We start from the raw sequence: 72,089 nt of genomic DNA, 5'->3' as shown, positions 1-72,089 counted from the left end.
AGTTTCCTAATCTTACACAGATTGAATAATTTCTAACTTTGAAACATTTCCATATTCCATTTTGACTATCACTTCTGAACAAGAGTTGCCTCCTTACAGATTATGTCAATATGGTCCTTCCAGAATTAACATTATACTTCCAACTGTCCTTGAGCAACCAATCTTTGGTAAACCTTAGATTGTCCTCGACAATTGCTTAATCATTTTAGTCATATCCAATTCTAGACCTTTTCCCTTCATAATGCCCCAGGCATTTGGAAAATTTTAGAAAGGATGAATATAGCACATGTAATCGATCCTATATCCGAAGCATATGGGACACGATTCATGATGTCTCACATAAAGACTAAACCAGTCTTTTGCTATAATATTTCCATTTCAATTTGCCAAGTTCTCAAAATTCAGATTATGAAAAGGGATGCCGTAATCATAATCGAATTTTAGAACGCAAATAATGGACCCATATATAGAATTTCCTTATGTTGAGCCATTCCAACATGAAATTCATATATATATCCTTGATTAAATACGATTAAAATCTCAATCTAAGCTTTTAGAATTGAAATGAAGTATAATTTCCTCTCCCTTAATTATAGCAAAACAACTTTTTCAACCCCTACAACCTCACGAATTGAAACTTTTGTTTTCTATAATTAACATTGCTAACTTGCAACCTTTGTCATAATTATCATGCTCCCACTAACATGATGATTATTAGAATAACACTTATGCTCCCACTAGCTTTGACATGTACTCAGAAATCAGCTGACTTTCTTACCAAAGTTCAGATTTCTGATACTAGATTGTTTTGATAAAACTTTATCAAAACCATACACCTCTCTTAGATAGCTCACATGTGTGTCTAAACAATTTTAGAACTATGAAAAGGGATGCCGTAATCATAGTCTCAATTGTTTAGACCTTTGCCACTTCTCACAAGTCCATGTTAGTGTGCCGGTAAACCACACACGCTCCACTAACGACTTTGAGAATGCAAATATCACAATTGCTATCTAGCTAAAATCTACTTAGTGAAAGTGTTTCCTCACCATCATTTTCATGAATCGGAGAGAAACCTTATGACACTTAGATTTAATAGTGTATGTGTTCTTATCCATGTGAATTTGTCAAAACCATAATCACAAGACAAGGTTAGTGACAAATCCAAACTCATATTGATTAAACTTGTGCAATCTTAAATTCTTGCCATTTGGCAGCTCATGTGCCTGCCATTGCTTCCAAGTAGTTTTGCAACCAATTGAGAACTCTCAGAACTCCTATGCAAAGCCAACTTGAATAGGCACAAAAATTTCAACACGATAGGTTATAAACCTCAAGTCGTGTGCTAGTGAAGGACTTTAGGTTTTATTCTTGATTAAGTCTTGAAACTTTCAAGAGCTTTAAGACTCCCACTGTCCTCTTGACATATAAGACTATCTTGCCAAATATTCAAGAGATAGTGCAGATTCTTTATCAAGACAAACACTTCACACAATTGGCCTTAGTTGGTCTTTGTTTTATCCAAAACATCACAACTTGCCAATTTCAAATGTACAAGAGTAGATAACCTTTTACTCTTACATTTGACTAGTGTTAACAAACCCTCTTTAAGATATGTCACTCAAGTTACAATCTTGGAGTATGACTCTAAGAATTGTTTTGGAACGAAGTATGACTCATCTTTTTGATTTAACCATTTCAACAATTCATGACTCCTCTTCTTAGTCATAAGAATGCACTAAGATGACTTTAGAGGACCAATTGTGATATGGTATCTTAATCATTAAGATGATCATAAACATGATACTAAAGTACTCTCCCATCTTTTCAGATTTGAGAAACTTTTATCTTTCTGCCATACTTTGATTCTTCTTATTCGTTCTGTCTCACATTGAAACTTCTCCAATGCTACAGACTTATACTTAAACTTATAAGTATAACCATATTTACTGAACTTAAGTAAATCATGACGAATAGTCTTCTTGATCTTTTGTGGTGGACTTGACCAGTGCACAAGAATGTGTACTCGATCCCTTAGTCCTTTCCTTATTCACATAAGGAATTAGTCTTAATTTTCCAAGCTGAAAGTTCTCATTCATCATACTGTACAACTTGCATGATTCCAAGTTTCGGTCCAATTGAACCTTGGGTGATGAGAATCTTTCCTTATTTGGTAATATTAGACACTACCACAACCGAAAGAATCAAATCCATTTTTCCAATATTGCTATTAATGGAATCTTATAAGCAACAACTTTTCACAAATGCCATTGTAAGGATACTTAAAATAAATAAAATCAAAACCTTTTTCTTTTATTTTAAAACTTTTCGGAAAAACTTATCCTTACAATCCATATGAAAACCTTGTTGTTATCTATTCCTAAGCAATATAAATATCATAACTCTTAGGTAATAGCCCAAAATTCTGATCACCGAACCATGCGATTGAAATCCATCTTCGCGATCAGAATCAGCATGTACTTAATAGAGTTAGACAATGGACTTTACCTGAAGTAGAGCCAAACTTATTGACTTTAACATCCTTAGGTAAATTTGGCAGCTTCGTAACCAATGCCCCTTCCTTTGGCAATAGTTACCTATGGATCCTTGATAATGGGATTATCTCAGACTTCGCCTCTCTCTTTACCATTGGGTCAACAGAGTTGACTATGGCCGATCCCTTTCCATTGGGAAGAGAGAGCTTTACTGGATATCCAATGGCATCATTAAGGGTCTTGTCTTAGTCTGTTTCATAGGATTCCCAAAAGAACACACTATGTGACTTAGAAAGTAGTTGAGCCACCAACTTTCTCAAGACTTTGACACCCAACTCTCCCGGCTTGTCAATATGTGACTACATCTCCAAGATGTGATCACACCTAGACCTTGCCTTGCCAATAGGGCTTGAGTGACCTTAAACTTTTTAGGAACTTGTAGGTTAGGGAGAATAATTGGAGGAGGTGAAAGAAGTATGATATCCATGGGACATCATCTTCATTTAGGAAAGCTTGTTTCAAGAGATTTGGGAAGATCATAAATGTCTAGACCAGACATCTTTTTGGGAGATATTCAAGATAGTTGATTTAAAGTCCTTAATATGACACCCAATATGAAATATTAAGGCTAGGACCCAACAAACTATTTTATAACTTAGAAGAGGGATGCCGTAATCCAAGCTATAAAATATTTGAAGGTAGGTGAATGACGATTCACCAATTTCCACCATGAAAAACGAAATAATTTATTAGGTTTTAATTGGATTTGAAAGTCCTAGATCTTTGAGATTCATTGAACTGTTCAAAGGCATGTTTCAATCTCGAATGTGCCCTTCAGGTTTTGTGACTGGGATGCCGAGGATCACAAAACAAGGTGTGAATAACCATGCAAATATACTTGGTACCCTTAATATTTACCCCTTAATCAGTGTGCCGGTTAACCACACACGCTCCACCGATACTATGATAAATATTAAATTACCCTTTGCCTACCTTGTTAAGTCCAGGTTAGTGTGCCGGTTAACCACACACGCTCCACTAACGACTTAAGCAAAGTGCAAAGTGTAATTTCATGGGTTAGCACCAAATTCACATTTTCCTAAGTAACTAAGATTGGGTATTAATAAGAGTTTAGTTACTTAGTATTTATCATTAATACTTTTAATGAAAGGAGAATTATAGTCTTTGTCCTACCCGTTCGGCTAACGACCCTCCACCAGTCAAGGAAGCGGTGGGTGAGAGTGGACACCCATTAAACTGCCATTTTATAGGCAGTAACCTTATACCCCCCTTATATATCGGCTTCGTGAATGAGGCCTACTAACGGTAAGACTGACTTTACTCTTATACATATATATAAATATTATTAACTTATAATATTATAAAGTATAAGGGTTAAATTTTAACTTTTAAAATTCTAAGGGCTAACTTGGAATTAAAGTATTCATAAGTGAAAACTTTTCAAATTCCAAAACTTGAGGGCAAGTTTTGAAACTATTCAAAACTAATTAATTCCATAACTTATGAGTTTAAAGTAGTTTTAATTAAAAAAAACTCTTCAAGTTCCATAACTTGAGGACAAGTTATGGAAGACTTTAAACTAATTAATAAAAAAAATAACTTTTTTTTTATTGTAACTTATGCTAATTAAGGTTACACTTTTTTTTTAATTTAATGAAGAGACTCTTGAACCTCCATAACTTGAGGACAAGTTATGGAGTCATAAAACCATTTAATTAGAACTAGACTCTTCATTTTGTAACCTTTGCCAACTTTTATGAGTTTTATGATTCTTAAATGTGACTTTTCATATAACTTGAGGACAAGTTACAAAAACACACTTTGGAATCAACTCTTAGATTAAAATGGATTGAAAACAACTATTTCACACAACTTTTCTATTAATCTAAGAACCTCATAAGAACAAGATAATTCAAATCATCAATCTTCAAGAAATTAGCATGAACATACAAACTAATACAAATCTTGAAATTATGACAATTATCTTAGAAATTGGATTAGCATGAACATTACCACATCAAAAACAAGTTTATAAGTCCAAAAACATCTTAGGGTAATGTTCCTAGTCCAATTCCAGCCAAAACAATCGAATATATGGCTCCAACTCGATTTTTCAGCTACTTTTGCAAGTATAACAAGAAAACAAGCCTAGGCTCTGATACCACTGTTGGGTTATGAGCATTCTAACTCTCCTAAGTGTACATGCAACCCTAAATACCTTGGATCTATGTTTTCTCTATTATACATACAATTATGAACATCCAAGGTATTATCCTAATCTAGCATACAAAATAATAAATATAACAAGATAGAATACATACCTCTTTGATGTAGAATGTCTTCATGAAGCTTGAGTTCCTAGTGCCCCAAGTGTGACACCTCAAATGGTTCACACAACACCAAATACACTTGGAATAACTTGAGAGAAACTTGAACACTCCTTGAAATCGTCTAGCCCTCACACTCACACATTAGTGCACGATTTCTTGAGCCATGGGATTCTTTTATATGGTGGCTATTAGGGTTACACCATGTAACTCATAACTTTACCCATTCCTTATGCTCCATGGATTTTAACCTCCATGGAGTATCCATGGGTCACCCCATGGACTTAGTCCAACATAAGGAATCTTGGATCACAAGCCCACATATATAAGAATGAATGATTTACACAATCAACCCATATATTTAATTAGTCTCCTTTTGATCACTTAATTAATTCCAAATTAATTCTTGATCAATACTAATTAAATAACCTTATTAATATATTAGAACTTATAATATATTAACCAACCTTAAGTGTTATTTCTCTCATTATAGTCTATCCAAATGCATGATGCCATGCAACCCAAATGGACCATTTCGGGTCGGGTCAAGTCTTACCAATTATAGTTATGGACTTAGACATTAATCCAACAGTCTTAAACTTTATCCACATGCATGGCTATAAAAGCTTCAAAAGACCAAAATGATGGTCTAGAGGTTGCATGGGGCTTCCATGGCCATAAATTTGGCACCTTTATGCCATGAAAACCCTTCAAGACCCTAGATCTGAAATGTTCTTCACTTGGGACGTCCAAGTCCCAAGAATCATGTCATTTGAACCAAATCAAGCAAAATAACCCCCAAAAGGGGATCTAATCAACTTCAAAGCAAGTTTCAATCTTTATACCAGAAAAGTGACGTGGATGAGGCAAGGATTCTGGATCTATATGCTCCTTCTTGTGTCTCTAAGCTCTTCCTTCTTCCAATAGCTTCAAGTATACACCAAAACACTCAAAAATAGCTCACAAACACTCAAATGGCTTTAGGGTTTTCGAGATTTAGGGTTTGGGACTTGGAGGCTGGAAATGAGGACAAAATGAAAGGTTTAAGATGTTTAAATAAGGTGCAAACCCCGGAAATTAGGGTTTCACCTCTGCCAGCCTACTCGTCGAGTTGAGGTCTCCCAACTCGTCGAGTAGGTTCCTTAACCCGCGTCCCAAATCATCTCTACTCGATGAGTTTGGGGCTCCCAACTCGTCGAGTTTCTCTACAAAAGTGAATAAATTATAATTTTAAATACATACTAGGAACCAGGTGTTACAATTCTCCCCCACTTGTCTCAGACTTCGTCCTCGAAGTCTTCTGTCTCGAATAATTATGGATAATGCTCTTTCATCTCCTCCTCTGGCTCCCAAGTCCACTCTGACCCCTTGCGGTGCTGCCACTGCACCTTCACCAACTGTACAACCTTGTTCCTCAAGGTTTTCGTCTTCCGGTCTAAGATCGCTAGTGGTCTCTCAATGTAGTTCAGTCGGTCATCCACCTGAATATCCTCTAAAGGCACAACTGCGGAATCGTCCACTAAGCACTTCCGCAGCTGGGAGACATGGAATGTATTGTGGATCTGACTAAGCTCTGCTGGAAGATCCAAACGATAAGCAATGCGTCCCACCCGAGCCAAAACCCTGAACGGACTGATGTACTTGGGACCCAGTTTGTCCCGCTTCCTGAATCGGATGACACCTTTCCAAGGTGACACCTTCAGGAGAACCATATCTCCCACCTAGAACTCAAAATCCGATCGGTGCTTGTCGTCATAGCTCTTTTGTCGACTTTGTGTTGTTTGGAGCCTGCTCCGAACCTGCTGTATCATCTCAGTAGTCTTGAGTACTACCTCAGTACTCCCCATGACTCTCTCACCGACCTCACCCCAACAAATCGGGGTCCTACCCTTCCCCCCGTAGACCATCTCGAAGGGAGGTCGATCTATGCTGGCGTTATAACTGTTGTTATACGAAAATTCCGCTAATGGAAGATACGTATGCCAACTGCCGCCGAAATCCAATACACATACGTGCATCATGCGTCGAGATTCTGGATCGTCCTCTCACTCTGCCCATCCGTCTGGGGGTGGAAAGTTGTACTGAAGTGAAGACGAGTACCCATCTCGTCATGAAACTGCTTCCAAAATCTGGAAGTGAATCGAACATCTCGGTCTGACACAACTGAAACCGGCACTCCATGACTTTCCACCACCTCATGTAAATAGATCTCGGGTAGCTTCTCGGCCGATATACTCTCCTTGATAGGGATGAAATGTGCACTCTTGGTCAACCGATCCACGATGACCCAAATCGAATCTACTCCACGTGCAGTCCTGGGAAGCTTTGTGATGAAATCCATAGTGATGTCTTCCCATTTCCACATGGGAATCTCCAACGGCTGCATCTTGCCATAAGGTCGCTGGTGCTCGGCCTTGACTTTCCTGCAAGTCAGCCACCGCTCCACAAACCAAGCTATGTACCGCTTCATGTCGGGCCACCAATAATCAGGGCGAAGATCCTGATACATCTTCGTCGCCCCGGGATGAATGGAGAATCTCGACTTGTGAGCCTCCTCCATCAGGACCTGGCATACACTGCCCCACTAAGGAACCCAGACCCTCTGATGCAGGGTCAACAACCCACAGCTATCATAGTCGAATGAAGCCACCTGCCCTATGATCCGCTCACACTTTCGGCGCTCCTCCTTCATAACCTCGACCTGCGACTCCCGAATCCGTTCCAGCAACGGAGTAATCACTGTCATCCTCAGGCATATGTCTCGGATCGGAGCCGCAACCGCCTTGCGGCTAAGAGCATCGGCCACCACATTGGCCTTCCCCGGGTGATAGAGGATCTCACAATCGTAGTCCTTCACCATATCTAACCAACGACGTTGCCTCATGTTTAGATTCGGCTGATCCATCAGGTACCTCAAGCTCTTGTAGTCCGTATAAATGATACAACGAACCCCATAGAGGTAGTGTCGCCAACGCTTGAGGGCGAAACCATAGCCTCCAGCTCCAAATTGTGTGTCGGATAATTCGCATCATGAGGCTTCAACTGCCTCGAGGCGTACGCTATCACGCGGCCCCGCTGCATCAGCACTGTACCCATACACGTGATTGAAGCGTCACAATAAACCACGAAATCGTCGACGCCCTATGGCAAAGTCAGAATCGGTGCCTCGCACAACCGCTGTCTGAGAGTCTCGAAAGTTGCCTGCTGCTCAGGCCCCCAGCGGAATGTCACCGACTTCTTGGTCAGTCGGGTCAAGAGAATAACAATCTTGGAGAAATCCTGGATGAATCTCCGATAATAACCCGCCAGACCAAGAAAACTACAAATCTCAGATGGAGACATCGGAACCTCCCACTGCATCACGGCCTCTACCTTAGTCGGATAGACCAAAATACCCTTCTGGTTGACAAGGTTCCCCAGAAACTGCACCTCGTGCAACCAGAATTCACAATTGGAGAACTTTACGAAAAGTCTCTCCCTCCTCGGTGTCTCCAGCACCTCCCTCAGGTGCTCCTCTTGCTGCTCTTGAGTCTTGGAGTAAACCAAGATATCATCAATGAAGACTATCACAGACCGGTCCAGCATCGGTCTGCACACGCGATTCATGAGATCTATGAACGCGGCAGGAGCATTGGTGAGCCCAAACGGCATCACCACGAACTCGTAATGACCATAGCGAGTCCGAAAGGCTGTCTTCTGCACATCGTCGTCCCTGACTCGCATCTGGTGATAACCCGATCACAGATCAATCTTGGAGAACCAAGATGCACCCTGAAGCTGGTCAAATAAATCATCAATCTTCGGAAGGGGATAACGGTTCTTCACCGTTACCTTATTCAACTCCCGATAATCTATACACATCCGATGTGACTCGTCCTTCTTCTTCACAAACAGAATCGGGGCTCCCCATGGCGAACTGCTCGATCTGATAAATACCTTGTCTAACAGCTCCTGCAGCTGTGTAGACAACTCTTGCATCTCAGGAGGAGCCAACCGATATGGTGCCTTGGGTATCGGAGCCGCACCAGGAATTAGGTCAATCCTGAACTCTACCTGCCTCTCTGGAGGTACCCCAGGAAAATCCTTTGAGAACACGTCCGGGTACTCCCGTACGATCGGTACATCATCCACGGTCGCCTTATCCTTATCCCAGGTATCCATAACATAGGCGACATAACCTGTGCAACCCTGATGAAGGTAGCGCCTAGCTCTTGCTGCTGAACACAAAGTCGGCCCATGTTGTGGCCTCTCGCCCTTAATCACCAACCCTCCCTCACTTGGGGTCCGAACTCGCACTAGCTGCTGCTCGCAGTCAATCACTTCCCCGTTGGGGCTCAACCAGTCCATACCCATGATAACCTTATTCCCTCGCAGGGGAATGGGGACTAAATCCATAGAAAACTGCTCATCAAATAACTGCAGTGTACATCCCCGATGAACCCTCGCAACCCGAACGGTCCTATCATCCGCTATCTCTACATCAAGTGGACATTCCATCTCTCCGGGAGCTCCCACAAATTGCTTGTTGAGCGTGAGCGACACAAAAGATCGGGTAGCCCCCTAATCGAATAATACCAGAGCAGATATATCGTTCACCAGGAACGATCCTATAATGAAACACATAATCATAAGCAATAATCAATATAAATAAAGAGATAAGGAGAAGATACATACCTGTCACAACATCAGGAGCTGCACGTGCCTCCTCTACTGTCAGCTGGAAGGCCCTGCTCTTCGTCATTGGCGCCCCCGTCCAGCCCTGACGGCCGTCGGTAATCCTCAATGTAGCAGGAGCGGGTGCCATCGCCTGTCCTACTGCTGCTAAACTCGGACACTGGGACCTCTTGTGGCCCCTCTGATTGCACTGAAAGCAAATCAGATAAGATATTGTCATGGTCGTGGTCGTGGTGGTAGCAGTACAGTCCCTGCTGACATGACCAATTTGGCCGCACTTAAAGAAGCCTGAACTACCCGCCCTGCATGCCCCCTCGTGCATCTTGCCACACTTGCCACAGCGGTTGCGGCCCTGATGGCTCCTCGATCTGTGAACCGATACCTTGGGCTTCTTGCTCGAACTCCCTTTCTGAACCGCATCTGGTTTCCTCTTCTTCTCCATCTCTAAATCCATCTCCCTCTCTCGAGATCTCGTAATCATATCTTCCAGCGTCTTGCAGCTGGATCGACTCACAAACTGGCGGATATCACTCCACAGCATCTCATGGTACCAGGACTTTTTCATCTCCTCGTCTGCTACGTACTATGGAACAAGAAGGGCCCTATCCCTGAACATGGCGGTGATCTTAGTCACCGTCTCGGTAGTCTGCTGGAGATCATGGAACTCCCTCACAAGCTGTTGCACCTCGATCACAAGTGCAAACTCGGCCCTAAACATGGCCGAGAAATCACTCCAGGTCATCGCATCAAGAGCGGCATCATCTCCAATAGCATGTCCAACCTCCTCCCACCAGTCACGTGCTCTGTCCTTCAGGAGGCAGGAAGTAATTCGGACCTTGTCCCCCTCGGGACATCGACTAGTACGGAAGGCGTTGGCGGTGTCATCCAACCACCTGCTGCTAGCAATGGGGTCCCTAGCCCCATGATAGTCTGGAGCCCCATAAGATCGGAACTCCCTGAATGTTATCGTGCGCGCCCCTATCATGGTCGCCATCTCAATACGGAATGCACCCAGCCTCTCATCAAGAATCTCCAAAATACCCTCCTTAACCGTACCGAAGATCACAGGAGTCTGGTCAATGATACTGCGCGTGACCTTAGATTAAATGAACTCCCTCATCCGATAATCGAGCTTCCCGGATCTAGAGCCCAAGCCTGATCCCTCGCCGGCTCCAGAACTGCCAACTGGTCTAGTGCGTAGCATCACCATACTGAAAATACACCATAACAAACATCAGAATACTCAACATAACTTGAGGGATCACATACACTACAAGTTCCCTGAATTCATCTCAGCTCTCCTTGACTCGAGTACGGATCCTCTGCTTTCAATAGTACGGGCCCATACTACCTTCCACGTCTATCCGTACTTTCCTCAAGAATTGCCTTGACTCCACCAAGTCCCTTCTACTACTACTGCTCTTCACGCTAATCTCATCCTAGGCTTGCCCTAGGGTAATCTCCGACCCACTCTCCGCCATCAGCTGCATAAGAAGTCCCTGCTACTTTTCCCTAACTAGCTCGTGAATACCATTACATATTACTAAGACCAGATAATTCTTCCAATGAGAGGTCTCTCCCTACAACGGTTGGACTCAACAAGAGCTGTGAAATAAGGCTAAACCTAACCTTCTGAAATTATTTAGTCCTCATAATATGTAACTTAGTGTATTCATTTACTAGTTAGTTAAAGATAGCTAGAACTCCTAAAAGCACGAAGCAAGCAGCACTCGAGCATTGATTAATCAAAACCAAGCATATCCTAATCAGGCCATCATATCACTGACTAATCAGTACTAGCATGCAGTTCAATAAGCTCATACAGTAGTCATACAAGGCATCCTTCCTAGATCCTTAGCCCTAATCTAGCATGCAGGTCTCATAATCATATCATATCATAACAAACATGTATGGGTAATTTAGGAGAACTTACTTGAGCTCGGCTGATTGCATGCACCACACCCTTTTTTCTTTTTGGAAATCCTTTTTATAAAAATGATTTTCTTTTGAAAATTTTCATACCAAGCCCTCAGTTTGAGTTCATACATACCCGAGAGTATTCCCAAATCCCTCAAACCAAGGCTCTGATACCAACTTGAAACATTCCAAAAATCATGACCAACAAGTTTCGTTTTAAATTATTAAATAAAACCATAGTTATCAAAACACTTCATCGAAACATAAGTCAAGCTGTCTCAAAAACATTATTTCAGAGTTTCCAAAACAAAACATCAGAGTAATCATCCCAGGCTAAACATAATGGTGTGTGCACTGCAGTCATCCCGAGCTCTTCCCTTTGCTACCAGAAGTACCTGAAACCAAAACTGAAAACTGTAAGCACGAAGCTTATTGAGTTTCCCCAAACTACAACATACCATACACATAATCACATAATAACATATCATGGGCCCCGCCCGCTTCATCCCCGCCCTCCCCCCCCCCCGGCATCGAGCCCCGCCCGGCATCGGACAGAGTCTGGCATCGGGCCCCGCCCGGCATCGAGCAAAGCTCGGTATACATATCAACAAATACATATAAATAATCACATATCATAAACATATAAACATTCCTCGGGCCCCGCCCGACATCGGACCGAAATCCGGAAACATACAAACATTCCTCGGGCATTGCCCGGCATCGGACCGTAATCCGGAAACATACAATACAGACACATGCAAGAATCACGAAGACCTCAAGCATATAAACATTCCTCGGGCACCGCCCGACATCGGATCAAAATCTGGAAACATATAAACCTACATCGGGCACTGCCCGACATCGGACCTTAGTCCGGTACATACTAACATATTATATATACGGGCCGACATTGGTGCCTTCGACTCGTTCATACAGGAGGAAAACTCATCTCCAATGTCGAATGATAGCTGAAACGTCTTTGTCCCGGAATCAGCTCTACACACTACCTGAATCAAAACAACCCCTTAGATACCATTTATACTCATACCCCTTTATGGGTCAACTGTGGTCAAAGTCAAAGTCAACACTCCGAGTTGACTCAACTCGCCGAGTTCCCATGAATCACAGAATCGTGAAATCACGATCCAACTCGTCGAGTTCTTCCTTTTCAATAGAATCGGAACTTCCCAATACAACTCGTCGAGTTCTTCCCTGAACTCGTCGAGTTCTTCAGTCTGTTAATCCTTCTTAATGCATTAAGCCATTATTCTTCAGATCTACACCCTATACTCCAGATCCATATTGGAAATGCCTCTAGAAGGGTAAAGTTTCCTACTTTACCCGTTAAGAACCTCTCCCCAAGGTAAAAACTCAAACCCTAACTCAAAAAGACATAGATCCGAAATCAAAAGCCAACAAAACTTCAAGATAGACCATAAGGTCATAGATATGGACTCTAGGGACCAAATAATCACGAAGTCTTAAACTTTATCCACATGCATGGCTATAAAAGCTTCAAAATACCAAAATGATGGTCTAGAGGTTGCATGGGGCTTCCATGGCCATAAAGTTGGCACCTTTATGCCATGAAAACCCTTCAAGACCCTAGATCTGAAATGTTTTTCACTTGGGACGTCCAAGTCCCAAGAATCATGTCATTTAAACCAAAACAAGCAAAATAACCCCAAAAAGGGGATCTAATCAACTACAAAGCAAGGTTCAAGCTTTATACCAGAAAAGGTGACGTGGATGAGGCAAAGATTTTGGATCTATATGCTCCTTCTTGTGTCTCTAAGCTCTTCCTTCTTCCAATAGCTTCAAGTATACACCAAAACACTCAAAAATAGCTCACAAACACTCAAATGGCTTTAGGGTTTTCGAGATTTAGGGTTTGAGACTTGGAGGCTGAAATGAGGCCAACATGAAAGGTTTAAGACGTTTAAATAGGGTGCAAACCCCGGAAATTAGGGTTTCACCTCTGCCACCCTACTCGTCGAGTTGAGGCCTCCCAACTCGTTGAGTAGGTTCCTTAACCCGCGTCCCAAATCATCTCTACTCGACGATTCTAGGGCTCCCAACTCGTCGAGTTTCTCTACAAAAATGAATAAATTATAATTTTAAATACATACCAGGAACCAGGCGTTACACCATTGACAATTTTATAAAAAGTCAACTTATAACTAACTACTTATAATCAACTATTTCGGAAAACAATGCAATTTCAACCAATAAAAATATTTCAAAATTTAATTATGGTGTCTATATGATAAAATGAGGTGTCTTTTTAGTCAACCCCAATCTAATTTATCTATCTTTTAATATGTGTATACTTGTTGGCTAGGCATGTTTGTACGAATAATAGCAAAATCATTTTGAGTATATTTTTTATTAAAAAAATAGAGATATCAAAATTTATATTTTTTCATTTATAAATTGATATTTATATTGATAGTTAAAGTTAAAAAAAATTTAAAATCAATTGGTTGACATTCAAATGTGGTTAACACTGTTTTTTTAGGGTATATATATATATATATATATATATATATATATATATATATATATATATAATCTAGGGATGTAAACGAGCCGAGCCCGAGCCTGACCAAGCTCGAGCTCGGCACGTTTAATTTTGAGGAAGCTCGAGCTCGATTCGAGCCTTAAAATGAAGCTCGAGCTCGGCTCGTGAACAATTTTGTGGGCTCGCAAGTCTAATCGAGCCTAAACGAGTCTCTATGTATATATTAGGGGTGTGCAAAAAACCGCATAAACCGCACAAACCGCCCACACCGCACCAAACCGCACCGCATAATGCGGTTTAGAATTTCACGGTGCGGTTTGCGGTTCGTAATTTTGTCAAACCGCACTACGCGGCGCGGTTTGCGGTTTATAGTTACCAAACCGCGGTTCAAACCGCACCGCATCGTATTAATAAAAATTATATATATATATATATATATATATATATATATATATATATATATATATATCAAAGTTTCGGTTCGGTTTGTGCTCACCCCTAAATTGTTTGTAACAACTTTAAAGTTTTGACTCGTAATAAAAATTAAAACATAGAATAAAAATTAAAACATAGAATAAAAATCTAAAATGGGCATTGGCATGCCTATTCCTGGTATATCACGTAGAAAAAAAAAAAAAAAAAAAAAGTCCCTTGCTTTTCTATTACATTTCTTTTAGGTTGTTGGTCACTTGAAACACTGAAATAGTTTGTTTCACAAAACAGTATTAACCTTTTATATGTGAATTTGAACAGCTAAGTTTTAGCTCGTTGACATCACATGTAATAAACATGAACTTATCTAATTTTACGCATATTAATTCACATTTAAATGACCATTACATCCGATTTTTGTAACAACTCCTGATCATTTACATGTGAGTTTGAATGAATTCACTTTTATTAATCGTAGTAAATTTATTTGTAAATGAATGCACTTTTATTAATCGTAGTAAATTTATACTCAACTGTAAATATACTTCGATTCCTATGTGAATCAGCTTCCATAAGAATTTTATACAATAGATTCATATGTGGATTTGAACCAAATTTTCGAAGAAAAAAAATAATTTTTAAATATAGACAATGATGTCTAAAAAAATATTATAATTGGTTAATGGTCCGATGTCGCGAAATTAGAGAAATCTCCATTCGTTTCATAAAACTATAAGGACCATTTTCTCAATTTACTTTTATTATTTTAAGTGAAGTGATTCTACCATCACAAGCATCCAAAAAGGAGGGAGTAAAGAAAAGGTGAACGTTACAAAAATCTTTCTTGGTAGTAAAGAAAAATATTTTATATATATGTTGAAATCTTGGATTTGGTTGGACATTTATTACATATTCAAGTTGTTGAACCAACCACCAAAGCAAAGTGAAGCTCTGAAAACATATTCAATAGCATACTCTCGTTGATTCAATCTTTATCTATTTCGTTCCAATTCCATTCAAGGTACTCTCTCTCTCTCTCTCTCTCTCTCTCCATTGGGGGTTCTTGTTTCTTGTCGTTACTACTTGGGTCATTTTCTCTAGTTATTTTTGTTTTCTTGTCTCAAAATCTCTCTTCATCGCTTCAAAATTATACGTTTCTTGTGTATATCCAACCTTATATTTCGATTTTTTAAATAAAATTTCTCACCTTTCATTGAAGTATGCATCTATATATCTCGTGACTTTTTGATCAAAGATAACGTCTCTCTATGGGTTTTCTTGTTCTTCTGAAATCTTGTGTGATTTTGCCACTTTGAATTTGGAAATTGCTAATTAAAACTTCTCAACTTTGATTGAAACCTCTTGTGGGTTTTGCTTGGTTTTCTTTGTTTTTTCCTAATATTGAATCTTTATGAAAAAACATTATAGAGAAAGTTGTCGACTTTTCTCGAAAACCTGCCATTTTAACCATTTCCCCATCTTAAATTTGCAGATTTGTTATCCATAGCCATTCGTTAGCTATATTTAAACCAAAAGAACAACAATTCGAACTTAGTTTTCAAAACACTTTTGGTGTAGTGTATGCACAAAAAGCTTTCAAGAACAAGATGAAATGTTTCCACTATTTCAAAGATAAAACCAGAAGCAGAAGTCAAAGATCAGCACCAATACTAAAAGCGGAAACCAATTTAAGCCTATCAGAGGATGTGTCATCATGTAAGGATCGAGTGACAAAATCCTCAGGATCCACAAATTCGCCACGTGGCATCATTGAATTATACGAGGAAAAAGCTGAGAAGTTGAGGGTTTTTACATATCCGGAACTCAGACATGCGACTAACGACTTCACGAGGTTAAGAAAGATTGGGGAAGGTGGATTTGGATGTGTTTATAAAGGAACAATCAAGCCTATTGATGCCAATGGTGATCCCATTGTGGTTGCTATTAAAAAACTCAACCAAGATGGTTTTCAGGTATACTTTAATTTATTAACCTTCCACAAAGAAAGCCCAGATGTCTAATGGCTTTAGGGTTAGGGAATTCATAATCATGCGTATTTTTATTTGGTTTACAAGTTCCTTCTATTCTATATTTATTTATATTTTCTGATTTTTATACTATTTATGTTTCATTAAACTTTGAAAATTTATTTAAATCTAAAACAAATCAAACTTCAAACCTACTATATAATAAAAAGTAAAATTACTAACATATGTTTTTGAACCATAATCAGATTACTTGTTTTATTTTGATGCCTCAACTAGCTTATTTTGTGAGTTTTATGGAGTTTTTTGTTAAGACAATTGTCTTGAATATATCATTTATTAATTTTAAAAAGAAACAAAACAAAACTGAATCTTCTATGCTCTTTTATATATTTGATCTTTTATATATTTGAGTTAGCTAATCATCTAGTTTTATCTAATGTTATTTTGTCCTAGCTATATTTTCAGCTAATCCGTCAAATATAACCTAGAATTCATCATCGGTGTTTTTTCTAAGTTTTTATTTTTAACTTAGATTTTGAATTTTGAGAAAGCTCTCTTATTGTTATTTTGGTTGAGGGAAAGTGAGAAAACTCTTAATTTTACAAGCTCTTGTACTTGGTTTTTTTTTATATTCAGCCAATTGGAGGTAGTCCAATTATACAAAAAATAAATAAATAAAATAAAATAAATAAGTTAATGAAAAAGCTCTTTTTTTGTATGTATCAACACGTTTTTGGGTAAGTTACGTTACAATAACATATAGCATCAAAAAGTTTTGTGAAAAAAATGGTTGCTCTTTATATGGAAGTCGCAATTTTAACCAGTTTTTCTTATTATACCAATTTGAATTTGATTTGTCATTGATATTGACATATCCCTATAGTTGGAAGCCATATAAACTTGAAATAGTAATCGATCTGATTGATGATTGTGATTTGTGCATTGATCCAACCCACATGTATCATGATTCATGCATGTACTGTGCATTGATAATTGTAGTGCGTAACATGTGCTCGAATTATGTACAAAAGGGTACTGAAGCAATAATCAGTATTTTTTTCCTTTTCACACACTGTGCATTGCAAGATGTACATTATGAATGATTAAAAGTACATTCTTTCTTTATCTGGGATGCAGGGTCACAAACAATGGGTTGCTGAAGTACAATTTCTTGGTGTAGTTGACCACCCGAATTTGGTCAAACTAATCGGATACTGTGCCATGGATGGTGAACGAGGGATCCAACGCCTGTTGGTTTATGAGTTCATGCCGAATAAAAGCTTAGAAGATCATCTCTTCAGAAAATCTCATGATCCTCTTCCATGGCAAAGAAGATTACAAATTATGCTTGGAGCAGCACAAGGACTTGCTTATCTGCATGAAGAATTAGAAGCTCAGGTATTTCTTTTTATTTTCTTTCTCCAAATAAAAATAAAATCGTGTATATACATATAATTTCATAGCAATAATGTTTGTTACTTTGTATATGGTTCTGGTTCAGGTGATATTTCGAGATTTTAAGACGTCCAATATTTTATTGGATGAAGATTTCAACCCGAAGCTTTCAGATTTTGGGCTTGCTAGAGAAGGCCCGACTGAGGGTAACACACATGTCTCAACCGCTGTTATGGGTACACACGGTTATGCAGCTCCGGACTACATCGAGACGGGTCATCTAACAGCAAAAAGTGATGTGTGGAGTTTTGGGATTGTTCTATACGAGATCCTAACAGGAAGGCGTTCATTAGAAAGAAGCCGACCAAAAGAAGACCAGAAACTGATAGATTTTGTAAGACGATATCCAATCGACAGTAAAAAGTTTGGGATAATCATAGACCCACGCCTTGAAGCTCGATACTCCCTCACAGATGCTAGAAAAATTGCAAAGCTAGCAGATAGTTGTTTGCTAAAGAGTGCAAAAGATAGACCTAAAATGAGTCAAGTGGTGGAGTCTTTGAAGCAGATTTTGGATGTTTCAACTGAAGGAAGCCCCTCAAATAAAAGTTATGAGGTTGGTGATGATGAACCACGGGAGTTGACTGAAAACTCAAACATGGGGGAAGTCTCGGATTCATCAAAGAGGAGATTGGCTCAGTTGGCTAAGCTGAGTGAACATGTTGGGGGAGTTAGTAAGAAAGGGTTTATGATAATGCATAGAGCTAAAGTGTCTTAAAACACATATGATGCTTATTTTCTTCTTGCATAATATATAATAATGTTTAGAGATTCTTTTTTTTTTTTTCATTTTGGGCATCAGTGGAAAGAGTAGTAATCAAACCTTTATGAAATTTGCTAAATGAATTTAATTTTGACCTGTATGTCTGACTCATCTCCTCAACCATCCCTGCAAATTTTAGGTCAAAATCACATAATAAGAAAAGCTGATTCTATAATAAATATAATTAAAAGCGTCTGATTTTTTCTAAATATTTAAATATGTTTCAAGATACCTAATATCAAGATCTCTCTGAAGCTGAGCAGATCATCAAACTCGAATTTTGATGAACAATTTCATCACTTGTTTATAAACATAATCTTTCTCTTTGAATCCCATTCACTTGTTAACTTCCAACATTGGTTGTTCAACATTACAAGACCTACCAGATCCACTTTTGATCTTTCTTCTAGAACTATAAAACTTATTTCTACACAAATAGTCATAAGTAAGGTGCATAAAAAAATCAATAAAAAACCCTTCTTCAGATATATAAACAGCATCTTCTTCTACACCCTGATCGCCTCTTGCTTTAACATCACAATCAGCTCTTTCCAAAATCTTATAAGTCACTTCATCAAATTCAAGACACAATTCCCTCAAATCCTCCCCCCACTTCAAAGCCATTTGTGGCAACCCTTGCTTACGCAAATGTGACAACAACAAATTTGTTGTCACAATATTTGGAACAAAAGCCATTTTCAGCAGTTTTGCAGTCAAGATCATAGCATCATTATGTATATCACTGCAAACAGCATTCAGCATTGTGTTATAAGTGATTGTATTTGGAACAATTCCAGATGAAAGAAGTTGATTGAGCACCAATACAGCTTTTTTCATTTTTCGAGTAACAAAAAACCCGTGGATCCGAATGTTGTAAGTGGTTATATCCGGGTCCCACCCACTGGTGTACATTTTGTAGACAAGATTATCTGCAGTATCCATGTCAAACACCTTGCAGTATCCACTTAACAAAGTGTTGTAAGTAACAATATCAGGTACTAAATTAAACCGATGCATGTCTGTATAAATGTCAATAGCATACTTCATCCTACCCTGTTTACAATACCCGTTGATAAGAATATTGATAGTGAAAAGATCAGGAATAAGATCCATTTGTCTCATCTCTTTTTCCAACTTTAACGCCTCGTTTAATCTCCCAACATTACAAAATCCAGCAATTAAAGAATTGTAAGTGAAATTATTTGGGAAAACCCCTTTGTTTTTCATTTGTAAGAACACATTATACGCCTCTTCAACAAGACCAGATTTAGATAATCCATCAATGTAAGCAGAAAATGCAACAGTATCTGGGGATATACTTTTACTTTTCATATATGCCCATAATCTTTGAGCACCCATCACATCCCCAATCTTGAAGTACCCATCTATAATTACAGTGAATGCCACTTTATTGACTGGAAACTGATTCTGTATCATATAATGCATAAGCTCCTCGGCTTCTAGAAGTTTTCCATTTCTTGATAAACACGTGAGCAAGGAATTACTTGTGGAAGATGAGGGGGTTACACCATATTTCATCATCATATGGTAAGCATCAAATGCCTTTGTTTCTAATCCTTTTTTGCTATAAGCACAGATAATAGAATTGAAAGCAATTACTGAAAGGGGTAAACCCTCTTTGAGCATGTCTTCTAGACATTTAGTGGCTTCATCTGTTCTTCCTTCTGAACACAATATTGCTACTGTTACATCTGGCCATGAGTAATCTGAAAGTGGGCCACACATGGATCGATTTAGATAACTTAATGAGTTATCTAAATTTTCGACTCTTTCATATTTATGGTATCCTGAAACCAATATGTTATATGTCACATCATCTGCTTTGATATGATTGTTCTTCATATCCTCAAAAAGATCAGTTGCCTTATCAATTTCTCTAGCTTTCACAAAACCATCCATTAATGCATTGTAAACAATAGTATTTGGAGATACACCATTTTCTTGCATTTCATCAAATATGTCTCTTGCTTCCTTAATTTTTCCCTCTTTGCTCAAGGCATTGATGATTGTACTAAAAGTGGCATTGCTTGGAGTACAGCCCCTTTTGACCATTAAGTCAACCCAACTCCAAGCATCTGAAGTTCGTCCATGGATGCAGTATGCATTGATCAAAATGTTATATGTATAAACATCTGGTTCACATTGAAACTTATTCATTAAGTGTAACAAGCTCTCTCCAGTTTGAACTTGTCCCTTCCTACAGAACCCATGGATCATTACATTGAATGCGATGTTTGAAGGAAGAGGCCCTTTTCTGATCATATCTCTGAATAACTTCCAAACACTTCCGTAATCACCTATTCTAAGTAACAATTTAAAGAGAATTGAAAGTGCTGACAAACATGGTTGCATTCCTAATCCTCTCATTATTCTTGAAATCTGTAATGCATGTGAGTCCATTTCTACATTCGTGAAAGCACGCATAAGTGAATCAAGAACTGAAAAATCTGACTCATAACCAAAATGTCCTCTCCACATAAATTCCATCAAATCCTGACCTCTAGAGACTCCAATTCTTCTTATCATCCATGATAACACATCCTGTGCTATAATCCTGAAACCATGCATAGCCAACACATGGCATGCAACGCAACACGACTTGACTATTCTATCCGACTCCTCCCTGAACACGAATTTGAAAAATGCAAACGCGCCATGTCTGTTTTCAAACTGTGTCATGATCTTTACTAACAAAAAGGGGCGAAAATCACGAGAAAACCTCTTCAAGACAAAACCTTGCTTCTTTTTTATCAGTTTCCCCAACCCTAATATGATTCTACGCCTCTCATTCGGACTTATAATAGCGTCTTCACTATTTAAATTCTTTAAAGGTGAGAAATCCTCAAGATAATCACATTTACGATTGGAAGATGATGAAGTATTGAAGCAATGTGAGCATTGAAAAATTGGGGGTTTTGGGAGTAGAGCGAAGGCAGTATTAGATAATAGAGAGTTACACACCTTAATGAGAATGCTTCGAGATCGACCGCTCACAGTAGCAGACATCCGGCGATCTGCCGGAAGGCTATTTTTTAATGAGCTGCGCCGTCACCGGAGGACCAAGTCTTGCACGAGAGAGAAGCGGAGCTACTGCGCCCTTGTAGCAGAGTGGCGGAATGATAGAGAAGAACTAAATTTTCAAACATACCTCTACACTTAGAGATTTAACCAATTTGAACCTCGTACGTTACGAGTTTGACAATTAAGGATAGATTACAATTTCATTGTATCCTAGAAAGATAGATATAGATTGCAATTTACCCCTCGTTTTATTTTATTATTATCAATGAGTATTTGAACTTTCAAGTATTTGCTAGACAAGAACATAAAAATAATCATTACAAAAACTAAAAATACATGTCTTACAAAGTTAAACAAATTGGAAAATACTAGTCATCATCATTGTTATCGACAATCAAACTTTGTATAAATTATAATCGACAAAAACACCAAAACAATATTTGCAGTCGTACTCCTCTATAACAAAAACTCTAAAAAAAAAAAACATGCAATTGTCCTCATTTACATGATTACAGCGAATGCTTTACATATCTTGGATAACAACATACAAAAATTGGGCTCTTACATCAGTGTAAAACTAAATAACATCATCCATTTTGTATGGATTGGAACTCTTCATGTTATGTATCTAATAATTAATCATCAATCAGTAACAAGCCACCCGGGTTTAAACACCGGATCATTCGTAAAATCCCGACCTGTTACAGATGTCGACTCACCCTGCCGTCTGAAGCACTACAGACAATAAAAGTAAAACATTAAGTTGGGGTCAACAATGTGGTCATACTTTTTGAGTTTATGAGAAGAAAGAATACACACCTTGTAGCAAACAACGGTGTCATCTGGATACATTGCAAATAACTTTGTTCCAAGTCTTGCATGACAAGAATCACATAAACTTTCATCGTTAATTTGTACATGTCGTGATCTTTCCTCCAATCTTGCTAAATTTGCATCAAGCCCAACAGCCCGTGACATATTATGGAGAATCTAACAAGTTAAAAACTTTGCACAAGTTATAAATATATATTTTCCAAAATAGCTCATTCTTGAAAAGCAGTTATCTTTTTCAAGAAAGATGGGTAATTTGCAAAGAACCTACTTGTCCTTGATAATGATGATGAAGACGAGCTCTTAGCATTCTTAATATTGTATCCGAAGCAAGCTGTAAGGGCATATTTGGGGATAATCTCTGCAAATCAAAACCTACAACTTTTGAGACCTTTTGGTAAGATTTATAGTTACTGTTTTCTTTTTTACTATCTTTTTAATACCTCAAGAACTTGCAGAGGATCAAGAGATTCTCCATGATTATGGAGAAGCCTAACAGCAGCTTTGAACATGGGTTTCTTCCCATCTGTTGGGTTTAGATAAATATCAAGCAACCTGAAATCATAAATCCAGAAATATATATATATATATATATATATATATATATATATATATATATATAAATGAAAGTTTTCCAACATGTGTATGTGTGTGTGTGTGTGTGTGAGAGAGAGAGAGAGAGAGAGAAAGAGAAGGGACCAACTGCATATAAGCATCTGGTCTTCCAATTTCAGCACAATAGTGTTCAGCAGCATCATTGTCCTCCAATTTTCTGAACATTTTTTATTATATAAATTGTGAGCTTGAGAAATTGTGAAAAAAGTTTTGAAGTTTGTGAAAAAACTTACACAGCTAGGATCTGGAGCACCAATGTTTCTTGCCCTAGTTTTCGATAAAGAATAGCCTGCAAAAAAGACCATGAAAACATATTTTCAAAACACAAACTTTCTATCACATAAACTGAAACAATTCCTTTTTGAATAACTTTTTAATCTTAGTATTACACACCGTTATAACAGACCTTTTCCAACCATAATTCTGATTCTTGTATCAAATCAAGAACTTCTTCAGGGTCATAAAGATCTGAAGACTGTAAGAAGAATTGCAGTCTCTCTCTCACAGGATTTTGGAATATGGATTGCTTTTCAGGCTCCAAACCATTAATCTGCTTTGAGGTTCCAGCTTCAGATGAAATTTCTGTTTCATAACTTTCAAGTGCTGATTTAGTAAGTAAAAGAGCATATGATGTATGAAACTGAGGATCATCAGAGTCTTGTTCTTCAATCAACCATTGCAGATATCTGCAAATTTGTAAACAACATCAGAAAAGATCAGAACCAACAATATTCATAAATCAAAACCAGAAAATCTCATTACCTTTGAAGAATTTCAGTTTTTTTCGTGTCAATTGCAGCAATTACATCACTTGGTGGAAGCTGATGACTCCTTTTTTCAGATGTCAATACTCGAACAGCAAGCACCTGGTTAATATCTGCAATCTAATTTATAAAAAAAAAAAAAAAGGTTTCCACTTTCCATGAGCAAGAAAAATGTAAACTTTAATTCAAAAAGAAAAGAGGGATTGATTGTTTAAAAGCATACCCATCCAAGATGTTGCAGAATGAGATCTTTATCAGATAATTCCTCAAGAATCCTTGAAGCTTCAGTTGCTGCAGTCTCTTTACCGGATATAATGTTTACACCTTCCCCACTTGTTTCATTTATCCGTGTTTGGTCCTTCCAAAATCCGGATGAATAGTTTCTTGCCAATATTCTCCAAATGGCAAGAGCCTTAGAACTCATCCCTTTGCTTTCACAAAGAAAAGCAAGTGTCCTTAAATGCCCTGACTCATTCAGTAAAGTTTCCAACTCTTCCTGCATTGCCCATTAAAACTACTTAGTTTAATAATGTTTTTATTAATTATCTTTTCTCAATTCTGAATAAAATAATTACAACCATACCACTATGCACCAGTTTTCAGAAGAAGCAAGACTCTCCATTTCATCAACTAAATTCAGAGCTCTATAAAGATACATTAATAACGTGTCAACTCCCTCCCTCACAGATGATGTCAGCTCTTTCTCACGTGAAGCCTTTAAGTACCTATAAAGTTAAAGAAAAGGGTAAAATAAGAACAGTTGAATTTGTTGTGATAAAATCAAATCGAAGAAATAAACTTCTTGAAACAAATAAGTTAATAACAGTCAAGAGTATATAAACCTGATTAAGTTTTTTATAGCAGAGTCCATTAAATCATCTCTATTTGGAGGATTCAAAAGGAAATCATCATCTACAGCTGTCTCCAAACCTGCTTTTTTAAGAAAAATAGCTCTTTGAATAGCTATCAATCCATTGTCAATAACAGTTTCCAAAGGGGCAGGTGGAGGATGTAAACCCCAATAACGATTCCTAGGTACCTGAAAACAACTTTAATTTCAGTAATATTATTTTTTATTAATGAAAATATATCAATTATTAATTAAATATGTAAGCATACCAGCAATGACCAACGATTTGGATCTGGCATGATGAATGGAAAGATCTCAGAAGGCTGCATGGTTTCTGATAATAGAAAGTGGTCAACTGCTTCTTCAAAATGCAAGTCAAACATTAACAAGAATCCCACTTGAGCATGAACAAATGACATTGCTTCCTTTGTTATTTCACCATCATCATGAAGCTCCTCAACCAAAGAAATTGCCTCCTTGAAATCCTTCTTTCTCAAAAAAACCTTAATTTGTTCTTCAGAGGGTACTTTCAAGTAGCAAATTACCTTGGATGATGTTGCTACAACTACCACCTTGCCAGTTTCATCTTCATCATCTGCTATGACACGTTGACCAGTTCCTTCTACTGAAAACACAATCTTCTGAACACATTTCCCTGATTTTTTAAGATACAACTCCATTCTTCCATTGTGAAGAGAAATGACACTTGTGCCTATCTCCCCTATACCATCTGGAGATCCATGAAAGACCAAACTTCCACCCACTGGTTGCCCTTGAGAGTCAACAATAATCCCAACATTGTCAACAAGCATAAGAACTTTATACTCTTTTTTTAAAACCTTAAGACATGGTGTACTCATGTCTGGCAATGAAAAGATCAAACCACAATGACCTGTAACACATGAACACAAATAATAACCACTTGAACTACCCACAACAATGGAATCATCAATCCAGACCATCTCTTTAACTAAATCAACACATTGAATCTCTTTCATGGTCACAAGAGTACCTGCAACACTATCATAACTCTCATTACTCCTACCAACAAGCCCCACTAAAATCAGTTTCTTCCCAACAGCAGCAGCAAAAACACAGTTATCATCAATAGGTAAATCATTCACAACACCACCGTTTAACCTGCCACCACCACCACCACCACCAAACCTCTGCAAGAAACTCGAGCCGCCACTTGCATCTGCTCCACCTCCCACGGTTAACTTTGTGAAACCCTCATTTCCTTTACTCCTCAACCTCCTAGCAACAAAACTAACATCTTTCAGAGCACCGATCTTTTTCACAGGTTTAACTAATTCTAAATCAACAAAATGTATAAACCCGTCGGAAACAACTAAAACCTTCTCAATTTCACCAAATACATGTATTGATTCTACTGCACAGTCGCTTATCAACATATGCCGCACAAATTTAATTTGATCATCGTTATCTCTGTTCTCATTGTTACTACTACTCTCTTGGTTATGACTACTACTAGAATTGGAATTGGGATGATGAAGAGAGAGTAGGAGGAGTTTACCGGAGACAGTGCCGACGTATATTAGGGTTTCGGAAGGAGATGTGGAAAAAAGAGCTAGAGATCGAATTGATGATGACGATGCGTTGAATTGTGCAAAAGGTTCGAGGATCGTGCGAGATTTCAACAGGGGTTTAGCCATGGGAGATGAGGTTTTGGGTTTAAAGCTTCGAAATTTCCGCCATAATATAATGTAGAGCAAGATGAAGAAGACGATGGACTGACGATGAGTTGTAGCGATGCGATTCAGTTTAACGACTATTACTCTACGGGTGTAGAAAATCGATCATTGACTCCAAAATTCCCGATTTACTTTTAAAGCACTACAAATCTACCATGATCTCTAATAATGAAATAAAAATTCCTAGTTTATCAAAAAAAAAAAAAAATTGTTTTCTTATAACATTAACCTTTTATCCTAATTTTTTATTTTTCTACCTTTTTGACAAAAATAATGATTTGTACACAACAATTTTTAGTCATATACAACAATTTATGTTTTGGATGATTGTATTGTACAATTATGTAAAACACAATTTGTTATGTATAGCTAAAAATTGTTGTGTACGAATCAATATCTTTTTGACAATCAATAAGTAACGTGATAGTCTGATAGATCACATTAAGTAACGTGACACCACTTCCATTTCTTAAGGTTAATTACAATTAAAGTTTCAATATTTGCCAATAAAAACCAACATGTTTTTCCAATTTAAACCGGTAAATCTTTACTTTTGACCATTTTAAAAGGTTACATGTTAATATTTGTTGATTGATGTCTTGGTTTTGCTTATGTATGTGGCATCTAACATTGTTATCACAGTATTCTAACGTAATTCTCATCCTAAAATACACATTTTACGGCATCCTTAGATATTCTGTAATAGTTGTAACTATTTGATATGTATAAAACTTTCATAAATATCTCAACTCACCTCGAATCATATGTGGTTCATGGTTGCTCTAGGCATTTTGAAGTAATACACATCCTAAAATAATCATTATAAGGCATAATAATGGTATTTACATATGGTGTACCAACTATCACAAATAACTCAACTCTACTAGAATATGAAGCAACTCATGCGTTTTGTAATCCACTTCCTAAAGTAATCATTATAACATTTGTCAAAATAATAAAAAATAATAAAAACATTGATCATCCTAACAACAAATTAATAATAGTAATGTGTAGTTTGTCGCATGAAATATCCCAAAATGGACTCCTTAGGGAGGAGGGAGTCGTTCCCTCCCAACCCATCGAACCCACTGTCACATCACTTTTTCTCTTTTATTTTTCTTCATCTTTCCGAATCCAAAACACACGGAAATCCTATCTTTTTGAATCCACTCAACTCACTCAATTAAAAAAAATACAAAACAATTAAGGTACAAGTTTTAAAACACATGGTACAAGAGAAAATAAGAAAGAGAAAGTAGAGAGAGATGATGAAGTGGGTTAGTGAAACCAATCAACCCACTCGTTGAAGCGAGAGTGGTACCGTCAATAACTCTATTGCTAATTAAGATTTTACATTTGATTGTTTTGTATTTTTTTTTAATTGAGTGGGTTGAGTGGGTTCAAAAAGATATGATTTCCGTGTGTTGTGGGTTCGAAAATATGAAGAAAAACAAAAGAGAAAAAGTGATGTGGCAGTGTGTTTAGTGGGTTGGGAGGGAATGACTCCCTCCTCCCTTAGTATCCTTAAATATAAGCCATAAAGTATACTTAAGTTTAGTTACCTAACATAAATAAAATATGTAATCGTTTCTTAATTAACATTATACAACCAATTAATTGATTGAGATTACAATCAACTAATTTTTTTGAAAAAAAAAAACTTTAATGAAATCTGTAAAACTTGATCAACATGTCCCATATAAGCTTCATATTAATGAAATCTAAGTTTTACTAGTTATAGCAACGTGTTTTATAAAACTACAAGAAAGAACATACTAACATCTTGGCTTCTTGCTTTAGATCTTGTGATTGTCAGTTGTTGCAGTGGATGAAGAATCAAAAGTAGAACCCCTCTAATGAAGTCAAACCCACAACTCCAAAAACAAAAGGAAGAACCCTGGAATAGGGTTTAGTCAAAATTCTCTAACCCTAGGATAGAGGTTAGAAATTTTGTATAGATGAGAGAAAAAAAAAAGACAAAGTGGACGATTTCTAGAGTGAATAACAGCCCCATCATTTGACCCATATCAATTTATTTATAGCTAGCTGATCAAATCCTAAAGGATACAAACTTTTTAGGGTTTATCCTTATTTTCGATAAACCCTAATTTTGATCTATTCATTTTATGCAAAATCAACAGAAAACAATGGCTCTGATACCATTGATGGGTTTTATAGGTTATAAATCTATGCATGAGGCGGGAAAATATTTAACTCTTAAGTTCACATGCAACCTATTTGGATCTATGTTTTCTCTATTGATAGCAATAAATTATGAACATCAAGAACCCTAGCAAACCCTAGGTAATTTCGAAAATACAAGAGAGTTAGGGTTTACATACCTTTTGATTATTATAACAAATAACTAATTCAAATCTTTCTTCAAAATTCTTGGAAAGCAAGCACTGGAAATCTAATGTCTCTAATGATTTGTACTCAAACCCTAGTAACAAGATGACTTGAGGAAAGAGGAGTAGAGAAGGAATTTTCATTCTTCAGCCTTCTAGGTAGTAAGGACCATGAAAATAATGAGTCAATGGGTCATATTTATAGCTAGGGGATCATAAGGATAAACCCTGATTTGAATTTTAAAATAATAATATTTTAATCTATTCAAATCCTTATCCTTATCAGCTATCAGGAATATTCCAGAAACCCTAAAAGGATCCAAGAAATCGTCCAACCCTAGAAACAATCTCGAATTGTCTCTATTGTTCAACTATTGAACAGTTACAATTCAGCCCTTACACTTTTAATTAATTTCAATTAATCCTAAAATTAATTCCAGTTAGTTTCTGATTAATTATTAATTAAACAATATTATTTCTAATTAATACATTAACCTCATAATATATTAACAAACCATTTATTGCTATTTATTAATCATATAATAAATCAATAAATCAACATCTCTCTTCAAAAGTCATTATACACCATTACAAGTTATGAGGGCAACCCAAAAAGAACTTTGCTTCCATTTGCAGCTTTATACCAATTTAGTTGTGATCTTAGACACCTTAATCCAACAGTCAAAATTGTCCATATCAATGCTCTGGGAGCTTTTGGAATATTCCAATTAATCTCTTGGATTAATTAATATTCAAGCACTTTAATTAATTAAAACAATTTACTTAATTACCAAAATAATTTCTAATTAATTTATTAATTCCTTAATAAATTAACAACTTATTCTTTCCATTTCCTTAATGTTATTTGGGTCATGAAGTCAACCCAAAATGATACTGTTATTATTAGAAATATTACAAAAACAATTAATGACCTTTGACACCATTTCCAGCAACCTCCACTTGCAAATTTATGCAGGTGCATACATATTGTTATCTCGATTTAAAATTAAAAGATGACGGTGTTCTATTACTTATCTTTATGGAGATGTCTCATACAAACTAAACTCAAAAAACTCTTACTCAAAAACTTGTTCTTATCGAGGGTTTATGGTTGAGTAATTAAGGTACAATACCAGGTCGTTTTAACGATACATCGATGGATGGGATGGTAACATGTAACCTATTCAAAAGGGTCAAAACCAAAGTTCACCAGTCTTTTTGTTTTCATTAAAAAAAATGTTAGGTCATACTCACAAAATAGCCAAAATATTAGACTTTTTAGCAAATAATTGTATGTTTTAAGAAGTTGACATGAGACTCATGGTAATGTCAAAAGGTATAAGGTTCACTTAGTACGAATAAAGTTAGAGATAAGGGTAATGGGTTGTTTGTTAGTCTCTTAATTGAAAATTTAAGAGATCATGTATGGATTTATAAGATCGAGGGTGTTTGGTAAGGAATGAAAAAAAAAGCCTCTTAATTCTTAAAGAGTCCCTTAAAGTTTCAGATGTAATATTACATCAGCCCACATCATCTTCACTGCATCCTCACTAACACACCACTAACCATTGGAAATAGTTATCACTCCAGTTATTTATACTTTTTTTTACATTAAATTAAATAAACAAAACATAATTTTTAAAATTAAATAAACATTTTATTAATCAATACTTGCTGAATCTTGAAGGGAAATGATTGAAGCTTTCCTGTGAATACCCAATTAATCAATAATGAGCAAAAACACCATCCAATTCATTAAACCAATCACAAGTCTATTAACTACATTAGAAATTAAACCTCCAAAATTATCAGATGCAAAATTGTAAGAAATCGGAGATCGTTGCTTCAACAAGTCGAAAACTAGAACTTAAACTTCCATAAACCCTCCATCGCTGATACCACTAGCCATCAGATTCACAAAGCCACCAAACAGAACAACCGTAATGAAGCTTTCAGGTGATGCTCTGATATACAGTGAGCAATGACATGGAAGCGATGAAGCTTTCAGATGGGGCCACCGGACATCGAAGGCCATGGAGTCATCAAAGGAGGTGGGAACTGGAAACGCCAATGGTGGGAGGTTTGTTGAGAACCGTTATGTTTATAATTGTTACAAACCTAAACATTAATTAATTATTGGGTAAGTATTGCATATTTGTATATTTGTGGGGGTGTGTTTTGTTATGTCTGTGCAGGTATTGGGTTTACACGCGGGTCGTTGGTTATACCCCATGGTGTTATGATCCAGGGTATATGTACTCAGTTTCAACTTCATTTGTCTAAGTGAGACTAGATATTTTAGTGTGTGAAAACTGTTCATTCTCTCTGTTCATTCTCTCTACGATCCAATTTAGGATTTGTTCATACTTCTTACAATTGTCTGTATTGTTCTTAGTTTTGTATGAGAGTGAGTGTATATGTAGTAAGGTTTCCGTTGTAATATGTTTGATGTATAAACCATCTGTTTCATAGTGAATGAAATGATGAAGTTGGGAAATCTTTGAGTTGTTTAGATTCTTTAGATGGTATCAGAGCTTAGGCTCCTTGTTCCTGCAACGATCGTTGAGTTCGTGTTGTTTCTGTGACGATCGTTGATTTCCGCCGCCTTTTCGATTGATTAGGTATTTTTTGAATCTCTCACTCTTTCGTTTTGATTTGATTTACACAGTTTTTGGTTAGTCGGAGGGTTTCTTGAACTCTATCTACCATAAACTGTGTTCTACTTGGTATTCGGTTCGGTTATTGAAGAAAACCCCTAAATCGAAACGAATACCTGTGTTTGGTTCTTTTTGCTTTTAGATCTTGGTACTGCGAGTGTGTTTGTGATCTTGCAGGTTCTGCTGTGCGATTATCGATTGCAATACTGCTCGTCAATTGGAAACCCTAAACTGATCGATCAATCTCTTGTCTGAATAACTCTCTAGGGGTCGGATTTCATCACCGATAAACCCTAGTAGAGAACGGACTGAGAGAGTCGATTCCTTGTTATCTCCTCTAAAATCTCTGTGAGGTTTCTCGTTCTTTATCCTTTTCTATATCTGTTCTGGGAGATCCTGGTGTCTTGTGTACACCAGTTATTGTTTTTCTTTTTCTAAGTCATCTGTTGTTCTGTTATTCTCTCTGTACTGATTGTCTTGGGCCCCAACATACGTGGTGATCATCTGGACATAAGATCTGTACATGGACTTGTTTTCTAGCTGTTTTTTTGTTGTTCTTGATTGCTTTTATTTGCCTCTATGGCAGGTGGTTCTACTGATCCACCTGGTGGAAGTGGAAAGGATGATCAAATTAATTTTGATGATCCTCTCTACATTCACCCTTCTGATAATACTGTTACCTCTATTATTACAACCAAGTTAATTGGTAATGAAAATTTTAGATTATGGAGAAGCTCCATTTCTAGGGCTCTTAAGGCAAGAAACAAGTTAGGATTTGTTGATGGTTCTTATAAAAGAAGTAATGTAGATGATTCTAAGAAAACTAAATGGGATAGGGCAAATGCTGTTGTTTGTTCTTGGCTTTTATCTTCTATTTCTGACTCCATTTATCAGAGTCAAGCTTATTCTGAAGTTGCAGAGGATATTTGGGAAAATCTTTTTGAAACTTACAATAAGTCTGATGGGTCTGTTGTTTTTAATATTCATCAGCAGATTAATTCTCTTAAACAAAATGGTATTTCTTTGTCTGATTACTTCAATAAGCTTGATTCTTTATGGAATGAGTTTGATGGTCTTACTAGTCTAACTGAATGTACATGTGATGCCTCTATCAAATTGAAGGATCACTCTAATCTCATGAAACTTATGCAGTTTTTGTCTGGTCTTGATGATTCATATGGTCAAGTCAAAAGTCATATTTTGTTGATGGACCCTTTACCTAATGTGAAAACTGCTTTTTCTATTGTGTCAAGAGAAGAGTCACTTCAAAGGAATGGTTCTTTGACCTCTCTTCAGTCATCTCAGTCTGTGACTAAATCTCAGTCTTCTGCTTTTAACAGCAGGTTTAATAATAGGAACAATAATAATAAGAATAAGAGTCAAATAGTTCAATGTAAGAAATGTGGTGTGAAAGGTCATACCATAGAAAAATGCTTCAAGTTAATTGGATATCCTAAGGATTTTAAGTCAAGAAGTGAAACAAATAATCAAAATAATTTTGTTAAGAATTTTTCTGCAAACTCAACCACTACTTCTTCTGGAAGTACTGGTACTAATAATTTTTCTGACTCCATTGGGGATTCTGAGTTTCATCAACTCACTAAGGATCAATATGTCAAACTTTTACAACTTATTGGTCATAGGCAAGTCAATGAGGAAGCTTCTGCTAGTGCAAATATGGCAGGTACTTGTTTGTTTAAAGCCTTTAATGCTTCTGTTAATGGTCAAAAATGGATAGTTTACTCAGGAGCTAATCAACATATGATTGCTTCTGAGTCACTGCTTCATGACACTGTGGATGTGTCTAAGTTAGAATTACTTGTCAGTCATCCTAATGGTACATAAGCTAAAATTGATAAAATTGGTAATATGAATTTGTCTAGTTCTTTGACTCTATTTGATGTTTTTGTTGTTCCTGATTTCAATGTTAATTTGTTGTCTGTGCATAAGGTTTGCAAAGACAGTAACCGTGAAGTTGTTTTTAATGAACATAATTGTAAAATTCAGGATTTACAATCAAATGTGATGGTGGGGAATGGTAGAGAGTCTGGATGTCTCTATTACATAAATAGTGTACCTTCAGGTAATCTATCTAGTTCATCTATTTCCTCTTCTGTTTGTTATGTGTCTAAATTAACTTGGCACAATAGACTTGGTCATCCTTCTGATCAAGCCTTAAGTTCCTTAAGGAACAAACTTAAAATTGGAAATGAAAATCTTCCACCTTGTGATGTTTGTCATAAAGCTAAACAGACTAGACAACCCTTTCCTATTAGTCAACATACTACTTCTAAACTTAGTGAGTTAATCCATTTAGATGTCTGGGATCCCTATAGAGTGACAACTACAGAAGGATTTAGATATTTTTTGACAATTGTGGATGACTATACTAGGGCAACTTGGGTTTATCTGTTGAAGTCCAAAGATGAAGTTTATAATTGTGTTCTTACTTTCTTTAATATTTTACTTAATCAGTTTTTTGTTAAAATCAAGATTGTTAGATCTGACAATGGTACTGAATTTTTAAATAGTAGGATGAGACAATTGATTGAGTCCAAAGGAATTTTACATCAAACATCTTGTGTTCATACTCCACAACAGAATGGTGTTGTGGAGAGAAAACATAGACATATTTTAAATGTTGCTAGGTCATTAATGTTTCAATATGGTATACCAATCAAGTACTGGGGAGATGCTATCCTAACCTCTGTTTTCCTGATTAATAGAACTCCTACTTCTGTTTTAAATGGTGCTTCTCCCTATGAACTTGTTTATAATAGTACACCAGTTTTTGATAAACTTAGAGTTTTTGGATGTTTATGTTTTGCCACCAAGTTAAATAATTCAGATAAGTTTTCTGAAAGGGCTGATAAATGTATTTTTCTTGGCTATTCTTCTGATAAAAAGGGTTATAAAGTACTTAGTCTTGATTCCAATTTTGTTTTTGTCTCCAGGGATGTAAAATTCTACGAGTCAGTGTTTCCTTTCAAGCTTAAATCCTCATCTTTGACAGATAAATCTGTTGTCACTGTAGACTCAAATGACCTGTTTTCCTATGATGACTCAATTGACTCTAGTTTTGTTCTAGATAACACTAGGTTAGAAAGTTTGAGAAGTGACCATCAGTTGGATGGTGCTAATGCAGACCATAACCTGGATGAGACTTGTCCCTCTAATGTCAGCAACCAGACTGGTGAGGCATATGTGCCTCCTTCTGGTGAGATGCTTCCAAACTCTTCTGCTTTTTCTGAGGAAAATGATTCACTAAATTCTGATCCTTCTGATAGTTTGTCAACTAGGGTTACTAGATCTGGTCGGAATGTTAACATGCCAGTTAGATTTATTGATTATGTTGTAGAGGGTAAGCATAAATATGGAATTGAAAGGTCTGTTAACTATTCAACTCTTAATAAGGATAATTTTTGCTTTGTTTCTAGTCTGAATAAAACTGTTGAGCCAAAATCATATAGTGATGTTGCTTTGGATCCTAATTGGATCAAGGCCATGAATGAGGAAATGGAGGCTCTCTATAGAAATAATACCTGGGAAATAACTAACCTTCCTAAGGGAAGAAAAGCCATTGGATGTAGATGGATTTATAAAATCAAGTATAAGTCCAATGGTGATATAGAAAGATATAAGGTCAGACTTGTTGCTAAAGGTTATAACCAAAGAGAGGGTATAGATTATGAGGAGACTTTTTCTCCTGTAGCTAAAATAGTAACAGTTCGTGTTGTTGTTTCTATGGTTGTTCATAATTTTTGGCCTCTTTATCAGTTAGATATTAACAATGCATTTTTATATGGAAATTTGTCTGAGTGTGTATATATGAATCAACCTGAAGGATATCATTCTAAGGATGATGTCAGAGTTTGCAGGTTATTAAAATCACTTTATGGGCTTAAACAAGCTCCAAGAAAGTGGAATGAGAAGCTCTGTTCTTCTCTTTCCAGTTTTGGCTTTAAGCAAAGCATAAATGATTATTCCTTATTTGTTAGAAATTGTCAAGATACAATTGTTGTTCTTCTTGTCTATGTAGATGATATTATTTTAACTGGTAATAATGAAGCTGAATTAAATAATGTTAAAAGCTTCCTTAAGTCTCAGTTTTTAATCAAGGACTTAGGTGATCTGAAATATTTATTAGGTATTGAGGTATTAAAAACTGAGAATGGAATTTGTCTTAATCAAAGAAAGTATTGTATGGAATTACTCCATGAATTTAGGATGCTTCCTTGTAAACCTGTTAAAACACCACTTGAGCCTAATTTGGTCATTAAAAGAGAATATGATTTGGAAAAATCTGATTATTTGGTCAATATAACTGAATACCAGAAACTTATTGGGAAATTGATCTATCTTACTGTGACTAGACTTGATGTTTCTTATGTTGTTCAACTGTTGAGTCAATACATGCATAAGCCATATAAATCTCATGTTAATATTGCTTTCAGACTGCTGAGGTATTTGAAAAACAGTCCATGTATGGGAATACATTTGACAAAGTCTAGCTGTTTTAATTTGGTTGGTTTTGTTGATGCAGACTGGGCTAAATGTCTTATTAGTCGAAGGTTTGTATCTGGTTATCTAGTGTACTTAGGTGAATCCCTTGTTTCATGGAAGAGTAAGAAACATAGTAATGTTTCTCGCTCTTCTACTGAATCTGAATACAGGGCTTTAGGTAGTATAACTTGTGAGATAATTTGGATTTTAAAATTGCTTTATGATTTGGGTATAAAATCAAATTTACCTGTGGATGTTTTTTGTGACAGTGAGTCTGCAATTAAATTAGCTCTAAATCCTGTTTTTCATGAAAAAACAAAACATTTTGAAGTTGATCTTCATTTTGTTAGGGAAAAAATTGAAAATGGAATACTTAAAGTGAATAAAATTGTGTCTTCAAATTAAAATGCAGATATACTTACAAAATCTCTTGGTAGTGTACAACATGAGTATATTGTGAATCGACTTAATATGATTGATGTGTTTAAAAAGGTTGGTTAAATTCATGTTTTCTAAAATTAATGTTTAGTTTGAGGGGGCATGTTGAGAAGTGTTATGTTTATAATTGTTACAAACCTAAACATTAATTAATTATTGGGTAAGTATTGCATATTTGTATATTTGTGGGGGTGTGTTTTGTTATGTTTGTGCAGGTATCGCGTTTACATGCGGGTCGCTGGTTATACCCGATGGTGTTATGATCCAGGGTATATGTACTCAGTTTCAACTTCATTTGTCTAAGTGAGACTAGATATTTTAGTGTGTGAAAACTGTTCATTCTCTCTGTTCATTCTCTCTACGATCCAATTTAGGGTTTGTTCATACTTCTTACAGTTGTCTGTATTGTTCTTAGTTTTGTATGAGAGTGAGTGTATATGTAGTAAGGTTTCCGTTGTAATCTGTTTGATGTATAAACCATTTGTTTCATAGTGAATGAAATGATGAAGTTGGGAAATCTTTGAGTTGTTTAGATTCTTTAGAAGGTTTGGTTCAACAGCAGTCAATCGATGGATGATTACATGGGGATAATTTTGGGCTATTGTTCCCTTTTCCTGTGGATAGCTGACTTCAGGCGATAACAAAGACCGGTGATGAGGCGAAAGTAAATTAGAGAAGAAGACGAAGGTGTGGGGTGAAGCAAGGAGCGATGAAGGTGAATGGTTCGACTAGGGAAGAATGGGGGTGGGGATTGTGTGTGTGTGTTTGTAGAGAGAGAGAGAGATGTGGGTCCAAATTAATTAATTAATTATTTTTTTCATTTAAATTAAATAGAAAAAACATTATATATATATATATATATATATATATATATATATATATATATATATATATATATCAGAAAGGCATTACGGTCATTTCAGTTACCTATAGACAAAAAACGCAACGAATTTACCTCAAAAGGACCACCAATTCAAAAAAGTCGTGGTTTGGACTAAAACTCCAAAAAAATACAATTTTGTCTTGTGGTATGAACATATAAAAATTCTTGATTTTTCTGAGTTTATTTATATTAACCCCATGCACGATTTCTGCTTAGTTTTTGGATGATGTAGATTTTTTGCTAGTATTAAGAAAAAATGAAAGTGGAATTCTGTAATAAACAAATTGACAAAAATATGTTACTACTTTTTCCATTTGATCATTTATGGGGTTCCTGCTTATATGGGATGCAACCCCCCATAGTTTAATAAATATTTTGTAATTAACTTGGGTGCTAAGTGCTAACACACTTTATTCCCTTTTGGACTTTTGGTTGCCCCTTGTTAAAATAAAAGGCTTAAAGAAGTAAACAACACAAACCTAAATTATAAGGTAAAAAAGAAAGCAAACACATAAGAACGGTTTAAATGTTTATCATAATATAATTGCAGAATTAAAAAACTCAAAATTTACGACATGGTTAAGTTGGGTAATTCTCATTTTTATAAAAAAAAACCCCCAAGACATGATCGCTTAAAAAAAACAAAAACATCGCAGAAATTTAAAAAATAAAAGAGAAAAGGGCAAAATTTGTCTCTAAGGGTATCTTTGTCTTTTCTCTTCGTCATCACCAGCCATCATCATCATCATATGAGTCTTGACAAATGACAACACCCATCAGGCCACCATCACTTCTATACAAAACCAAGCCAAAAAACCCCCCAACTTTCTCCAATTTACTCATCCCCTCCCCTCATATTTTCTTGATCAGAAAGGGGGTAATTATGTAATTTACATAATATTTTGTAAATTGATTAATTTGAAGCAACAAGGGTTCCAGTTTGCACAGTTGCAGATTTCTTGGAATTCTCTGTTGATTTCTTGGATGATGATGATGAAGAAGAAACCTTCTTCCATCTCCTCTCTCTTGCCTCATCATTCTCAATCTGTTCTTGTCTACACTCTTGGCTACAGAATGGAGTGTTCCCTCTGTGTCAAATTACAAAAATACCCATCAGAATATAACCAAAACAGCAAAACTAACATACTACAACCACCCCATATGCATATAAAATACAACTCTGTATGCCTCTTTAGACATGTTGACTTCATCTCGAAAATAATTTTAGATGGTACCACTCTTTATGTATAAAGTACAACCCTTCTATGTATTGGTTTTTTTTTTTTTTTTTTTTTTCAAAAGAGTTGAATCTTTATGTTGGTTTTGTTCATTGGGTTGAAAACTTTAGAAGTTCTTTTGTCCTGATACAATGAATCTTGTCCCCTGTAGGAATTTACGGAAATACCCTTCACAAATCTCAAAACAAATCGACATCGTACAACAGGGTATGCAACCTTCTTCAAGACTACAACTCTTTATGCATAAGGCACAACCCTTTATGCACATGTCTTGTTTTCCCAGAAGCTGATGAATCTCCTGAAAGATTCTATGACAGAATTTCCATGGTACAACCCTTCTATGAATCTGGTTCTATCCTTGATGATCTTTATAAAAAGATTGCATCACTACGTTGATTGATTCGATCGATAGTTATTTTGTCAAAGGTACAAGTCTATGATGCACATATTGGGAAAGAAAAAAAGAATTGATTTTAATTTTATACCTGTACATGAATATGTCACTGTTATGACCCAGCGGCTTGGAGCAAAGAGTACAAGCTTCAAGAAAATGAGGCTCTTCGTACCCGGCGTAAGATAGCGCAGCAGACTTCATTGTGTGTATAAACTAAAAGAAGACGTTGGCGATCGCTAAGATGAGCGAGGGGTGTGTAGGTTAAAGATCAAGGGACTGTGGGAAGGAATTCTTGCTGTAGAGAAGTGATCATTTATAGAGTTTATAGAGGAGAGGTGCTAGGGATCGGGTGTGAGATGGAGCAGGGACCATACGTGGTTCTTAGTTTATAGATTAATGACACGTGTTGGTGAGATTGGGGTTCTTCTTGATTCTAGAGTGGTCCGTGATGCAGGAGATTAATACAGGTTTTTTCAAACCACTTTCCCTTTCCAAAATTCAAGGGGCCTGAATCCAGTGGCATAGCCTATTAATTATTGAGGTACTTTTTCTTCTTTTTTCTTTTGTGGTCCTTTAGGTTTATGGGTTTTACAATTTCGGACATATATTTTCGTTTACCTACCATTTTACACATTATCAAAGTGATTGCTTATCAATTATCAATTTATCATATTTATCTATTGTCCTGGTTAGAAATTATCAATCATAGGTTGTTGTTATATAATAATAGTCATCCAAATGGTGATAAAATATATAATAATAATGCTTATTTTGTACTTATGACAATCAACATATAAAATTGAATTAACAAATCCTCTAATCTGCATCATTAGAAATATTCTTTTATATTTGTTTAATCACTGCATAAAATATGCTTAATAATAGCCAAATATTGTTTCTAGAATTGTTAAGAAGGTCTCGGATTTGTCATATAGATTAAGGTCCCGTTTGATAGTTTCTGTCTGGGAAAGTGCTGTCTGGTAAAGTGCTGTCTGGAAAAGTTTTCTGACTGGGAAAGAAACCATGTTGTTTGATTGTACATCTGATTGACTGTGCTGAATGATGAAAAAAAGTAATAATTCAATAAAAGATAAATTTAAAAAAAGTTATTTAAAAAAAATAATAATCCAAGAAAGAAAGAAAGAGGCTGGGTTTGGTGCATAATTGTCTTTCCAGCCCATTCAGCCAGAAAGATATGATTTTGGGGCTTTCTGGGAAAGACACATCTTACCGGGAAAGACCATTTTTTGTGCAAATCAAACAGTCTTTCCGGTCCATTCAGCCAGAAAGATCTGTTTGGACCTGGAAATATGCGTATCAAACGGGCCTAAGTTATATGATACTCATAATAAAAATCTAATAGTTAAGGTATAAAATTCTACACAAAAGATGTATATTTTAAAGTTTGACACACCAAAAATGTCTTATTGTTTCGTGGTTGACTTTTTACATATGTCTTGTGTGGGTTAGCATGGATCATTTGGATGATATGATTTATCAATATTTTGAGATTAAATTATATGAGGGTCAAGTACCGAGAAAACATATGAAATATATACAAAATAAAATTGCAAAATATATATAGGTGTTTAGCTTAAAATTGTCATTTTTTTTCCAAAAATGTTTGGACTAGCACTATCGATTCAAAAGTTTCATTTTGTTGCGAATTTTGTCCAAACATTTTAAACTTTTTATAATGATAGATATACCCCTTATTATTTTATTTTCCATTTTTCTTTTATTACATCAATTAAAAAACAATTAAAAGTTGAAATAAAAATAAAATTCTATGTGTTGACCCAATGAGTCTGTTTGTTTGTATTGTCAGTTATATGGGCATTGGAAATGAAGTTGCCTATAATACCTGAAAGATCTTAGAGATAGTAAAGTCAAGTCATGTGACTCTACTTCAGGTATATCCATTATCTACCCTCATTGTTTTTGTAACATCCCGATGATTAAGGTACTTCTAATTTCAGCCCTATAATTTGATTATATTGCATTTTGGTCCCAAGTTCAAGAAATGTATGCACAAAGCGCTTTAATGGCATTATTGTAAATTTTGGGTCTTCGGAGTACGCCATGCGTACGTGGTGTACGCTGAGCGTACTAGGGCGTGCCCTAGTACGCATGGCGTACACCAGTGTACGCATGATGTACTTACCAAAGAAGGAAACCCTAAATTTTAAGGGTTTAGCTCATATATAAGCATCCTTATGACATCATTTTCCTTCATCTTATCAGCCTCCACCCTCTCATTTGTGTTTGAAGCCCTAGTTCATCTTGTGAAGCCATTTCAAGCCTTAAAGAGTGTGTTTGTGTGTTTAAGAGAAGAAGGAAGAAAACCAAGCTCATCTTGGAAGAGTGAAGCACTTTGGATTTGGGATTTATTCTTCATTTGCAAGTCTTCTAAGATATAAAGTTTGCATCTTTGTCTTTCAATCATGTAGATCTAGAAATGGGTGTTTTAGTGATACTTTTGGTCCTAAATGTCTTATCTTGAGCAGGGCATGTTCTTGACAATTTGAGTTGTCCTTTCAGATCCTAGGAGGGGTCCTAAGCCATAAAAATGAAGTCCAAATGGTTAGTTTTGCTCCATGCATCTTGTAGAAGGTCTTAATGGATTAAGACTGAAAGAACCCCTTTCTAAACTTTCGTATTTCTGAAAGACCCAAACTTTCATACTTGACAATTGTTAATCCAAAACATGCTACATGCATATTTATAAAACAATATCTTACATTGATAAAGTGATTACAAAAGACTGGATACAAACCGACTATGTTTTAATATTTTACATAACTACCCAGGATATTGTAATTTTATACAAACATAAACCGAAATACAAAAGTAATAGTAAAAACTATTTTACATCTTCCAACAGTATATGACTATACTGGATTCTTATTACCTGCAATTGTTAAATACTGAGAGGGGTAAGCGGTGACGCTTAGTGAGTTCAACAATAGATACAATATAACGTTATGTCATATATATACTTCAATATGGAATAAGCAAAGAGGAACAAGAAACAACAAAGGCATATGTGAATCATGTGACAAACTTTCCATATCAATCAATGATTTGATACGAAGATATACGATCATTAAAGCTTCGGCCCAAATGGCACGGAAGACATACACTTTCTGATTTAAACATTTCGGTAGATTTCAAGCTTATAGCCCTATCTAACCATCTGCCAATGCCATAGAATAGAAGTCATTCTCTTACGGAGACATGCTCTACATGGCCAGAGGCTACGTACCAGTACCACCGTGAATCTAAGTCCTTTCACTGATCACATGGTCAAAGGTATAGCTTTGCTATCATAAATAGCAGAAATAAAAATAACACGGGAAAATAACCCGGAATAATAACACTGGAAAGCACATAGCACATAGAACACATAACATACAATTGTTCCTATATATTGAACCCACCATGAAATAACCGGGGGTTAAAATAGTAAATTGGACAGCACTTCGGCTCTAAATATAACTTCCTTCGTTGAAAACCGGAAGATTTATTGAAAACCGGGTTCTGCGAAGGTAGAGCTTCAAACCGAAAAGATAAAGTTCTCGGGCTTCTCGGGCACTTCGGGGTGTGTTTGGGGTGTTGGAAATGATTTCGGGGCTTCGGGGGAAGTCAAAATAGCTAAAATATTGATTTAGGGGTCAAAATTGGCAATTTTTCAAAATTACTCGGGAAGGCTCGCAGCCTTCTATTTATAGGAGGGGAGATGCGAGGTTCGGCCAAAGGAAGGGAGAGTCACCGGACACGCGGCAGCGAGGGAGCGAGCCACGAAGCGACGTCGGATGCGAGACATGAAAGCAAGCTCGGACGCGAGGCACCTGGTGCGAGGCGCGTCGGACGCGCATTGGGCCACTGTTCGGACGAATCGGAAGGCGACGCGTCATCGGCTGGGTCTTCGGCTCGGACACGTGGCGCGCATGACTCACCGAAATCGGCCTTATCCTTGCGAGATTCTTCGGATATTGAGCCCAAATCTTCTAAAATCCATAACTTTCGCATACGGGCTCCATTTTTGACATTCTTTATATGCACGCGTAGGCGGGAATATATTCTACAACTTTCGTTTAGACTTCGTCGGCTAATTTTGACTTTATTTTTATTTTTATTTTTAACAGACCAGGACAGAAAAATCCGTTAAAAATTCATAATTTCTTCATCCGACGTCCGTTTTCGTCAGTCCTTTTACCGCTGTACTACTATTGACGAGACATTCGATTCTCGTTTAGGTTGTGTCGGGTAAAATTCACTCGATAGAAAATTCGAGTTTTTAGCTGTTTACTGCTATTCCGAAACTTAGAAAAATCATAACTTCTTCATACGAAGTCAGATTTGGACGTTCTTTTTATGAAAATTCTCGGTTTAACAAATACTACGACTTTTATTTAGATCACCAAGGCTAAAAAGTAGTTTATCAAAAACTCACTTTTTACGTCATTCGGCGTCGTGCCGGTTTTGTCGTGGATCTTCAATTGGTCATAACTTCTTTGTTATAACTCAGATTTCGATGAGGTTTTCGCCTAAATGTTTCTAATGAAATTATCTACCACTTTCAATAATAAAATTTTAATTATTTCAAATTTTATATTTTCATTAAATTTCGATATTTATCTTTTGATTGGAATCTCATAAGACTTCCAATATTTTTCCGATTGATTCTAAACATAGTTTTACTTAATTTCTAGTAAAAACCATCTGTTAGAACTCAATACTCCAATTTCATATAATATTTCATAATATTATTTACTTTTAAAATTACATAACATGATAATTGAACGTGTATGTTACAAATACCTCCTCCTTTTGAGGATTTCGTCCCCGAAATCACAACGATTTAGACAAATGAGGATATTTTGCTCTTATCTCATTCTTATTTTATTATCCAGTTTTACTTCGGATAACGGAACCGTTTTCATCATATATGCTTAAACCTTTACGCAGATAACTTACATGAAACACATCATGAATACCTGTCAAATCTTCAGGCAATTCTAAGTGGTATGCTTGCTTACCAATCATTCTTTCTTCCCAAATCGCATTATACCTTTCGATGGGGATATCTTCAGTATTACAAAATCACCCACCCGGAATTCTACGGGTCATCTCCTCTTTTCTGCATAGGACCTCTGTCGATCCTGGGCCGCTTTCATTATTTCTCGTACAATTTGAATCTTATCAGTGGTGTCTTGAATCATTTCAGGGCCACTAAGGATCTTCTGTCCTACATCATGCCAACATAATGGAGTATGACATTTGCGACCATGTAATGCTTCATATGGTGGTATTTTGATTGAAGTGTGGTAACTGTTATTATACGAAAATTCGACAAAAGGTAAGTACTTGTCCCAGTTACCACCGAACTCCAAGACACATGCACGAAGCATATATTCTACTGTTTGGATTGTTCTCTCCGTCTGACCATCTGTTTGGGGATGATAAGTTGTGATGAGGGCAACTCGAGATCCCAATTCACGTTGGATACTCGCCCAAAAGTGAGAAGTGAAACGAATATCACGATCAGAAATAATCTTTAGTGGCACACCATGTCTCGCCACAACTTCGTCTAAGTAAACTTGTGCGTATTTCTCCATTGGAGCCGTTTCACGTATGGCGAGAAAATATGCACTCTTAGTCAGTCGGTCGACAATTATCCAAATGTTATTATTCTATATAGCAGTCTTTGGCAATTGGAGCAGCATTAGGTATAAGATCAATTCGGAATTCTACTTGCCTATCTGGGGGTAGTTCAGGCAATTCGTCGGGGAAAACATCAGGGTATTGACGGGAACATCAATTACAGTTTTCTTCCCCTCTTTTGAGATATCAACTGTATAAGCCGGATAAGTAGAATATCCCTTCGATATAAATTTACGAGTTTTTAAGAAAGAAATTATTATTTTCACCATAGACATAAATAGAATCTTCCCTTTCGATAGGGATGAGTACTATCTTTTTGTAGCACAAGAATTTTGCGCGGTTCTTTGACAACCGATCCATGCCAAGAATAATATCAAAGTTGGGCAAGGAGATAGGAATTAGGTTAGCAAGAAGATTATAACCTTCAATTCCTATTACACTATCTCTATAGACTTTATCAGCAAGTAATGATATACTTCCTATGTTATCTATATGAAATGATTGGAAAAATGTGTAACAAGCGATTTGAAAAGAATATTCGAATTCTCGAGACACAAAAGAATATGAGGCATTGGAATCAAATAAGATGTGAACAGGTCTAGATTTGACGAGAAATGTACCAGTCACAATATTCAGGTTCTCGCGTGCCTCTTCTACGGTAATCTGGAATACACAGCTTTTAGCTTTTGGCACCTCCTCCTTTTTAGTTGGAGTACTCTTTGATTGTTGAACGGAAACTTGACTCCCCGCCATTAGACTAGTAAGAGCAGGGCAGAAACGTTTATTGTGTCCAGTAACACCACATGCATAACAAGTAACATCTCTAGCTAATGATTGCTCAATCCTTTAATGAAGATCGTTATATTTCTATCGACTACCTCGACCATCTACTTCTTCAATATTCCTACTGAAGTTTCGTCACTATACAAGACATGGTTCTCTGAACCAATCAACTCCTTTCGTGGATTTATACTAATCGGACTCGATTCTTTATGACCACTAAGGTTCGAATGGAAATCGTCTCCTTAGTCATCACCGAAACAAAGGTAATGACACACTTGAACAAGAACGGAATCAATTATTAGCTTCTTGGTAACCTTGTGATTTTCCCTGATCCAAGTGTGAGTCTTGTGCTTCCAGTAGTATAGGCATCTACTACTATTCACACCTACTCATACTTGTCCCAAGTATTGTCTCGCAGTTTCCAAGTCACCATTCAAAATCACAAAGCAACTTATCACACATGAATGTGTTCAAACAAGTACTTACGACAATTTCTCCTAGACTCAATTAGGGATTTCACATTTCTATCAAACATATCTTAGATTTCCTATACTCGCCTTCTAAGATTCTTCTCATGCATATGCTCGATTTAGTAAAATAATATTTCACATTCCAACGGTGTTATTATTTCATTAAACATAGTTTGAATGTACAACACCACTCTATAGGTATTAATACACTATTTACGATATCAATTGATAAATATTATTTTACAATATTCCTCGATCGTTTATCTATAAAATTATCGATGTCGACTATCATAAGTCTTTTTATTACTTCGAAAAGTTTCATATCAGTTGTAATATAGAAATTTTTAAATCATAAAATTTCCTTTTCCATACTATGGTCGGCAACAGACCTTAAACTTTCTCAAATAATAGCAATATAAGCAAGCAACCTAAGTCATGCTATATCCATTTATCATTTAGAACATATTAGAATATAAAGCATATCTCCTCTTAATATTCTAGTGCTTGTGTCCATTTAGGTGTTTAACCTAAAATATATCAGATACACATCGTATTACTTAGCAATTCATGTTTAAGTCTAGAATTTCTCAAAATTCCTAGTTCACTTAAACTAATTCTATAGAAATTTTGAAGTAACTTAATATTTTAAAATACTAGGGTTTATCATTACCCAATACCCCACTTAAATCTTTCCTATGGTTTGTATCCATATATTCCTAATGAATCTGTTCATATATTGAACTTCCAACGATTTAAGTCTAAATACCAATCCGTGATATTTAGCTCACTTAAACTACTGCTCTGTTACCATGATTGAAAGAACCCCTTTCTAAACTTTCGTATTTCTGAAAGACCCAAACTTTCATACTTGACAATTGTTACTCCAAAACATGCTACATGCATATTTATAAAACAATATCTTACATTGATAAAGTGATTACAAAAGATTGGATACAAACCGACTATGTTTTAATATTTTACATAACTACCCAGGATATTGTAATTTTATACAAACATAAACCGAAATACAAAAGTAATAGTAAAAACTATTCTACATCTTCCAACAGTATATGACTATACTGGATTCTTATTACTTGCAATTGTTAAACACTGAGAGGGGTAAGCGGTGACGCTTAGTGAGTTCAACAATAGATACAATATAACGTTATGCCATATATATATACTTCAATATGGAATAAGCAAAGAGGAACAAGAAACAACAAAGGCATATGTGAATCATGTGACAAACTTTCCATATCAATCAATGATTTGATACGAAGATATACAATCAATAAAGCTTCAGCCCAAATGGCACGGAAGACATACACTTTCTGATTTAAACATTTCGGTAGATTTCAGGCTTATAGCCCTGTCTAACCATCTGCCAATGCCATAAAATAGAAGTCATTCTCTTACGGAGACATGCTCTACATGGCCAGAGGCTACGTACCAGTACCACCGTGAATCTAAGTCCTTTCACTGATCACATGGTCAAAGGTATAGCTTTGTTATCATAAATAGCAGAAATAAAAATAACACGGGAAAATAACCCGGAATAATAACACTAAAAATCACATAGCACATATAACACATAACATACAATAGTTCCTATATATTGAACTCACCGTGAAATAACCGGGGGTTAAAATAGTAAATTGGGCAGCACTTCGGCTCTCAATATAACTTCCTTCGTTGAAAACCGGAAGATTTATTGAAAACAAGGCTCTGCGAAGGTAGAGCTTCAAACCGAAAAGATAAATTTCTCAGGCTTCTCGGGCACTTCAGGGTGTGTTTCGGGTGTTGGAAATGATTCCGGGGCTTCGGGGGAAGTCAAAATAGCTAAAATATTGATTTAGGGGTCAAAATTGGCAGTTTTCCAAAATTACTCGGGAAGGCTCGCAGCCTTCTATTTATAGAAGGAAGGGAGAGTCACCGGACACGCGGCAGCGAGGGAGCGAGCCACGAAGCGACGTCGAATGCGAGACACAGAAGCGAGCTCGGACGCAAGGCACCTGATGCGAGGTGCGTCGGACGCACATTGTACCGCTATTCAGATGAATCGGAAGGCGACGCGTCATCGGCTGGGCCTTCGGCTCGGACACGTGGCGCGCATGACTCACCGAAATCGGCCTTATCCTTGCGAGATTCCTCGGATATTGAGCCCAAATCTTCTAAAATCCATAACTTTCGCATACGGGCTTCGTTTTTTACGTTCTTTATATGCACGCGTAGGCGGGAATATATTCTACAACTTTCGTTTAGACTTCGTCGGCTAATTTTGACTTTATTATTATTATTATTTTTAACAAACCGGGACAGGAAAATCCGTTAAAAATTCATAACTTTTTCATCCGACGTCCGTTTTCGTCAGTCTTTTTACCGTTGTACTACTATTGACGAGACATTCGATTCTCGTTTAGGTTGTGTCGGCTAAAATTCACTCGATATAAAATTCGAGTTTTTAGCTGTTTACTGCTATTCCGAAACTTAGAAAAATCATAACTTCCTAATACGAAGTCAGATTTGGACGTTCTGTTTATAAAAATTCTCGGTTTAACAAATACTACGACTTTTATTTAGATCACCAAGGCTAAAAAATAGTTTATCAAAAACTCACGTCATTCGGCGCCGTGCCGGTTTTGTCGTGGATCTTCAATTGGTCATAACTTCTTTGTTATAACTCAGATTTCGATGAGGTTTTCGCCTAAACGTTTCTAATGAAATTATCTACCACTTTCAATAATAAAATTTTACTTATTTTAAATTTTATATTTTCGTTAAATTTCGATATTTATCTTTTGATTGGAATCTCATAAGACTTCCAATATTTTTCCGATTGATTCTAAACATTGTTTTACTTCATTTCTAGTAAAAACCATCTGTTAGAACTCAATACTCCAATTTCATATAATATTTCATAATATTATTTACTTTTAAAATTAAATAACATGATAACTGAACGTGTATGTTACAAAGACCTTGAGTTATTAATGAGAATGTAAACTCATAAAGCTGGAAACTTTATGACTCTATAGTGTATTTTAGCCATGGATCTGAAGTGTGGTCGTAAGAGATTAAGCCATTAAGCTCTTAATTGAGTTTTGGACCTTGCGAGGGTACGCCCTACGTATGAGGTCAACCACCCCGATTGTGGTCAACTGCGAGGCTTCATGTACGCCCAACGTACCTCAGGAGTACGCTCCGCGTACGCACCCTGAGTTGACTCGGTCGTGTTGAATCGGTTGGATTGACTTAGTTGACCTAGTTGGTTTGACCAATTGACTTTGACCAAGTTTGACCTTGAGGGTATTTTAGGATTTTGATGGAATTGGTCAATTGGTGGGAATAGGTGTCGGTTAGAGAGCTGAGATTTGGAGTCGAGACCTCATCAGTTTCTATTCAGTTTGTGAGGTGAGTTTTCCTTACTGTACTTTCGGGACGAAGGCACCCAGGCCGGCCCATTGGATTGTTATCCTGGTTATTGCATGTTGGTATGTTATAGTGATCTATTAGATCGGTATCCTAATATCTAGGATGTATGTTATGCTTAGTGATCTGTAAGATCTATTTGATTGTCTGTGGATTGGTTATATATGTTTATCGGTTATGTATATATCGACATGTTATGGGTGGTTGGGTTGAGGCGAACCAATGGAAAGTGAAGGCCAAGAGACCCAGGACAATCCGGATAGACTAAAGACCCGTGAGGCGGACCGGGCAGACCAAAGGCCCGGAGAACGGTCTAGATAGGTTGAAGGCCCGATGAGGCGGTCCAGTCATGCTGAAGGTTCTGTGAGCGGTCCAGATAATATGTAGGCCTGCGAGGCAGTCCAGTCATGTTGAAGGTTATGTATGCATGCTATTTGTTATTGTATATGTTATTTGTTTGTGTTGGTACTTTAGGGGATCTCACTAAGCATTGGCTTATAGTTTTGGGTTATGTTTCAGGTACTTCGGATGATCACACAAAGGCGAAGGCGTGCCCGTACACATCCTCATGATTTGACTTATGATTTTGGGAAAACTCTGATGTTGAAATGTTTTTGAAAACTATGTCTGTAAACAAATTGTGAATTGGGGTGGTTTTAAAAAGTTTAAATTTATCATGAATTTTATGGATGTCACAATTTTATAAATTTATATTCATAGACTCTTAATACATGATGTGATGATCACATTTAGATTATATTACATGATCTAAGAGAAAGAAGGAAGCTTGAGCAAAGCAAGCTAAATCTGATCGTGAGAAATGCACTTTTGTCGCATGGTTCGATGGTCAGAATTTTAAGCTACTACTAAGGAGTTAGGATATATTTAATAGTTTGCTATTACTCTTCGGAGATGTCTATAAACATAGTTTTCTTGTATACATTGTAAGGACAAGTTCCAATTTTCTTTTATCAATAAATTGAAGTTTTTTTTATCTCATTTTATAGTTCCTTGCAATGGCATTAATGAGTTTGTTTCTAATAATAACGATATTAATTATGGATGTGATTCTTATAATATCGTGCTTGTGGTATTGTCAAATTTGACCAAGTGAAAGGAAGTCTCATCATACAATTCGAATTGGATGATGCATGAGAGTTTTGTTCATTAGAGAAATTATGACAGTCATTGTTCACATGTTTATGTGAGGCAGGTGATGGATTAATGGATCTATATATTGCTATGAACTCTTCAGATCCACCGCATAGGACGATAACTCTATTCGTCATGATTTACTGATGCTTTAGTAAATATGGTTGTGTTTATAAGATCAAGCATTATTTTGATACTTTGAAAACATTCAAAGAGTAGCAGAACGAATAGAAGAATCTATTAGGCAGAAAGATAAATGATTCACAAATCTGAAAGGAATGGAGAGTACTTTAGTATCATGTTTTATGATCATCTTAGTGATTGTGGAATTATATCACAATTGATCCTCGAAGAACATCTTAGTGTAATTGTATGAATAAGAAGATGAATCAGATATTGTTGGAAATGGTCCGATCAATAGATGACTCATATTTCATTCCCAATCGAGTTTTAGAGTTATGCTCTAGTAACTCTAAATCATATCTTGAAATTCATTTCATACTAAAAAGGGTGATAACACCTCGTAATATGTAAAGTAATAATGCTTTCTCAAGAACATTAAGAATTAGAGTTATGATGTTTTTCGGCAGTCGAGAAACAAAAGATGAACTGAATCCAATTATGAAGAGTGTTATCATGTCGAGAATCTGCAGAAAACCTTTTACATATTTGTTTTATCTCGTCGAGGAATGTTTCTTGAGAGAAAACTTATATGTCAAGAAATGAGTGGGAGTTGTATTGATCTTGAGGTTTCAAGAGTCAACCAACAATGATCCTTTTAATTATCACCAGTGTGTGACCTAATGTTGAAAACTTGTTGTGTTTATTGATACATTCTTATTTTTGTGCACTTGCAGTTAAGTCGGTAATGCTTATGAGTTTTATGTTTTTCATTTAACTACAAAAGCAAAGCGCGTTGGTCAATGAAAGTACACTGATCTAATGGGTTTTATGCAAAACAAATAAAATCCTATGTGTGCATGCAACCCTAATTCTTGATCTATGTTTTCTCTAATTGAACATACAACTTTGAACATCAAATAAGAAGCCCTAGGATACCTAGTATATTTTTGAAATTATACTAATTAGGGTTAGGAGAAACATACCTTGACTGTTATTGACTAATAACAAAGATTCTTGTGTTGTTGAAGCCTTGAGAGCAAGCACCACAAATGTCGTGCCTCTAGTGGTTCACACCCAACACTAGCAAGAGGATGAATATGGAGAGAGGAGAGGGGAGCTTAGAATTTCAGCTATCTCTTCAAAAGGATGAGTGGCCGAAATCCCTGGGGGTGAGGTCCCTTTTATAGTGCAACAAAGATGCCCTGGATAACCCTAATTTGAATATAATAATAATATTTCAAACTTGGTAATTACCCAGCTCCATATTAATCCACATGAGATATTCTAGAAACCCTATAATATCCTTGTTGAAACTGTCCATGCCTTCCCTACGAAGGTTCTGAAGCCTTTTGTTCAACTATTAAACAATTGCACTTTAGACCCTATATTTTTAATTAATTATTTTAATCCCAAAAATAATTCCAATTAATTTTTGATTAAATATCAGTTAAATATTCTATTTCTAATTGATATATTATTCTCATAATATATTAACACATTATTTATTTCAATTTATTAATCAAACAATAAATCAATCTCTCTCCAAAAGTCATCATGTCCAGTTGCTAGTTTTGAGGGCAACCCAAAAGGATACTATCAATTCAAATATATACCAATTATAGTTATGGGCTTAGACATCTAATCCAATAGTATCCCACTTGGATAAGTATAATAAATATAATTGCCATTATAACTTCTAAACTGATCAACAAATTGTAGCTCTCAAAGTTGCTGTCGAACTCCGACCTAGTCAGTCACGTGTCCTAAGATAAGTGACCATATAATCCACCGTTCTGCAAGATATCATTCGGACATGAGACATGGAACATAATCAATCTCATTGTTCAATACTTTGTTTCCCGATTTCTGATTTGTAATGACAAAGAACTACCAATCGAACACATCAATTGAGTCCTGGCCGGGCCCGACACTATAAGTCAACACAAAATCAACAAGGGGCTCAAAGATATCGCTTTTTCCCATTAGGTAAAAAGGAACAGATAAATTTTGACTTATATTCTTGTACTATATACTCATCAAATCACACACAACAATACATTTTATAACATCAAGTTACTGATGCGTTTACGTATCATCAATGCACAACTGACTTGTAAACCACAACTCATATATCTCTGTTTTAAGACTATAAGATATTATCGTCTCATAATTACTCGTGATAAATTCCATGAATTAATTCTCTGAGCGTGGGTTAATCCAATACTTAAATTCTCCATTTCAAAGCACTCATTAATATTACAGCAAAACAATTGTTATGTCTAAAACTCTTTAGACAATTTACAATCCAATTCATGGCAGTCTTAATTCACTACTTACTTCCAAAAGTATGATCGATTGTGGATGTTTGAATAATCCAATTATTCGGGAAGTAAAACATGCAAAATGAAACACAATAATAAACAATTGACAAAAGATAGTAAACAATACTCATAAATAATTCTCCATTACTTAATCATCAAAAGTCAATTACATTTACTTTGTTACAAGTTTCTAAATAACTATCTAACTAGTAAAACTAATATCATCTTTCAGAACAATGTTCCTAGCATGCTGAATGTGCTTAAACCTACTCAGACCCTTTGTAAGGGGATTTACAAGATTCTCTTCTGATGATACCCTCTTCACGACAAAGGTGACCTTTCTTCTATTCTATGTATGATGAAATGATATTTTCTATCGATATGTCTTGATCTGCCATGATCTCTTGGATCCTTTGTTAAGGCAACCGCTCCTTTATTATCAGAGAAAATCTCCATTGGCTCCTTGATGGCTGGATTAACTCCAAGGTCTCCGATGAAGTTCTTCAACCAAATAGCCTCCTTTGATGCTTCGCTCGCCGCTATGGACTCTGATTCACAAGTAGAATCAGCCACCGTCTCCTGTTTGGAACTTTTCCAGGTTACTGCTCCTCCATTTAGGGTAAACACCCAGCCAGATTCAGAGCGGAAGTTGTCTCTGTTTGTTTGAAAGTTGGCATCACTATATCCGGTTACTCTCAAGTTATCACTGCCACCAAGTACAAGGACCCAGTCCTTAGTTTTTTGTAGATATTTGGGAAGATTTTTAACTGCTATCCAATGAGCTATACCCGGATTTCCTTGATAACGACTAACCATGCTCAAAGCAAAAGCCACATTTGAGCGAGTACATGTCATAGCATACATGATAGATCCAATGGCGGAATCATATGGAACTATACTCATTTCTGCTGTCTCTGCATCGATACTCACACTCTGAGTCTTACTCAATCTGGTATTACTTTGGATAGGCAGTTCTCATTTCTTGTAATTTTCCATACTAAAACGTTTTAGTACATTTTCCAAGTATGTACTTTGACTAAGTTCAATTAGTCTTTTACTTCTGTCTCTCAAAATCCTTATCCCTAGAATATAAGCAACCTCTCCCAGATTCTTCATAGCGAAACACTTTCCAAGCCAAGACTTAACCTCTTGCAAAGTTGGAATGTCGTTTCCTATAAGAAATATGTCATCAACATACAATACCAGGAAGGTTACTATACTCCCACTAGCTTTTGCATATACACAAGATTCATCTTCACTTATAGAGAAGCCAAACTCTTTGACCTTCTCGTCAAAGCAAAGATTTCATCTGCAAGAAGCTTGTTTCAATCCATAGATTGATTTCTCAAGCTTACACACTCTATTCGGATACTTTGCACCGAAAAAACCCTCTAGCTGACTCATGTAAACATCCTCAGCCAACTTCCCATTAAGGAAAGCGGTTTTGACATACATCTTCCAAATTTCATAGTTATTAAATGCAACTATGGCTAGCATTACCCTAATAGATTTAATCTTAGCTACTGGTGAGAAGGTCTCATCATAGTCAACCCCTGGGGTTTGAGTGAAGCCCTTCACAACAGTCGAGCTTTGAAGGTGTGTACCTTTCCATCAATGCCGGTCTTCTTCTTGAAGATCCATTTGCACCCAACTATCTTATGACCTGGTACATTGTCATCCAAATTCCAAACTTGCTTGTCATACATGGACTTGATATCGCTGTCCATTGCCTCTTTGTACTTGGATGACTCAGGGTCTGCCATTGCTTCCTTGTAGTTAGTTGGTTCTGTTGGGTTTTGAGCATTCTAACACTCCTATGGTGTACATGCAACCCTATAAACCTTGGATCTATGTTTTCTCTATTATACATGCAAATATTAACTATTCCAAAGTTTCATCCTAACTAGCATATTATGAAGCACCTATACTACAAAGTTCTAGTTAGATGACATACCTTTTGATCTAGCTTGATGTATTCAAGCTTTAAGAGCTTAGCCCCAATAGTGTGGAAGCCTCAAATGGAATCACAAATCACCAAAACACCTTGAAAGAACTTGAGAGAATATGTATGCACACTAAAATCGGCCCACTCTTATTTTCACACACTTGTGCCAATTTTGTGAGCCAAAGACCCCTTTATATTTTATGGAGGATTAGGGTTACATCCATGTAAACCCTAATACCCATGACCTTTCATTTACATAGGATCCATGGGTTAAAAGCTCCATGGACCATCCATGAAAGTTTAGCCCAACCTAAATGAACTTGGCCCATTCCATATATATATAAGAGTCCATATTTAATTAGTTCTTTTTGATCACTTAATTAATTCTAAATTAATTCTTGATCAATACTAATTAAATAATATGATTCCATATTAATATATTAGAACTTATAATATATTAATATAAATCATAAATATACTATTCTTAAAAGACTATCCATATAAATTGTGCCGGTGAAGTGCAACCCAAATGGACCATGCCGGGTCGGGTCAAGTACATACCAAATATAGTTATGGACTTAGACATTAATCCAACAGTCTCCCACTTGGATAAGTCTAAAACTATTATTGAGTATGACTTCAAAACCTAACTGGCAAACGTAGCTCTTAAAGCCGCTGTCGAACTCTGACCTTTGTCAATGACTTGTCCATTAGATAAGGGATCATATATTCCTCCATTCTAGATATCATATGGACTGAGACATGGATTATAAATCATTCTCTTTGTCCATTTGTTGTTTCCCGATTTCCGATTCATGATGACTGACTGATTGAACAAATCAAATCAGTCCTGGCTTGGCCAAGCACTCACATGTATCATCTTTAAATCATCGAGGGGCCCACAGATATCGCTTTTATCCCGAAGGTAAAAGGAATGGATAAACTTCGACTCATATGGCTTGTTCTACTACTTGTTGAATCATACACAAAGGCACGTTTTATAACATCGAGTTACCGAATGCGTTTTCGTGCAATCAATGTACAACCAACTCATAGTAACAACTCATATCTCTAGGTTTGAAGAATATAAGATATTATCGTCTCATGATCACTCGTGATAAAATCCATGAAGTGATTCAAATGAGCGCGGGTTGAATCCAATACTCAGAACTTATGAGCACTCATGAGTGTTGTAGCACCACTTTGTCACCAACTTGGACCTCTACAAACCAACCCATGACAGTCTTGATTCATATCTACTTCCAACATATGACCGACTGTGGATGGTTTGAATAACTTAATCATTCAGGAAGAGCGACTTAGTTATTCTGGAAGTCAAAACATGCAAAGTGAAACACAAGAATAAATGAATCAAATATGGTATCAAACCCTATGAATATAAATAAACACTTTTATTTATCACCATACTGATTACTCATTATTCATTGTTTCGGTTTTATCAACTTTATACTTGAATTAAAAACACTAGTTGTCCCATGCTCCAAGCATGTACACTATGTTTTTCTTAAACAATAGCTTTGCCATACACCAAGTATGCACTCTATGTTTGTCTATGATCCTTACTTTGTGAAATAAACCAATTGAACATAATTTCAATGATTCTAATTTCACACTCCCAAATCCTTATCGAAAAATGTGAGAATTTCAAATTCCTATCATTTATCGAAATCTGTTTAGATTTTAAACTTATATGCACTGACCCTCCTGTAATGAATATGTACAAAGTCACAAAGACTTGTCAACAGTCATTATAAGGTATTCCAATGGAGATCAACTCCATGGAAACTAAGTCTCATATTCAAAGTATATTGCTTTAGACATGCTTCTTGCATTAAGTTTTCTAATCTTACACATATAACTTCCACCTATGGAGACAACTCCATATTCTCATTTTGACTATCACTTCTGAATAAGAGATGCCTCTTTTCAGAATATGTCAATATAGTCCTTCCAAAATTAGCACTATACTTCCAACTGTCCCTGAGCAACCAATCTTTGGTAAACCTCAGATTGTCCTCGACAATTGCTTAATCATTTTAGTCATATCCAATTCTAGACCTTTTCCCTTCTTAATGCCTCTGGGCATTTGGAAAAATTTAGAAATGACAAATATTATAGCACATGCAATCGATCATGTACCCAAAGCAAATGGTACACGATTCATGATGTCTCACATAAAGACATGATTCTAGACCAGTCTTTTGCTACAATATTTTTATTTGCCATGTTTTCAAAATTTGACTATGAAGAGGGATGCCGTAATCATAATCGAATTTTGAGAACGCAATATATAGAATTTCCTTAAGTTGAACCAATCCAACATGAAATTTATATATACATTCTTGACTAAAGATGATTAAGGTCTCAATCTAAGCCTTTAGAACTGAAATGAAGTATATCCTCTCCCTTAATTATAGCAAAACAACTTTTTCAATCCCTGCAGCCTCACGAATTGAAACTTTTGATTTCTATAATTAACATTGCTAACTTGCAACACTAACAATAATTATCATGCTCCCACTAACATGATGATTATTAGCATAACACTTATGCTCCCACTAGCTTTGACATGTACTCAGAAATCAGCTGGACTTCTAGAAATCAATACTTTATTGACTTTCTTACCAAAGTTCAGATTTCTGATACGAGATGCTTTGATAAAACTTTATCAAAATCATACACCTTTCCTTAGATAGCATGCATGTGTGTCTAAACAATTTCAGAACTATGAAAAGGGATGTCGTAATCATAGTCTCAATTGTTTAGACCTTTTGCCATCTGCTTCAAATCTACTTGGTGGAAGTGTTTCCTCACCATCATTTTCATGAATCGGAGAGAAACCTTATGACCCTTAGATTTTATGGAGTATGTGTTCTTATCCATGTGAATCGTCAAAACCATAGTCACAAGACAAGGATAATGACAAATCCAAACTCATATGGACTGAACTTATGCAATCTTAACTTCTTGCCACCTGGCAGTACAGGGCCTGCCATTGCTTCCAAGTTGTTATGCAACCAATTGAGAACTTTCAGAACTCCTATGCAAAGCCAACTTTAACTGGAATGGGCACAGAATATGTCAACACGATAGGTTATAAACCTCAAGTCGTGTGCTAGTGAAGAACCTCAGGTTTTATTCTTGATTAGTTCTTGAAATTCTTTTTAGGATCTTTAAGACTCCCACTATCCTCTTGACATATAAGACTATCTTGCCAAATATTCAAGAGATAGTGCAGATTCTTTATCAAGACAAACACTTCACACAATTGGCCTTAGTTGGTCTTTGTTTTATCCAAAACATCACAACTTACCAATTTCAAATGTACAAGAGTAGGACACTTTTACTCTTACATTTGACAAGTGTTTTAAACCTTTCTTTAAGATATGTCACTCAAGTTACAATCTTGGAGTATGACTCTAAGAATTGTTTTGGAACGAAGTATGACTCATCTTCCTGATCTAACCATTTCAACAATTCATGACTCCTTTTCTTAGTCATAAGAATGCACTAAGATGACCTTTAGAGGACTAATTGTGATATGATTTCTAAATCATTAAGATGATCACAAACATGATACTAAAGTACTCTCCCATCTTTTCAGATTTGAGAAACTTTTATCTTTCTGCCTAATTTGATTCTTCCCATTCGTTTTGCCATACATTGAGACTTTTCCAATGTTTCAGAATTATACTTAAACTTGTAAGTATAACCATATTTACTAAACTTTAGTAAATCAAATAGTCTTAACGAGCTTTGTGGTGGACATGACCAGTGCACAAGAATGTGTACTCGATCCCTTTAGTCCTTCACTTGACTCACACATCCATGTGAACAAGTAATTAGTCTTGATTTTCCAACGCTTGAAAGTTCTCATTCATCATACTATTCAACTTGCATGATTCCAAGTTTCGGTCAAATTGAAACTTGGGTGATGAGGAACTTTCCTGATTTGGTAAATTTAGACATTACCACAAATGAAAGAATCAAATCCATTTTCCAATATTGTTGTCAGTGGAATCATATAAGCAACAATTTTCCACAAATGCCATTGTAAGGATACTTCAAATAAATAAAATTAAACAATTTTCTTTTATTTTAAAACTTTGCGGAAAAACTTATCCTTACAATCCACATGGAAAATTGTTGTTATCTATTCCTTAGCAATATATCATAACTTCTTAAGCAACTGCTCAAAATTCTGATGCGATCGAAATCCACCTTCGCGATCAGAATCAGCATATACTTCCTTTAAGATTTCTCTCTATTCTTTGATTCTTAAAACATCAACATGTGACCCAGTCACATCATGTAATGAGGATCTCAGAATAGAACTTAACAGAGTTAGATAATGGGCTCTACCTGATGTAGAGTCAAACTTATTGACTTTAACATCCTTAGGTAAATTTGGCAGCTTTGCAATCAACGCCCCTTCCTTTGGCAAAATAAACATATGGACCCTTTAGTAATGGGACTATCTCAGACTTAGCCTTTCTCTTTACCATTTGGTCAACCGGGTTGACTATGGCCAATCCCTTTCCATTGGGAAGAGAATGCTTTTTCTAGATTTCCAGTGTCACCATTGTCACTGTCCATAAAGTTTTTGGGAAGTTGATCTTCTAATCAAATTTGCTTTACTATCGTTCCAAATCATTGCTGATTCAGCAGCACCAAGCAAATAGATATGATCATTAAGGTTCATGTCATAGTCTGTTTCATAGTAGTCCCAAAGGAACTCACTATGTGACTTAGAAAGTGATTGAACATCCAACTTTCTCAAGACTTTGACACCCAACTCTCCCGGCTTGTCAATATGTGACTTCATCTCTAAGATGTGATCACACATAGACCTTGCTTGCCATTAGGGCTTGAGTGTCCTTGAACTTGTGGGTTAGGGAGAATAATTGGAGGTGGTGGAGGAAGAGAAGTATGACTTCCATGAGCCAAACTCGGGAAGTCATATTCATTAGGAAAGCTTGGTTTGGGAAGATCATTGTTGTCTAAACCAGACATCAACAATGGGAGAAATTCACGTAAAGTTGATTTAAGTCCTTAATATAACACCCAATATGATATATTAAGGCTAGGACCGAACAAACTATTTTATAACTTGGAAGAGGGATGCCGTAATCCAAGCTATAAAATATTTGAAGGTAGGTGAATGACGATTCACCAATTTCCACCATGATAAACGAAATGTATTATTAGGTTTTAATTGGTTTTGAAACTCCTAGATTCTTTTGAGATTCATTGAACTTTTCAATGGCATGTTTTAATCTCGAGTGTGCCCTTCAGGTTTTGTGACTGGGATGTCGAGGATCACAAAACAAGGTGTGAAGTAACCATGCAAATATACTTGGTACCCTTAATATTTACCCCTCAATCGATGTGTCGGTTAACCACACACGCTCCAACGATACTATGATAAACATTAAGTTACCCTTTGCCTACCTTGTTAAGTCTATGTTAGTGTGCCGGTTAACCACACACGCTCCACTAACAGCTTAAACAAAGTGCAAAGTGTAATTTCATGGATTAGCACCTTATTCACATTTTCCTAAGTAACTAAGATTGGGAATTTATAAGTGTTTAGTTACTTAGTATTTATCATTATACTTATAATGAAGGGAGAATTATAGTCCTTGTCCTACCTGTTCGGCTAACGACCATCCACCAGTCAAGGAAGCGGTGGGTGAGAGTGGACACCCATTAAACTGCCATTTTATAGGCAGTAACCTTATACCCCCCTTATAGACCGGCTTCGTGAATGAGGCCTACTAATGGTAAGACGACTTGCTCTTATACATATACTATTTTAAACTTTTAATATTATAATAGTATAAGGGTGTATTTTAGACATTTAAAATACTTGGTGGTTTAATCTATTAATTAAACTATACTCTTAATTTAATTAAATTTAAACCATGTCATTATGGAATTATTAATTCTCTTTTAATTAAACACTTTAATTATCTATTAATAAAGTCCATAAGAGTTAATTGAATTATTCAATAAAAACATCATAATTCCAATTATTAAATTCAAAATTAAAACCATTTAATTAATTGTTTAAGTTATGAACCCAAGAGTTTTAGAATTCAATTCTTTTTTTTTTATCATAAAAAAAACTTTTTCCAAATTCCAAAACTTGAGGGCAAGTTTTGTAACTCTTGAAAACTTTTGGATTCCATAACTTATGGAGTTAAATACTTGTTTTATGATGAAACTTTTCATGTTCCATAACTTAAGAACAAGTTATGGAATTCTTTAAAACATTAAGACCAAGTTTTGTAACTCCATAAAAAACTTTGAATCAATTTTTTTAAAAACATTTTCATATCCATAACTTATGGAGGTTTCAAAAAACTCTTTAGATCAAACTTTTAAAACTAATAAAATAATCATATCATTTTATCTTTTACTAAATTTGACCTAATTCAACTCATATAGCAAATGATTCAAATTTTACAAATAATTAGTTTTTCACAAAAACAAGTAATTATCTTAAACTTTGACAAACGTAATGTTTTTTTTTCCTTTTTTTTCAACTTGAAAATAAAACATTTGCATCAATATAACAGAAAACAACCCATGGCTCTGATACCACTGTTGGGTTTTGAGCATTCTAACACTCCTATGGTGTACATGCAACCCTATAAACCTTGGATCTATGTTTTCTCTATTATACATGCAAATATTAACTATTCCAAGGTTTCATCCTAACTAGCATATTATGAAGCACCTATACTACAAAGTTCTAGTTAGATGACATACCTTTTGATGTAGCTTGATGTCTTCAAGCTTTAAGAGCTTAGCCCCAATAGTGTGGAAGCCTCAAATGGAATCACAAATCACCAAAACACCTTGGAAGAACTTGAGAGAATATGTATGCACACTAAAATCGGCCCACTCTTATTTTCACACACTTGTGCCAATTTTGTGAGCCAATGACCCCTTTATATATTATGGAGGATTAGGGTTACATCCATGTAAACCCTAATACCCATGACCTTTCATTTACATAGGATCCATGGGTTAAAAGCTCCATGGACCATCCATGAAAGCTTAGCCCAACCTAAATGAACTTGGCCCATTCCACATATATATATATATATATATATATATATATAAGAGTCCATATTTAATTAGTTCTTTTTGATCACTTAATTAATTCTAAATTAATTCTTGATTAATACTAATTAAATAATATGATTCCATATTAATATATTAGAACTTATAATATATTAATATAAATCATAAATATACTATTCTTAAAAGACTATCCATATAAATTGTGTCGGTGAAGTGCAACCCAAATGGACCATGCCGGGTCGGGTCAAGTACATACCAAATATAGTTATGGACTTAGACATTAATCCAACAGGTTCATCCAAATTTACCACTATACTATCACTGATAAACGTATCACCATATGTAGTGATATGGAAACCATATAACTCAGGTTGCATTCTAGTTCTAGTGGAGCACCTAAGATGTAATGATTCGTCAACTGGTTCAACTGGAATTTCTTCCTCACGTTGAGCCCTAGCGTTTTCAGAAGTTCCTTCATCGTTTGCCTCTTGAATTTCTTTAAGATCAATTGTACTCCCACTTTTCTCTTTGCATATAATCTCTCTCTCACGAAAGACTCCCCTTCGTGCTACAAAAACCACATTTTCACTAGGTCTGTAGAACAAATATCCAAAGGACTTTTGTGGGTAGCCGATGAAAATACATCTCTCACTTCGAGGTTCAAGCTTGTCATGAGTTTCTCATCTAACCAAAGCTTCACAACCCCAAACCTTGATATGTGCTAATGAGGGAACCTTCCCTGTCCACATCTCGTGAGGTGTTTTGGAAACCTTCTTTGTTGGGATAAGATTAAGAATGTGGGCGGCAGTCTCTAAGGCATATCCCCGGAATGAGATTGGAAGTGAAGCTCGACTCATCATGGAACGAACCATGTCCAACAAGGCCCGATTACGCCTCTCAGCCACACCATTAAGTTGTAGTGTCCTAGGAGGTGTCAATTGTGAAACTATTTCACATTCCTTGAGGTAGTCGTGGAATTCGATACTAAGATACTCACTGCCTCTATCGGGTCTAAGCATCTTTATATTCCTGCCCAACTGATTGTCGTCTTCATGTATAAACTCTTTGAAATTTTCAAAGGTTTATGAGTAAAGGTCACATAGAATATAGCCATATCTGCTATAATCATCAGTAAAGGTCACATAGAATCGATTTTGCATCCCTTGTGGTAGATCTGAAGGGCCCACATACATCTGTGTGAATGAGATCCAACAATCATTCACCTCTTTCACAAGAACCAGTGAAAGGTGATTTTGTCATCTTTCCCAGTAAACAAGACCCGCATGTATCATTTGACCTTACTTCAAATGAATCCAAAATCCAATTTTTTAGAGTTAGGTGATTCGTTTCTTGTTAACATGTCCAAGACGACAATGCCACAAGCATGCTTTGTCTATGCCATTAGACGAATCAATTTGAAAAACACTATTACTTAAATTGTGTACAATCATCATAGTTTCATACACACCATCACATGGTAAAGCTTCAAAATAAAAAACACCATTTTTATAAGCAGAAATAGAACCATTCTCATCATTAAAAGAATATCTAAAACCTTGTTTAAACAATGCATGAAAAGAAATGATGTTTCATGTCATCTCTGATGAGTAGCAATTTATTAAATCTAATCCTAACCCACTACTAAACACTAAGCCATAAACTCCAATATTGGTAACAGGTGAAGATCCCCTATTTCCCATAATCAAGTTCATCCTTTCATGCTCCACATCCTCACTTCTTTTTAGCCCCTACAAATCAGAACAAATTTGAAATCCACATCCTGTATCAAGGACCCCAAGAACGAGAATATGATGAGTTATTAGATAAGATAGTGTAAATACCTGGCGAGGTTGGCTTCACCTTGCCATCCTTGATATCTGCAAGTATTTTTGGGCAACTTCGTTTCTAATGCCCCTTGTCATTGCAATAGAAGCAAGTGGCCTATTTGGGATCAGAAATAGGGGGAGCATCAGAACTAGATTTTCCTTTGGGTCATGTGCTTAACGACCCAAATTTGGACTTTCCCATCCAGTTTTTTTAGGAGGACCTTTCCTCTTCTTCCCTTTCCCTTGATCAATGGCCAGAACAGGAGCACCAGTAGGAGTGGAGGCAACACTTTTTCCCTTCATTCATGATTCGGTTGTTCGCAGGAGGTAGTGCAATTGAGACAAAGTAGTTTCATTGTTGTTTAAACGATAGGCCAAAATGAACTGATCGTAACAACTTAGAAGATAGTTCAACACTATGTCGATTGCCAATTCTTCATCAAAATTCACGTTGATCTTGATTAGCCTGTCCACGTATCGTTTCATTCTCTGAACGTGGCTACTAACAGACTCACCCTCCTTCATTTTGCTAGTAATGAGGGACTTTACCACCTCGTACTTTTCCTGACGAGCTCGCTTATGGTATTTCTCCATAAGGTCCTTGTTCATCTCGTACGACCGGTAATCCTCATAGTGACTTTACAATTCTTGAGTCATTGTGGCCACCATGATGCACACAACTTTTATGGCATCATTATGTTATTTCTTGTAGGTGACCATTTCATCAGGAGTGGCCTTCTCTTCGTCAATTTCATCCAATGGTTTCTCGATGACATATTCCTTGTCCTCAAAATGAAGGGTCATCTTAATGTTGCGCATCCAATCGTTATAGTTGGTGCCATCCAAAATTTCGAAACCAGAAGTTGTTGTTGTTGGAGGAACCATAAGCATCAGTTGGAGTAGACATCTTGATAGAGAAGAAAGATAGTTTTAGTTAGATAAGAATAATCCTCAATATAACACCCAAAATGAAATATCAAGGCTAGGATCCAACTAAATAATTTACAACTTAGAAAATGGATGTCGTAATCTAATTGTAAATTACATAAATGTAGGTAAATGACAATTTACCAATTTCACCATCGAAAAACGAATTTTGAACGAATTAGGTTTTTAATGAAATTCCTAGATCTTTTGAGATTCATTGAAACCTTCAATGACATGTTTAATCTCGATCATGTTCTTCCATTTGTGATTGGGATACCGCAGATCACAAACAATATGTGAATAACCATGCAAATTAACTTGGTACTCTCGAGGTCATTTATCATCTCATTTTAATTTGCCGGTTAGCCACACGCGCTCCATTAATCAATGATAATTTTCGAGACACTCATTGTCACTCTTTATTTGTCCCTATTAGTGTGTCGGTTAACCACCCACGCTCCACTAACGACTTATAAAGTGCAATGTGCAATTTCATAGGTTAGCATACAATTTCACATATTTCCTAAAGTAACTAAGATTGCGAATTTTAAAAAATAATTTTAGTTACTTTATAATACATTATACTTATTAATGAGAATTAATTTGTCATATCAAACCCATTCGGCTAACGACCCTCCACCAATCAAGGAAGCGATGAGTGAAAGTGGACACCCATTCAACTACCATTTTATAGGTTGTTTCCTTTTACCCCCCTTATAGATCGACTTCGTGAATGAGGCGTACTAACGGTTCGACTGATTTAGTCTTATAAATATAGTAATTATTAAACATTTAATTTTACATATAGGAAATAAATTAATAAACTATTTGAAAACAATCTCAAACACCCATCTATATGCTACTATTTGATAATCCAAATATGAATTTTTCTTTGTATATAACCAATAATTATATTAGTTTTCTTGTTAAAATTGCCAATATAAATATTGCAAAAAAAAATGCATAGATTTATCCTGACGTCATAAAAAAGACATGTAAATTTGTGTATATATTTTACCCAAAAGTAATAATAATCACAATTTTGGTATACTTACATTTACCATTATCAAGTAACAGTTCCACTAGATAATTAGAAATTAATACCGTCTTATTATAATGAATGAATAGTTTTTTTAATGATTCTGTTTTTATTTTTGAATATGTTTGTTAAGGAGAAAATTCATAAGCTAGAGTTTAGGTTTATGTTTGAATATGTATTTTAACCACTATTATTATATATTCGTTACATGAAAACTACCGAAGCCATATAAAATAGTTTGTTTTTTTGTTATTCAATAAAAGTAGATATAATGTTAGCATCATGATAAAACCTGAAGTACAAGTAAAAAGTACGTTCTAAAATTATATTTACAGTCATTTCTCCAACAAAAACTGTAGATGCTGTCATTTCTCAAACATATGAATGGTGCAAATACATAGATATGAGCTCTATAAGTTGGGCAGAATGGAGTCGTTCTCCTATGTAATTTTTACACATTTTGGTAACATGGATTTTATTTCCTGTTTTGTTTTTTTTTGTTGTACTCTGTACCTTATGGCTTAGCATCTTGCTAATTTATTTGCTGCTTCCAAAAAAAATTATATTTACAGTCAAACGTTACAATTTTGAAACCCGATGAAAGCACATCACTTTTCACGACTGTACCATATGCATTAAAAGCTTGTACGCCAAGCGCTTTTGCACTTTATCAGATGACCCAAAGGCCAAAGACTAAAGCAGTCCACTCATAAAACAATGGCAAGGCTGTAATTAATGATGAAAGAAGGGACGATAAGTTAAATAGTAGTGCCAAAACTTCATTAATAGTGACACATAGACCCCGGTTGGTTATTCAACAATCACATAGTCATCTTTCATTGTATATTTTATAATAATATGATTTTATGCTATGAAACATACCTAATTTATGTAATAAAAGGTCATGCGAGCATAATGTCGTTTTCTATAACTCTAAATTCTCCCACCTTGGAGATGACGAGGCATGGGACCATGGGCCCCGATGAATACAATGAAAATCAAGTTACCACAAAATAAACCCTATATATACATATACATGTTGAATTTACCTGTTTAACTGGTGTGATTATAAATTATACTAATATTTTTTAGTAGTTTGTATGCAATCAAAGTATATTGTTTGATATAGGTTAATGTGATAAAAGTATTCAGTTAATAGTTAATCAATGGGATATCTTTCAAAACACAGTTAAAATTTAGATACACCGATGAATAAGATCTTTTGGAATAGAAAACAAACATACATTCATATTGTAACAATGAATATTTCATAGATGAAGAAATGTATTATATAATAATTATCCCATCACTAATAAAAATACAAAACAACTTCATTTAAAGTCTTGTGAACATGCAAAACAAGTATAGAATGAAAATTTTGAAGATTGTGAGGAATTTCAAATTCGTAAAGTGAAGGGACGGAAACTGTAAATATTAAAATAGTAAGTGGGGGGCTGGGCTCACCGGCCACTATGGTCTGTGGACACACTTGCCGAGTGGGGCACCGGCATTGGGCTCCATTTTCTATGTCATTGTCTCTGCTGCCCGAGACCCACCTGCCCGATACGGGCAGACCCTTTTTTTATTTACTTTATTTTATTTCCTTGAAAACGATCAAAATTGACAGACTAATATTTATATCTTTTTGAATATTTTATTGAAACCTTTTTTATAAAATTCCTGACGATGCCATGTAGCATGAGAGGTGAAACGTCATCTAATTTACATAAAGAAAGTTATTTTAATTTTTCATTTTAAAGCTATCAAAAGCATATATATATATATATATATATATATATATATATATATATATATATAACTCCATCATATTTATAAAAATAGTAGCTTTTATAGTTCTATTTAATCAATCTGATATACATATATAGTAAGACATCATTTCATCTTAAGTAATGAACTTTTCATGAAATTACAAAATATATTAGTTATAACTAATTATATATTATTTTGTTTTTTTTTATAAAAAAATTGCAAAATATATCCTTGTGGTATCCTAAAAAATAAAGTTTGATTATTTATTTTTTTTCATTCAGATGGTCAATCCAAAATCATAACTTTCATATAAATTTGGTCTCTCAAGTTAACTAACGTCTAAAAAAAAGACTCTAACTGTATTTTTGAAGATACCAAAGGGACTAAATCTACGTAAAAGCTTTAATTTCAAAATAACTATATCAATACAAATAATATTATAAACTCAAACTCTTTTTCAAAAAAATAAATAAGCTCGAACTGTGTTTTTTTAAATACTACAAGGACCAATATTGTAATTTACTTAATAAAAATGAATCATGTAATTATTATTATTATTTTATAAGTCTCATGCACAGCGAAGCAGTATAGGCTTCGTTTCATTAAAAGGAAAGAAACCTTCTTGGTCCACGTTTCTAGACGCCATTATTTTCCCTTGATGAGTCATCATATGATTCAACGGCCATGATGTCGTTAGTTCATAATCGACGGCTGCTAGCACCACCACTAAGATTCCTTTTAATTTTTTATTTTTAGTTTTAAAATATTCAGGCGCTTGATCCCATGTAGTTGATTTGATGAGTCATTTTATATTACGAATGGTTACGTGGAGCTTTTTTGTTTGTCTTTGAAAATTATAAAATATTAGAACTTAGATTTAATCATTAAATAAATACGGTTACTTTTTCGTTTATGTATTTTAGTATTGAGGGAAAATGATTCGAAGAAAAACAAAATTTTCATTTTGTTTAAAACATATCATTTTAATTTTGTTTTTTGTAATATTATATAATTAAATTTATTAATTTGTTAGAAAGAATATTTCAATATAACCCGTAGTCACAAGTTTAATGCTGTTTGACATTTTTTTTTTATTTAGTTAGACATTTAAATCCCCGTCACATAATATCCATGTTATTTCTTTTTAATATTATCAGGTAATTCGTGCTCTTGTAGGCAATAAATAATAATAATAATTTTTAACCGTTTAGTAAGTTTAATCTACCCTAATAAATAAAGATTTTTTTGTCAAATGTCATATTTTGAACATGTGATCGGAATTTTTATTCATTTTGCCACATATAATTTTATGGTTATTTTAAATTAATTTTTATTCCACATGCCATTTTATGGTATTTTTATTTTATTAAATTTCACATATTATTTAAATCTAATAATAAATACATATCAATTTCATTAATGAATTTTCCTTCTAATTTCAAAATTACTAAATTAAAGTTTCATTAATTTCCTTTAATTATTTATCTAAATTATTTGTTTAAATTGAAAAGAGAAAAAAAAACACTTTAATTTTTATAATTCAATATTTTTCTTACTTTTCTTATAAATTCAAACTTCTCAAATATTTTGAATTTTATATTTAAAATTTCTTTTAATTAAACCTATATAATACATAGGTCTCATACCTAATAATATAATATATAAAAAAGAAATTTTGAACAACACCAAAATTTTATTATTCTCATAAACCGTTTCCACTAATATTAAATACAACATTTGTTCTTACTTTTTATTTAACTTTAAATAAAAAAACAATTTCTAGGAAAGATATCATTTCATTCTTCATTATTTATCTAACTTGGACTCGAATTTACTAAAATAATTTCACAAGTTAATAACTTAGCTTCATACTTTAGATGGCACCCTCGATGAGTCGACGTGCAAACTAAGTAATAGATTCAAATAGAAAAAAGACGAAATTGCAAAAACGGTGCATGTAGTTGTCAAAATTATATGGTTTTCGTCCAAAAACGTTTGGTGGTGTATAAGTGGTCAAATCTTGGATCTTTTTAATGTTTTTGGTCCATATACACTTGATATTACGTTTATGCCCTTATAATTTATATTTTCTGTTTTTTTTAATTGTTGAAATACGTTAATTAAATTAAGACAATTGCAAAAATGTTAAAAGGGCTCACGCACCTCATCTCTCTCTCTCTCTCTCTCTCTCTCTCTCTCTCTCTACCTGCCAGAGCACCCACCAGATATCACCCTCTCAAGAACACCCTCCATATGCCACCATCACCGTTCGCCAGCACCATCGTCGTTCACCACCATCATCCGCCTGCCACCATCGCCATTCTCCACCACTCTCTCAAGAACACCAACCAAAACACAACCATTATCAAGAACACACACACACACACACACTCTATCTCTCTCCCCCCTCTTCCCATCATCACCACTCGTCACCACCATTCGTCGGCAACCACCTCCAATATCCCTTACCTTCATCTCTCATGGGGAAAATCAACCCAAAATTTCTGTCAACCTCCACCATCTTTTCACCATCCACGAAGACCTGAAAGGTCAGAAATCGATGAATTTAAAGAAAATGAATTTGAGTAGAAGGGTTTATCACTGCTCTCTTCGTCATCTATGTTTGAATCTACAGATCGACATGTTTAAAGAACATATCGGTTGCATTTAATGGTTTTCGGTGGCTTTACAGTACAAATTGGTGGCAGCAGACGGTGGTGGTAGTCGAGGTGGTCATGGATGGTAGTGATAGATAGGTGGTGGTGTCCATGGCATATCTCGTTTTCGGACGACGGGGCTAGGGTTTTTTACCATGGCATGTGGTTGTGTCTTATATGTGGTGGTGTCCGACAAGCGATGCTAGGGTTTTTTTTACCATGAAAGGGGGTTGTGTCTGATAGGTGGTGGTTTCCGACAGAAAAAGATATATATATATATATATATATATATATATATATATATATATATATATATATATATATATATATATATATATGGGAAGGTTCACTTGAGATTGTAAAAAAAAGATATTGAGATTCAACATCAGCCACATATATTTCTCATTTGCCGCTCTAATGCTCCAACGTATCGGCACCAACGGGATATGCCTAATCATAAATCATTATATGGTAGAAAAGGTATATGATGGAAACATGGTGTTCAAGATTTAAGTTTCAAAACATAAAACTTTTGAATTTGCAACGTAAGACTTAAAATTAAAACTTGAACATCATAAAATCCTACAAAGGATCACTTTACATGAACATTCAAGATTTAAATCAACAACCATAGTAGGATAATATTAATAACCTTTGTTGTCCTTTGGTCTTCACAGGAGGTTGAACGATGATGATGATGGAAACAACGCAAAGTAGAATTCCTCTAAAGAAAGTCCACCATCAAGCTCCAACACTAGATGAATGCTAGTTTAACTCTTGATAATACAACCTCTTAAGCTTGAACCACCAAAAACGAATTTTGGTGTTCAAGAGAGTATATATTCTCTTCTTTTAGCAACTAACAACTATATAGAGAGAAGGGAGAGAGTTTGTGAGAGATAATTTCATTTATATGCATAAGCTTAAGAAGAAATGAAAGCCTATCACTCATTTTAATCATCCCACACATGCAAAACTCAATCATGACTAACACAAAAGCTTTTACATGCATTGGACTATCCATAAAGGTGGTGTTGGGAGTGCTTACACGAAATCATGAGTGAGAGAAGGGAGAGTTAGTCAAATACTCATTCGCTCTCCTCTTTAATAATCCAAGTCTTCTATTTTATAAAACTAGCTTTTATATTTTATAAAGACTTTCAAATGTATACATATATTTGTTAGTTTTATTTATTTAATATAACTCTTTAAATTAAATAAATAAATTTCACACAAACTAAGTCATTTAATAATTAAGCAATATAAGTACCAAACTTATAATAATTCATACACTTATGAATAATGGTTCATTATTATTATTATTATTATTATTATTATTATTATTATTATTATTATCATTTAATAATAAGTTCAAGAGTTCTAATATTTTAATATGAATCAAATTCATATACTAAAATCTTAATTTAAGTATTTACTTGTTATTGGTGTGACCCCATAGGACCATATGTTATTGGCAATATCATTTTATGATCATTATTAAGCATATGGAACCAATAATCTCCCACTTGTGTAAGATTATATCATAGAATGATATAGACAGTGGTGAATGTCTTGCAACATTTCACTGCCCCAACAACACATGACGAAGTGCCATTCAACAAGATTTAATTCCCGTAAGCCCAAAGCTTCAATTGATGTAACTAGGTGATGTATCAGTTATCCCTTTGTTTGAGACATCATGTTAAACATGAGACATGGATCGCAATCATTATCATTTCGTGTTCAACTTTAGGCAGGCGCCTTAGATGTCTCACTCTCAACACATAAGATGAACAAATCCCACTTTGACTACATACACCTCTTATGCAGATCATATTGTACCTAATGATGACCTTACGATTGACTGGTTAAAGAAAACTAAAGAACCATATTAAAACACAATACTTCTCATACTTGAGTCCCTAATATGTATCTCATGTCTAAGGATACAAAGATACTACCTTGTTCAAGAGTCACTTGTGACAACGATCCATGA

The 72,089-nt window shown here is 35.5% G+C and overlaps 4 protein-coding genes and 1 long non-coding RNA gene across 15 annotated transcripts; 2 read left to right on the top strand and 3 right to left on the bottom strand.

Moving 5' to 3' along the window:
• The first annotated feature begins 15,278 nt into the window (after positions 1-15,278).
• LOC145105563 (putative serine/threonine-protein kinase PBL19) lies at positions 15,279-18,601 on the top strand. 2 transcript variants are annotated; one of them, XM_079042650.1, is made up of 4 exons: positions 15,279-15,408; positions 15,880-16,360; positions 17,513-17,773; positions 17,877-18,601. In XM_079042650.1, exons 2-4 carry the CDS (start codon positions 15,995-15,997, stop codon positions 18,546-18,548), a joined length of 1,299 nt encoding a protein of 432 aa, XP_078898776.1. In that variant the 5' UTR covers positions 15,279-15,408; positions 15,880-15,994; the 3' UTR covers positions 18,549-18,601. The 2 variants fall into 2 exon arrangements, with proteins under 2 accessions (XP_078898776.1, XP_078898775.1); XM_079042649.1 differs by lacking the exon at positions 15,279-15,408 and having other exon boundaries at positions 15,651-16,360.
• Positions 17,271-21,738, bottom strand: LOC145105562 (uncharacterized). The gene is made up of 3 exons (XM_079042648.1): positions 18,826-21,738; positions 18,654-18,719; positions 17,271-17,749 (listed from the first exon to the last, which is right to left on the bottom strand). The coding sequence occupies exon 1, from the start codon at positions 21,618-21,620 to the stop codon at positions 18,930-18,932; it is 2,691 nt and encodes an 896-aa protein (XP_078898774.1). The 5' UTR covers positions 21,621-21,738; the 3' UTR covers positions 17,271-17,749; positions 18,654-18,719; positions 18,826-18,929.
• A 278-nt stretch (positions 21,739-22,016) lies between these two features.
• On the bottom strand, positions 22,017-26,519 carry LOC145105561 (Vacuolar sorting protein 39). Of its 10 annotated transcripts, XM_079042647.1 has the most exons (13): positions 26,233-26,351; positions 24,965-25,952; positions 24,688-24,884; positions 24,429-24,570; positions 24,069-24,341; positions 23,844-23,965; positions 23,488-23,767; positions 23,315-23,370; positions 23,170-23,238; positions 22,910-23,021; positions 22,738-22,827; positions 22,455-22,625; positions 22,017-22,370 (listed from the first exon to the last, which is right to left on the bottom strand). In XM_079042647.1, the coding sequence occupies exons 2-13, from the start codon at positions 25,691-25,693 to the stop codon at positions 22,278-22,280; spliced, it is 2,334 nt and encodes a 777-aa protein (XP_078898773.1). In that variant the 5' UTR covers positions 25,694-25,952; positions 26,233-26,351; the 3' UTR covers positions 22,017-22,277. The 10 variants fall into 10 exon arrangements, 7 of the variants coding, with proteins under 7 accessions (XP_078898773.1, XP_078898766.1, XP_078898769.1 ...); XM_079042640.1 differs by having other exon boundaries at positions 24,965-26,517; XM_079042643.1 differs by lacking the exon at positions 22,017-22,370 and having other exon boundaries at positions 22,487-22,625; positions 22,910-22,992; positions 23,166-23,238; positions 24,965-26,518.
• Positions 26,520-37,758: 11,239 nt separating this feature from the next.
• Positions 37,759-39,177, bottom strand: LOC145105559 (FCS-Like Zinc finger 3-like). Its single transcript, XM_079042639.1, has 2 exons — positions 38,963-39,177; positions 37,759-38,327 (listed from the first exon to the last, which is right to left on the bottom strand). The coding sequence occupies exons 1-2, from the start codon at positions 39,070-39,072 to the stop codon at positions 38,153-38,155; spliced, it is 285 nt and encodes a 94-aa protein (XP_078898765.1). The 5' UTR covers positions 39,073-39,177; the 3' UTR covers positions 37,759-38,152.
• A 108-nt stretch (positions 39,178-39,285) lies between these two features.
• LOC145105560 (uncharacterized) lies at positions 39,286-41,469 on the top strand. Its single transcript, XR_013707353.1, has 3 exons — positions 39,286-39,412; positions 40,700-40,784; positions 41,116-41,469. It is a non-coding gene; the product is annotated as an uncharacterized LOC145105560 (long non-coding RNA).
• The last annotated feature ends 30,620 nt before the right edge of the window (positions 41,470-72,089 follow it).

The sequence above is a fragment of the Lactuca virosa genome, chromosome 4 (assembly GCF_052849685.1).
Source record: "Lactuca virosa cultivar CGN04683 chromosome 4, Lactuca_virosa_CGN04683_v6, whole genome shotgun sequence".
Lineage (NCBI taxonomy): Eukaryota > Viridiplantae > Streptophyta > Magnoliopsida > Asterales > Asteraceae > Lactuca > Lactuca virosa.
This window is presented reverse-complemented; position numbering and strand designations above follow the sequence as displayed.

Bases quoted from the DNA above. Each gene is read 5' to 3' on its own strand.
- LOC145105559 (XM_079042639.1), bottom strand. From the start codon at position 39,072: ATGAAGTCTGCTGCGCTATCTTACGCCGGGTACGAAGAGCCTCATTTT. The intron at 38,328-38,962 runs GTATAAAATTAA...AATTTGACACAG, and splicing joins AGTGACATATTCATGTACAG to AGGGAACACTCCATTCTGTA.
- LOC145105561 (XM_079042640.1), bottom strand. From the start codon at position 26,371: ATGGCTAAACCCCTGTTGAAATCTCGCACGATCCTCGAACCTTTTGCA. The intron at 24,885-24,964 runs GTATGCTTACAT...AGTTGTTTTCAG, and splicing joins CAAATCGTTGGTCATTGCTG to GTACCTAGGAATCGTTATTG. The intron at 24,571-24,687 runs GTTTATATACTC...TTAACTTTATAG, and splicing joins GCTATAAAAAACTTAATCAG to GTACTTAAAGGCTTCACGTG.
- LOC145105563 (XM_079042650.1), top strand. From the start codon at position 15,995: ATGAAATGTTTCCACTATTTCAAAGATAAAACCAGAAGCAGAAGTCAA. The intron at 16,361-17,512 runs GTATACTTTAAT...TCTGGGATGCAG, and splicing joins TCAACCAAGATGGTTTTCAG to GGTCACAAACAATGGGTTGC. The intron at 17,774-17,876 runs GTATTTCTTTTT...GTTCTGGTTCAG, and splicing joins ATGAAGAATTAGAAGCTCAG to GTGATATTTCGAGATTTTAA.
- LOC145105562 (XM_079042648.1), bottom strand. From the start codon at position 21,620: ATGTCTGCTACTGTGAGCGGTCGATCTCGAAGCATTCTCATTAAGGTG.